This window comes from Vombatus ursinus, unplaced genomic scaffold, assembly GCF_900497805.2.
Source record: "Vombatus ursinus unplaced genomic scaffold, bare-nosed wombat genome assembly UNPS02014786.1, whole genome shotgun sequence".
In the NCBI taxonomy this organism is placed as follows: Eukaryota; Metazoa; Chordata; class Mammalia; order Diprotodontia; family Vombatidae; genus Vombatus; species Vombatus ursinus.
In genome coordinates, this window is record NW_020954564.1 from 46,627,445 (window position 1) to 46,697,575 (window position 70,131).

Consider the following 70,131-nt stretch of genomic DNA (forward strand, 5'->3'; position numbering starts at 1 on the left):
CTAGATCAGTCAGAGAGGACGTTGGAGGCCATGAAGCCCAAATGACTTACCCAAAGTAACTTGCACAGAGAGTGGGCATCACGGGTGAGATTTAAACCCAGGTCCTCCAACTCCAGAGCCAATGAGCATCTAGTCCAGCCCCTAACTGGGCAGGACTCTCCTCCGATATGCCTGACCAGTGGTCATCCTGCCTTCACTGAAGAACTTTCAGTGATGGGTAGCCGATGTCATTATTGTACAACTCCACTTGTTGTATCAAGCTGACATCTGCCTTCCACCCATCGCTCCTACTTCTGCTGTCAGGGAACAAGCAGAATAAGTCTAATTCCTATCCTTCATAGAAGCAGCTGGTGGGTACAATGACTGGAGTTCTGGGCCTAGAATCAGGAAGACCTGAGTTCAAATCTAGCCTTAGACACTTACTAGCTGTGTGACCTTGGGCGAGTCACTTAACCTCTGTTTGCCTCAGCTTCTTCAACTGTAAAAGCAGATATAATAACAGTATCTCTTTGTAAATAGCACTTTGCACAGTGCCTGGCATACAGTTTATTGTTGTTCAGTGGTTTCAATCATGCCCGACTCTTTGTGACCCCATTTGGGGCTTTCTTGGCAAAGACACTGGAATTGTTTGCCATTTCCTTCTTCAGCTCATTTTACAGATGAGAAACTGAGGTAAACAGTGTTAAGTGACTTTCCCAGGCTCACACAGCTAGTGTCTGAGGCCAGATTTGAACTCAGGCCCAGCACTCTATCCACTGTACCACCTACCTGTCCCTTGGCTATAGTAGGTGCTATATAAATGCTTATTTTCTCCCCTCATCCACATGATACCCATGTATATATATCTAGAGACAAAAGTCCTGATTTCACCTCTAACTGGCTCCTTTAAGTGGATTCTGATAGACACTTAAGGTCTGAGGTCTAGAATTTAACTCCAAGATTGTCTCTGAAGTGTAGCTAAATCAGGGTCTGCTGTGCCTGCCACAAGGCTGGTCAGATTCCCCTGGGACTGGTGGAAAGAGTATTGGGCTAGGTTCCTGTTCTAATTCCATTCTTTACTAACTGTGTGACCTTGGGCAAGTCACTTTCTGGGCCTCAGTTTCCTCCTCTGTAAAATGAGAAGGTTGGACCCTCCAGCTTTGACTTTCTGATTTCTATGGTGAGATTGCCATGGATCTGGTCCCTGTTTCTCCTCTCACTTCCCACCCCAGGTTAGACTTGCCATACAGAGGATGAAGGAAAAGAAGAAAGCTCTCTTATTCACAGTAAGTATAACACTTGAGATGCTGGGGGAAGGTAGGAGCATCTTTCACCTCCATACGTCTTTGCTGATCCCTTTATGTATCTCCTATCTGTGTGACATAAACAGGGTGGATCTGACTGCTCTTAACTCACCTGTGTCTCCCCTCTCCTATAGAGAGGCATTGAACTTGGTATAGGGCAGTCTGACTCAGGCGCCTATATGTACTTGGGTCTACTTTCTACCCACATCCCCCAACCTCTGAACTCTCATTTAACCTCAGCCCAGCTCTCTTGGAGTCTTCCTTAGGGCAGGCCCAAGCCAGCGGGGGATTTGTGACTTACAGAACTGTTCCCGGCCAATAAACTACCCATCCAGCCCAAGGAGCACAGCTTCTTGGGAGGTGAAGAAAGGAAATCCTCCTGGCCTCACCAGCAGCGCCTCTGCCCCAGCCCCAGCCACCTGGGCCCCACCCCAAAGGAACATCCTCCACCAAGGTACAAGGTGGCCCCTTCTCCCTCTAATTGCAAGACCCTGCTCAAGTCACTGCCCCCTTCTCTGTAATGTCCTTTGCCCATCTGTCAAAGTGGGATGTCATCGTCAGTATCTGAGTAGTATTTTCACCTTTTCAAAAGTTCTTGGTCGTTGAAACACCCCTGTAGGCAGCATGGTAGAAAAAGTGGTAGGCTGGGAAAATAGTAGCAGAAGATTTGAGTTTAATAATAATAATAATAACAGTAGCATCTATTTAGCATTTTAAAGTTTGCAAGTACTCATCAAATATTAACTCTTGTAATCCTCACAATAGGTCTGGGAGGGAGGTGCTCTTATTATCCCCTTTTTCAGAGGAGGAAACTGAAGAGGAGAGAAGTTAAGTGACCTGCCCAGGGTCAAAGAGTAGGTGTCTGATGCAGGATTTGAACCTAAGTCTTCCAGGCTCAAAGTCCAGCACTCTATCCACAGTACCTCCTAACTGCCTGTTCAAGCCTGACCTCTGACATTGAATAATGGTGTGACCCAGAGCAAGTCACTAAACCTTAACTGAGCCTTGGTTTCCTCATTTGTAAAATAGGGGTAATAAATTTTTGTATAGCCTACCACACAAAGTTGTTGGGAGAAAAGTGCTTTGTAAACCTTAACCCACAATAGAAATGGAAATAATCTGAATTAGCTGGAAAGGATCTTTAACAACAGTAACAGCAGTTGTTACAGGTGGAACACTAGAATGATCTCCATTTCTATAGCATTTTAAGGCTTTCAATGTGTTTTCTCCTCAGGATGACCTCTTAAGTACAAACAGTTTTATTAATATTTTATAGATAAGGAAACAGATGCCCCCAGTAGGTAGGCTTAACATATTAACTTCAATAATGACAATAATAACAATTAGCATGTGTATATCACTTTAAGGTTTGATCCTCACCACAACCCTATGAGGTAGGTGCTATTATTATCCCTGGTTTTACAGATGAAGAAATTTTGAAAGAGGTTCAATGACTGGTCCAGGATCACACAAGTAGGTTTCTGAGGCAGGATTTGCACTCGGGTCTTCCTAACTCCAGATCTTTGGGTTCTGAGCTCCTTCCACTGTGCTGAGCTCTCTCTAGACTGTTAGAGCTGGGAGGAGCCTTAGAAAAGGTATGTGCAGGACCAGAGAGGTGAGGAGCAGCCATTCACCAGAGTAGGGTGTTCTGGGAGGGGAGAATCTTTTTGGGCCATCGGCTTTAACTTCAGTGGCACAAAATAAGACCGGCGACTTGTTCTTCATCAGTGTCTAAGGTTTAGTGGGTTTTTTGTTTTGTTGAGTCCATTTGAGACGTTTCAGTCATGACCCCTTTTTGGGGTTTTCTTGGCAAAGATACTGGCGTGCTTTGCCATTTCCTTCTCCAGCATGGTGGTTTCTAGGCTCTGTTAAAGCCAAGCTTTGACACAACTGTTGTCATTTTCTTAAAATTCTAGGGAATCTTGGTGCCGAAATCCCAGTGGGTATTTCATCCATCATGTCATCTGAGAAGTCAGTAAGTAGCCTTTGGGCCTGGTGTTTGGGGATGGGAGCATTCTCTGAAGCCCTGAACCAGGATCTAGGAGCTGACACAGATCTTATGACCCACTGGGCCCAGGGGCTTATCATGAAATTCCATTGCTAGAAAGGACCCTTAGGACCCAGAATGTCAGAACCGAAAGATACATTAAAACATGAAATGTTCAGGCTGAGACAGCTTGAAACATAGACCATCAGAGCTAGAAGGGAACTTGACTATTAAAACATAGAACATAGATGTTTTGAGATGGAAGAGACCTTAACAGACCGTCTAATCCAATGCCTTGATTTTAAAGCTGAGAAAACTGAAAGCCAGAGATGAAAAGTGATTTGCCCAAGGACACAAAGTGAGCCGAGAGCAGAGCTGGGGCTGGAACCCCTATATTCTGATTTGTGCACTGTTCTTTTCACTGTATTTAAAGCTGCCTCTAGCCCCTCGGTCTAACCTGGGCTATGTTTTTAGTGCCCAACCCACAAACCAGAAGGGAGTGAAAAGGAGGGATTGGAAAGGCAGATCCCCGATCAGATGATCTCAGTCCTCTTGGTGCTCCCCCACCCCCTTCCTATGCCTCTGGTGGGCCAGCTAGGCCTCTCCACCCTAAACCCACCAGACCAGAGCAGCTTTCAGCCACCTGGGGGCTGAGTAGTCAGCTGGGCATTCAGTTACTGGGCAGAATAGCCCTGAGGGAGGTGCTAACTGGGAGATGAGCCAGGTGACATGATTTCTGAGCCCGGGAGCATTAATCTCCGCATGGTGTCTGAATGCCAAGGCCAAGAGACAGAGGGAGGCTGAGAGATCGAATCAGTTTGTTGCTGGGCTGGTGTTTGAGGGGAGGAGGGGAGACGAGGAAACCATTTCATAACAGCTGCAGCTGTTGGGAAGGGGGAGAGGCGGGCGGTCAGTCCCTGATCCAGTCCAGAAGTGAGGAAAAGCCAACTTCACTAAAAGGGGGTCCCACCCTCTCTCTCTCAGTGTTACCCACACTCTCAGGGCAGGGAGGAATCCCAGGTCATAGATTTAGAGCTGGAAGGGACCTCACAAATCATCTAGTCCAACCTCATCATTTTACAGATGGAGAATCGGAGGCCCAGAGACGAGGAAGGTCACAAGAAGAGACCAGTGAGCCTTTCCTACAGACCCCTAAATTCTGAGTCCTTGAAGGATAAATGGGATGGGGGGAGGGGTACTGAGCTGAGAAGAGCTGAATTGGAAAATGGAAGGCAGAACAGGGACAGACTTGGGGTGAGGGGGTGTTGAGAGGGGACAGAAGGAGGGGTGAGTTGAGTGACAGAGGGGAAGAATAGGCATTCCTGGAGAAGGTCAATTGGGCCCAGGCCAACAACAGTCACTGGATAGAATTCAGATTGGGAAACTAAGCACAAAAGTCCTGTGGCTGCCCCTGGTTTGGGATGTACTAGTAACCCTGTCTGATTTTCATCCTGTTTTCAGGCAGTGGAATTGACAGCGTTCAAATCCTCAGGTATGAGATGGGAGGAGGCAGAGACAAAACCCTTACTGGGGCTGGGGGCTGGGGAGTACTGGCCTAGGGCCCGAGCTCAGAAGCGGGGAACAGCTCTGCTCCGGGCTTAGGGACAGCTCCCTACCCACTCTGGAAGTTCTGGTGTGAGTCAGAAGGGAGCCTAACTCTGCCTGAGCCGAGTTCTCCACACAACGCTCTCCATCTTGTCCCCTCCCCCTTCTCACTTCCTGCCCCATGGCTGCCTCCCCTTAAAGCTTCATGCCACAAATTTCACCATTAGCCCTTCATTTCTTTGGCTTGGTGCTTTGTCCCCTGGAGGACAGCGCTTACACATTCAGTCCCTGAATCCTCAGTTGATTGGCCCCTTTCCAGAAAGCAGGGTTCATTTGTAGGGTCTTTTTTGGGGAAAGGCAAGGAGAAGACAAGAGGACCCTGGGCACCTTGTGGCTGGTAGAGTGGGAGGGGGAACATGACCGAAGTGGGGTTGGGGACTGAACTTGAAGAAGATAAACAAAGCAGTTTTGAGTCTGGCTGCCTTGACCCCACCGTGCCCCCTTTCTTTCTCCCCTTCTGCTCTTTCTTCCCCTCCCCATTTTCTCCTACCCCAAAAGCAGAAGATCTCATCTCCCCCCTCCCACCTCACCACTGCCTCATCACCAAACCCAGGACCTCCCTGCTCCTGACTGTCCCCCCATACTCTGTTTCCCTATAGGTAGGAGGCCCCTCCTTCCCCTCAACCCCCATCCCTCAAAATCCAGAGATCCCTTTCCTCCCCTCCCACCTCCCTGTCCTCTCCCTGCTCAAAAGCAGAAGGTCTTTTCTTCCTTCATCCCTCCTCCCCAAGCCCAAAGGCGGGAGATGAGTCTCCTTGGGCTGACACGAGAACCACTTATCCACCTGCTCCCAGTTTTCCTTTCTTGGTCTTCCCCCTCCCCCCTTCCTAAGTAGCCCCTGAATCCGGAGGTGGCCCGGGGGGGAGGAAGGTATTCAGAGCTGGTGGGGTAGTGTCCTGTCGCCTCCCCCCACAGATAAAAAGGCAGCCCTCTTCAGGCCTGACACCGAGGGGGATGAAAGTGGGCAAGAAGGGGGTGTAGAACCGTGACATAGCCCTGCCCAGCCTGTCTGTTTGCATCTGTTTGCCCACGATGCATGTCACACGCATGTGCTGTGGTTTCTGTGCATGAAACCCAGCTATATATGCATAGATATATACAGATATGTAATTATCATTGCAGTCATCCGTGCCCCCCCCCACCCCAGGTTAACTAAACAAGCCCACGTCCTAGATAAATCTGGAGAATTTACTGTCGTAAGCCATTCGGTGTAGCAAGGTCACTGTCATTTATCTCCCAGGGAATTGTCAACTTCAGAGAAGAGCTCACACTTTCCCCTCACCCCCTTCTCCACCACCCCCCCTTCACCCATCCCTGCCCCAGGGACAAAGGGAGGGAGAGAGGAGAGAAGAGAGAACCCTAGAATGTCAGCCCTACCTCCACAGACGGCTGGAGCTGGATGCCCCTTTGGGCCAAAAACAGACTGTTAGAACCGGGAGGGATCTAGAACAGAAAACATTCGTTATTAGGCACCTACCCACCCCACCCAGCACCATAATGATGGTGGCCTTAGTCCCTACTCTCTATCAACTTTTAGGCCTACTGAGAACCCAGAACTCCTGAGCTAAAGAGATACACTAGCCTCGTCCTCCCAAGTTGCTAGGGTAACAGGTATGTGTCAGGAGGCCTGATGCCCCATTTTATAGCTAAGGAAACTCCTCACAGGTGGGTCATAACTTGCCCCAAAGCAGCTATTTAGTAGCAGAAGGAAGGTCTCTGCTAGATTTGTTGAATATGATAAATCTCAGAGCTAGAAGAGACCAGAGCCTATCAAGTCCGGCCCCTATCTGAAAAGCCATGCCCTCTCCAGTCTCCTCAATGAGTGGTCTTTCCCGAGAAGACCTCCACAGGTGGATTCTTTGCTAACCTGAAGGCCGGCCATTCTACTTGAATGGAGAGGTAGTTCTTCCTAATATTGGGTCCAGCTCTGCCTCACTGGAACTTTCATCCAGGGCTCTAAGTTACTAGTGGCTAACTTTTTTTTTTAAGAATTTATTTATTTATGTCAAGGCAATCGGGGTTAAGTGACTTGCCCAAAGTCACACAGCTAGTGAGTATCACATGTCTGAGGCTGGATTTGAACTCAGATACTCCTACCTCCAGGGCCGGTGCTCTAGCCACTGTGCCACCTAGCTGCTCCACCAGTGGCTAGCTTTTGAAGGCCTATATAAAGTACTTGCCTTGCCACAATCCCGTGAGGTAGGTACTACATACAGGTGACCCGACAACATCTCATTTTACAGAGAAGGAAAGTGAGGACCAGAGAGGTTGAATCCTGTGTCAGGGGTCACACAGCTAGCAATTATCAAAGGCAAGATTCAAAGCTAGCTTTCGCCACCTTCTGCTATACTACACTGACTCTCAGTTTGGTCTCTAACAAAAATAGTCATCAGAATCCCCCCTCCCCCAAGGCTTCTTTTTTCCAGGCTAAATCCCTCAAGTTCCTCCATTTGCATGGCTGTCTAGTCCTTTCAACATCTTGGTTTCCCTCTTGTGGATACACTGAACACAGCACTCCAGAATCGTATGACTAGAGTAGAAGAGGAAAGAGCCTAGGAGTTGGAGTCAGGGGACCTGAGTTCAAATCCTACCTAACTGGCTGAAGGTGACCTTCATCACTTCAGGTCACTTCATCTCTCCAGGCCTCTGTTTTCCTCACTTGAAAAATGAGGGCCTTGAACTAGATCTCTAAAGGCCCTTCCAGCCCTAAAGTAATGAATGATCCTATGAATTTCCCCATTCTGGCCACCACATGTTTATTAAGGCAACCTAAGATCCAATCGACAGGGTAACGAATGATAAAATTCCCTGGAGGCAGGAAGATCAGGGTTCAGATTCTACTTCTGAAACAAACTAGTTATGTGACTTTGTATAAGTCACCTAACCACTCATTACCCCCCAGGCAGCTTTCTAAAACTACAGATGGTAAAGAAGTTTTTTCCCCAGAAGTTTCTTATATTGATTTAATAATTTTAAAAGTCTCAATGAGGCTGTTTGACTGCCCTGTCACACTGTTGACTCATGTCCAGTTTGAGGTCCACTAAAGTCATCAGATCTTTTACACACAAGCTCTTGACTATTTACATTTTCTCCATTGTTCCCTCCAGTTGTAATATTCTAAAGTCCCATCCAACTCTTACATTCCATATTACAGCAGTCCATTATTCTAAGATCCCTTTTGGCTCTAACACTGTATGATCTAATGTCCTAGAGATGGTCCTTATGTCTCACCCCAGGCCCTCTTTTGCCTAGAACCAAGGACCAGTATGGAAAAGGAGGGAAGGAGGGGCCAATGTGGCTGATGGGGGACTGAAACAGAGTAAGGCAGTGACCCTGGGTAGAGCAGAAGTCATGTTGCCAAGTACAGAAGGCATGGCCTGTGGCTTGGAAGGAGACCGTGTGGTTTAACCCATCACTTTAGCACCCTGTTCCTGTCTGGTCCCTGGGAAGGATTTGCAGGGGAAAGCCTGTCCTTCACTGGACACTTTCTAGCCACATGGGTTTCCTCTCCCCTCCCCTTAGCCCTCCCCGACCCATCGGGGCTCACCTTCAAGTGCCAGGACTGAAGGTGACTACCTCACCCCCTTCCCCTCTTTTTCCCCCCTTTCCTCTGAGGAAAGAATGAACTCAGGGCCTCCTCCCTCCCTCCCTCCTCCCCCCACCTCCAACTCCTGTGGCATAAGCCTTGTCTTAACAAACAAGGGATGTCGGCAGCTCTGGCTCCTTCTTGGCTTCAAGTGATGCCTGCATTGTTTCCTGGGGATAATTTCATTATCCTCAGTGAATGCACGTTGCTAAGCCATGCATAGCAACGTGGAATGAGCTTCTCCCTGACTCCAAGAAGGTGTTGCCCTGCCCAGCAGGGCCCAGCCCCCTGGGAGAACCAGAGAAAGTAGCCCCAGGAGACCCTCCCCTCCACTTCAGGGAACAGAAGCCTCCCACCCCACCCTCAGGGAAACAGTCTTGTCTCCTACCCTAGGAAATAGCCCTTCTCCCTCATCTCAAAGAAAAAGACCTTACTCTTTTGCCCCCTGTTTCTCCTCCCCACCAGAAATAGCCAGGTCACCTCCACCCTCCACGGGGAAATACCCTACCCACCTCAGGGCCTGCCAGTGGTCTGATTCTCTCCCCTGCTAAAAGCCCAGAGGTACTCTGTCTCTACTATCCCCAGGAAAACAGGCCATCCCACCCCTCAAAGAAGAATACCCTCCTTTCACATCAGAAAGGCCAGCCTCCACCAAAAAAACCTAGCCAACACCTCCACTGCCACCACCCACTCCAGAAACAGCCAACCACCCTCGTGACCCTCACAGCCAAATGCCCTTTTATCTCACAGAACCATACCCTTACCTCCACTGGTCAATCAACTAGCATCAAGTACCTATGATGTACCAGGCACTGTGCTAAGTGTAGAAATAGCCAAATTTGCCCTCTCTTCCCCTCCCCTCCCCTGAAAAACCCTAGCTCGCTCTTTACCACCTGTTCCTCTCTTCTGTACTCTGTACTCCCCCCATAGGGGCAGAATTTAAAGGAGCAGACTTGGGAAATTCTCTCCTCCCAGTGGACCCAGTGGGTAATCAATGCCACCTTCAAAACCAGGTTTAATTCCTTACCAATAGGCCCTGGTCTATGCTCAGGTTTCTAGGGCAAATGTCAACATGTGAGCCTAACAGATCTTCAGCGAGGGTGAAGTGAAGCCCACAGAGAATGTTGCCTGCCCATTATCCCAGTCACAGGTCAAGCTCTCGGATGTACATCCTGGAAATCAGCACCCCACCCCCAGCTGTAAGGAAGAACTTGGCCAGCAGACCAAGGACATAGGTTTTGCATATAGGAGGCCTTAAATAAATGTTTGTTGAATTGAATTGTGGCATTGAATTGAATGGAATAGAACCAGAGGCTGGGAAAGGAGCACAGGTCACCTTTCTGTGTAGTTTGGGTAGCTGCCCTCTTACTGTGCATCCTAAGACGACATTTTTGACCCAATACAAAATTATAGGATTTAGATTAGAAGGTTCCTCAGAGGTCATCTTGTCATCTAACCCGTGGCTGAACATGAATCACCCCCGTAACTCCCCTGACACATGGTCATCCAGCCTTTCCCTTCCAGGATGGCCCATTTCACCTTTGGACAAATCTTAGTGTAGGAAGTTATTCTGGACATCAAGCCCAGACTTAACTCATTGCAGCTTTCCCCCATTGCTCCAGGTTCTGTCCTCTGGGGACAAATGGCATAAGTCTAGCCCTTCAGATGTTTGAAGGCGGTTAAAATTCCCCCTGTCTTTTCAGGCTAAACATCCCTATTCCCTTCCATTGAGCATCCTAGAACATGCACAGATTCAATGATCCTTGTCCTATTTGCTCTCCTCTGGACAGTTTCCAACTTCTCATGTCTGAGATTCAGTTCCCATTTGGTACTGTATGGCTCTTTAAAGAATGTTAGACCTTAGAATATTACAGCTCGAAGGGACCTTAAAGTATAGAATTTCAGACCTCAAAAAGATCTTTAAAATATGGGATGTTAAAGCTGGAAGGAGCAATGGTAAGAACATTGAATTTGGAGTCAGGAGACCTGAATTCTAATCCTGATGCTGCCACTTTCACTATGAAGTCATATTTCCCTTCCCTCAATTTCAGTTTTTTTATCTATAAAATGAAGGATGATTATGAGCAATATCATCTTACAAAAAAGAGAAGCAGAGGAGGGTTAACCCAGTTTAGAGAAAACTTGCCAAGACATCCAACTAAGCAAAGTCATGCCAAAGGCATTCAATGATGAAAATAAAGGGACTATACACACAAGAAAAATGGAAAAGATTAGCAAGAAACAGTTGTTTTCTCCATTGAGAACAGTGGAATTCCATACTTGAACCCTAACATTGCAATCACAGTTGTGTTCATAGACAGGATATTAACGAGGAAAAAGATGGGGGAAACAGCTGGATTGGACCAAGTGGCTATAGAGGACATCCATGCTAGAGGCAATACAATTGTGAAGACACACACAAACTATCCAAAGGAGAAGATACTAAAGGCATGGAGAAAATCTCAGGCATATGAGAGAACATAGATGACTCCTGACTTATACACCTATTCTCTCTCTCTCTCTCTCTCTCTCTCTCTCTCTCTCTCTCTCTCTCTGTCTCTATCTCTATCTCTATCTCTCTGTCATCAATACAGATCTTTATTAACATTTTCTCTACATGAATTAAGAGCATCCTCGATGAGAGAATTACTAGGGAACAAGGAGGCTTTTGCAAGTAACATATTCAACAATGGACACTTTATCATTTCACAATCAACTGAAAGATGTAAAGAATATAAGATCCTGTTGTGTTAATCCTTTGTTGATAATGAAACACACATACACACATTTGAATTGGTAGAACAAAACATTGTCTTACTGGCTCTTTGACAACAAAGTGTTTCCCATCCATGCTTCAAAATCATTCAAGATTCCTTGGAAGACATAACAATAGAAATAATCCTATTCAATGACTCACTGATAATAAGCATCAGGCAAGGCATAAAACATGGAGATGGATGTATTCTCCCCAAAGGTGTTCACCACTGCAATAGAAGAAATCCAGGGCAAAGTCCAGGTAGAAGAGGAGATGGTGAAGTTCTCTAGATCTCCTGTTTGGTGATGTCATTGTTCTGGTTGCATTGAGACCTTGAAGATTGCAGAATCACCTGGAGAGAGATCAGTGATCTTGCAAGGGAGTTTGGCCTTCCATCTACACAAGAAAGACTAAGTGGATGAAGAATGTCTCCTGCCCAGATTTTAACATACATTTGGAGGGATACCCCATAGAACTTGTTCTGTTGATATGTATATCTGGGACAGATATTAAAGATGTACAGTGATTTAAGCCCAGAACTGAACAGGAGAAAGAGAGGGAGCTGGATTGCTTTGGGGAAATTGCAGAGTTTCTTACCACAAGCTTCCTCATGAGAGCCAAGGCCCATCTTTTCAATACTAACATTCCACCAGGGTTACTATATGGTGTTGAGTCATGGAATATAATTACCTCTGAAGAACTAAAAATGAGTACCCTACAGAGGACAATAGAGAGGAGTATGAAGGTGAGAGTAGGATGCAATATGTAATCAATGAAGAGCTTGTAAGAATAGATATCATCAAGAAATTCCATGATAGGAAGTGATGATGGGTTGGTCACATGGCAAGAATGACAGATGACAAGGGAACATGTTGCCAGAATGCTTTCCTGGAACACTAAGATGTAGGAGAAAGTCAGGACAGCCTCCAGAATATCTATGCCTGGAGCCTCAATGGCAAATTTTTGGGAAGACATAGACAAGAATTGCACAGAATTGGCAGGCATAGATGGATTGGAATCTACACTGGTGGAAGGAACCACTGAATAGATGAAATCATAGATTTGTTTGAGTAAAATAAAGGAGTCAGGTTAGATGTCATGAATCAGTGAATAGAATGTTAGAACATAGAATGTCAGAGGTGGAAGGGACCTTAGAATTAAAGAATGTTGGAACATGGAACATAGACAATCAGGAGATGGCAAGGAACTTCTTGTTGTTTGTCCTTCATTCTCCAAGAGGACCATGATGTTAAGAAGGTGATGCCATCACTTGCAAGTGAATTGGATTTAAGTGAGGCAGGGCTGTGTAAAGTCACCAGCCTCACTTTCTCCTCCAGAGCCACCTGGGTCCAGCGGCAAGATATAGATCAGTACGACTGGAGATGACTGCCTGGAAAGGAGCTGAGGACATAAAAGAGAGAAGATAAGAATCCAAAGAGACCTTAGAAGAGGAATTGCTAAAGCTGGAGGAAACCTCAGAAGTCACTAAGTCCAAATCCTACTTGAAGCACGAAACTCCTTTACTATCTTCCCCAGTGTTGACCTGTGTGACTTTAGATGAGCCACAGCTTCCCCACCATATGAGTTAAGAGCTGGAAAGGACTTTGGAGATTATCTACTCCAGCAACATCATTTTACAGAGGAGGAAACTGAGGCCTCAGAGGGAAGTAGCTGACCTATAGACACCCAGAGTAGAATTCAGGTCCTCTGACTACAGATTCTTTGGTTTTGCCATTCAGCCTACTTCAGTAGGGGAAAGAGTCTCCAAAACAAGGTATCAGAGTACAGAAAAGAGACTACAATTTGAGAAGGCCTTTGGACATCTGTGGTCTCCTTTACTTCTCATAAGAATAATAGCTAGGACTTAAATTGGCACTTTAAGGTTTGTACTTTACATTTATTATTTAATTTGATCCTCCCAACAACTCTGTGAGATCGATGCTATAATTAGCTCCATTCTACAGATGAGGAAACTGAGTTGAGGTTAGGAAGTGACCTGTCCAGTGTTACACAGCTAGTAAGTGTCTGAGACAGGATTTGAATTCCAGTCTCCTTGACTATAAGTCCATTGATCACTCTATCCACTATACCACCTAGCTACCTCATATACTTCCCTCCTCCTGGACCATCTTTAGCTCTTTCATTCACAAAGAAACATTTAGATACACAAACACACAAGCATCCTCACACAGCTTCAATCCCTTAGGCCAGTGCCCTCCAAACTTTTTACTTATGCATCAGGAAAACATTTTTGAGCCCTTCCCGATATATATTTATTTATAAATTACATACATGTACTTCTGTACTGATAGGTACATTATAAAGCTTACACCAAAATTTAAAGTGTGAGATAAAAATAAAACAATATTTGATCCTAGATTCAATTGGCAGCCAGCCACCAGAGTTTATTGAATGGGGGTGGGGTGGGTGACATAGTCAGACCTGGGCTTAAGGGAAGTCTCTTTTGGAAGCCATGGAAGATAGATTGGAGTGAGAAGAACCTTGAGACAGACAGATGAGTTGGGAGGCTGTTCCAAAAATTTAGATGAGAGGTGATAAGGGCCTGAGCTAGAGTGCTAGTTGAGGAGAGAGGGAACACAGATGGAAGAGATGTGGAGATTTAAAAAAAAAGCATTTGACAAGTGATTGGATATATGGAGTGAGTGAGAGGGAGGAGGCCAAGATGGCACTGAGATTGCAGACCTGGAGACTGGAAAAATGAAGGTTCCCTCCACAGTAATAGGAGAGTTCTGAAAAGGGCTGGATTTAGGGGATAAGATAATGTACCAAGATTGGCAATGCAAAGCATAATCCACTCATGCCCACTTACCCCATGCAACTCATTCTGTCCCACCAAGACTGGAGGTTGGGGGAGGGCAGGGCTTTTACTTAGGGCCACTGAAGCACATGGAGTTCCTTGAGGTCTGCCTGCCAAATTCAAGGTCCAGAGGGCTGACTGTGGGCCTCCTGGGCTGGGAGGAAAATTTGTCAATGCAATCACTTCAAGTGACAGGGGCCAGGGCTAGATTATAACAACCTTGAAGGCGAGGGGTGGGGGCAACATCAGCCATAGTGGTACAGCGGGAGAATGTTAAGTGATAATGGGTAAAGGGGGTAATTTAGTTGTGCTTGTCAAAAGTTCATGACTGGCTGTCTCTAAGACTGGAATTTAGCCTCTTTTCCCATCCTCTGATTGACTGATGGCCACCCATTCCTTGTGGTCATGTCATGCTTTCCTGGGGTACACAGCCCCCATGTAGGAGACTACTGCCCTACACTCCTGAGTCTCAGTGGTCCTGAACCCCATTTTTCCCTTGGGAGTGGGGATCACCAGCCTCGATACTGCCCTTTCTCAAAGCCTCTGCCCTGGACATCACCCCAGGGGTGAGTCAGGACCCTGGGAGTATGTCAAATTTTCATTTTTTTCTATCTTCCACTGCTATTGATCCCAGTGTTTCCTCATGGCATGGAGGTGACTCTGAATTGTAGACGACTCCTCCAGGGAAGCATTGTGTGGATCTGCAAAGACCCGGAGGCTGAGTGTCTGTCAGTTGAGGACCAGAGAGGTTAATTTTTGGTCACTGCAACTCTTCCTAACTTCCTCATTTCTGTAGGGGGCATCGCCATTCTTCCAGTGGCCCAAGTTCTAACTCAGGGAATCATCCTTGACCCTTCACTCTCTCTCACCACCACCACCACCCCTTCAAGACCAGTACTCGTCAGGTCTTACTGATTCCACATCCTCAACATCTCTAGAATCCATCGCCTTTTCTCTACACATACCCTGCCCACCTTCATCCAGGCCCTCAGCACCTCTAACTGATGCTACAGCAAGAGCCTCCTCCTGGTCTCCCTCCAGCCTAACCTCTGCACAATATTCCCAAGGTAGAGATCTGAATACGCCACTTCTGTGCCTCAAGAAACTGCAGATGATCCCCATTACCCTTAGGATAAAATACAACCTCCTCTGGCTTTTGAAGTCCTTTATAATCTGGTTCCTGCCTATCTTTCCATGCTGATTACATAGTATCTCCCCCCTCACTTACTCTACAATCAAGCTAACTTGACCCACTTGCTCTTCTCCATATGTAGCATTCCATTTCTCACCTCCACATTTGCATGAGCTGTCCCCCTTAACTGAAATACTCTCTATTCTACCCTCTGACCCTTGGAACTCCTAGTTCTCTTGAAAGCTCAGCTCACTTTGACACCTCCTTCCAGCCTCTCATGAAGCCAGCGGCCCCCACTAACTCACTATTTCTTTTGTATATATCTTGTATGTATTTTCTAGTAGGATATAAGCTTCTCAAGGGCACAGACTCCCTGGAGTGGGTACTGATTGATTGATTGATTGATTGATGAATAACATTTGCTAAGGCAAGGAAGAGTTTCAACCTGCTTCAGTGAAAGAGAAGGACACACACTAATGAGATCCTACATTCGTGAAGTACTTTGCCCCAGACAGTAGTAGAGTCAGAGATGGGGCAGAACCTGTCCCCCCCCTTATCATTATCCCTTCCTTCTTCACCAAAAGGTTGGGAGTGGGGGATTAACATCAGGTCAAAAGAGGCACTTGGTTTAGGCTCCCCATATTTAGGTATCCCCAAAACTCCATTTGGAATGTGTGTATATTGGGGGTAGGGGGGGCTGGTCAGAGGATGGTTCTCCTGCTAAGCTCCCCTCCCCAGTTTCACTTGTAATGTCTCCATCTCCATGGAGATAGATGACACACAACCCTACTGGGTTAGATTCATCCTGAGTTTGAAGTCATGTAAAAGGATTGAGGGAGTAAGTGAAGAGTCCTATTCCATCCAACACAGGGAATCAGAAGGACTGGATGTAGGCAAGGAAGGACTCCTTCCCACAGGGTGGAAATGATGGGAATTAAGTCAAAGGTTCCCAGATATTCTCACCAACCACCCTGCTCATCTTCTAATTCTGTGAGTCCAAATAGTGTGTGCTTGAATCCAAGCCCTTCTACCTTTTCTCCCTTCTAATCTCATCTGTTCCCACCTTGGCTGAGCTCAACTCATGCATGTGACCACACACGTCTCTAGTGACTCCTATTACTATCCTCTCCGGCCATGGCAATGCTGATCTGCCTTCTTTGTCTTGCCAGCAGCTGGGACACAGTAACCTCACTTTAGGAAGCAGAGGCCAGGCCAAGACCCCTGCCTCATAGATTCATAGAATGTTAGAGCTGGAAGGGAGCTTAGAACACAGAATGTTAGAGGTGGAAGGGAGCTTGGAACATAGAATGTTAAAACATAAGACTCTTGGAGCTGGCAATTTCAAATACAGAATGTTACTCCTAGAAAAGATCCAAGACATAGAATGTTAGATGATAGAATGTCACAGCTGGAAAGAATCTCAGAAATCATGAAGCCTAAACCCTCACTTCATGGGCGAGAAAACTGAACCTCAGAGAAGGAGAGGTCATTTAGTGTCCAAGGAGCACTGAAATCTAGGTCATCTGATTCTAAGGTACTGTGTGTGTACTGTTCATGTTCAGTCATTTTCAGTCGTGTCTGACTCTTCGTGACCTCATTTGAGATTTTCTTGGCAAAGGTACTAGAATTATTTGCCATTTCCTTCTCCACCTCATTTTACAGATGAGGAAATTGAGGCAAACAGGGTTAAGTGACTTGCCCAAGGTCACACAGCTAGTGTGTGAGACCACATTTGAACTCAAGAACATGAGTCTTCCTGACTTCAATCTGGCACTCTACTGAGCCACCTAGCGCCCACTGTGTGCACTACCACAGTGCTTTGAGAGGGTGCTTCCTCAGTGTCCCTATCTGCTTTTTGAAAACCACTGATCCTGCTCCTTCTCATTTCTTTTGGTTCATTCTCCCTTCCCCTAACCCCCACACATGCATACACACACATGCACATGTACACGTGCACACATATGCACCTACGCACGCACATGTGCACAAAAACCCTTGGTAGAGAACTGGGAATATGCTATCTAGATCTGGTGATCTACATGTCTGTCTCTGCTGAGTTTTTACCCTCAGCCTTATCCACCACCCTCCGCCTTCCCTCAGTGCTTCAACCAAGGAGAGACGAGATTGTACTTCAAGCTTCAAAAGACAAAAGTAAAAACACTTCGAAACCAATTGCAAAATTTATTGGAGGAGGGCAGAAAGGTAGAGACCTTCCCATTGGGGAGGGGGAGACACTTAAGGGCACTTCTCGTTTTCCAGAAAGAGGACACTGTGTGTCTCCCATCCGCTGGTCACCAGCTCTTCAATGGGCTGCCCAGTTCAAAGTGGGGACTGAATCACAGACAGAGACTGACAGATGGGAAGGAAAAAACACCCATGCTCTTGAGCCAAGATTCACCAGGTTTGGGCAAATGGCAACAAGGAAGGCTCTAGGGGGAAAGGTCCCTGGTTCATCTATTCATGCACCATCTTATTCTGAGAGACTCTTGCCCCTTACCCCACCTAGACTGCCAGCCCATCCCTGGTGATGGGGATCCCTTAGGCAGATGGGGAAAGTGGGCAGGCGTGCTAAGGAACTGGAGCTGAGGACAGATCTACAAAGACTCTGGGCCACTGAGAGTGTAATACAGAAGAGGTGAGGAAGGCTTCAGGATGGGACCTGTGTTTGGGACAGAAAACGGGAAGGGCAGATGGACCAGTACCAGGCAAATGAGAACCCATTTTGCCCATAATGCCAAAGCATTATGATTGGCAGGTGCCAAAGTCCCCATTCCCCAACCCCTCACCTCAAAACAGCTTTTGCCTCCCCCAGCCCAGCAAAGGTGAACAGGTGCAGGCCACAAGCAGAGCTCCTTGGCAAAGTTTTCTTCCTGGGTGTCCACGAGAGAGAGAAGGGGCTGCCCTCTACCCTCCTCAATGGACCAGTGTATCTCCACTGAAACAGAGCACAGGCTCAAGATTTCTTTCACTTCATCCCCACATACAAATACACACAAAGCCATCCTGAGAACCCGCCTAGGGTCTGAACCACCCCTAAAGGAATAGAGTTCCCTTGAGGGATGAGGGTGGGCCAGAGATCCCAACCATTCTAAATCATGGAATCTCTCAGCTAGAAATTACCCCAGGTCATCTGGTCAGAGGATTCCCCCCTACCCATTCCCGAACATAAGTCCTCCCCACAATGTCCCCAACATGTTGGTCATTCAGACTTTGTGAAGTCCTCCAGTGTGGGGAATCCATTTGACATTTGGACAGCTCTGGAGGTAAGGATATTATTTCTTGGGTGGGTCCTAAATCTGTCATTCTGCAATTTCTACCCACTGCTCCTAGATCTGTCCTCTGAGGCCGGGAGAAATGAGTCTACTCTGGATAGCAGAACCCCAAATCCCTGTAATTAAAAGAACTTCAGGACAATTGCCCAATTGCATAATGAGGCTAGGGAAGAATGAAATGTTGGTTATGGGGATGTAACAGCACTGGGGGAGCTGGCGGTGGCTGCCAGCCCTTAACCCTTTCCCTTACTTCTTCTCACATCCTAGGATTGTCCCCAAATCTCTCCCACAGAGAGTTCCATCTCCCTCTCAAGGAGTGATAGAGATGGTTGGAGAGAGCAGACCTTTTCTGTAGCCTTGCAGATAATACCAGCCTGGATTTGCCAAATGAGAGGATGGAATGTGAATCGTATCCAATTCTTTTCTCTAAGGAAGATGGGGGCTTCCTGTGCCAGCCCGTCTCCAGGTTCCCTCTGTCCACCATTAGCCTCTGCCCAATGTGACTCACTCTTTTATTGCTAAAATAACAAGATCTATGCAATAGGGGCTGATCCCCACCCTACTTCTACTCATTCTATGCTCTTTTAAGGGTTCATGAGGAAATTGGAGAAATGCACGATGAGCTGCTGCTGTGGGCTTCCTCCCTGTCCTTTCAGTGGGGAGATGCTCTGCCTCGTCTTTTCCTCTCTCCCATCTTCTCCCTGCATCTAGGGGTATGTATCATAGAGTCCATGTCTGTCCCATGGGGAAGGTGAGACTAAGAAAAAAGGCCCCCTGCGAAGTTACACGCCGTCCCCTCTGACCCAGTCCCGTGCTTCAGCCTCTCAGCACAAAGATCAGGATGGAGTAGAGAGAATGCACCACCTCTCCCCTGAGAGCTCGGGTCTAGTGGTTGGCAGTCAGTCAGCTTAGCCACCCAGCCATTGGCTAAGTAGCTCTATAGAAGAAGAAAATGATAGGGCTAGAAAGGACCTTATTGATCATCTCACCCAACATCTCTTCATTTTACAGAGGTGGAAACTGAGGCACAGAGAGGGAAATTGACTTGCCCAAGGCCACACAGTGAGTTACCATTAGGGCCAGGACTAGACCTCAGGTCTCCAGACTTCAAGGTCAGAGCTCTTTCTATCACACTGACCTCTCCTAAGTAATTACCATAGAATCCTAGAGTTTAGAGCTGGAAGGGGTCTTAGAGATCATCTAGTCCAACCACTTCATTTTACAGAAAAGGAAAATGAGGCCTGGGGAGGGGAAATGACTTGCCCAAAATCACACAGGTAGCAAGTAGCAAAGCCAAGATTTGATCTCCCAGGACATCAGCCAGGTCAGGAAATACTCCGGCTTAACAGAGGCCTGGGAGTTGGAGGCACACATGGGCACATGTGCTCACACACGCATACATACACATACACACACACCAGGGGTCAGGTCCATACCCTCCCTCCCTGCTTTCCCAAACACTAGCCAGGGAGCATGTCCCTGGGAGGGTAAGGGTGGAGCAGTTCTGAGAAATAAGACCCACCAGGCTTGTGATAATAAAATAAATCATCTCCAGATATGGCCAAGGCCACCCCTCCCCTGCCCTGTGGCCTAGATCCCAGCTCCTCGGAGTCCCAGGGACTGGGCAGGGCCAGGCCAGAGGCTCAAGTCCGCTTGGCATGCAGCATCTCAATGAGCAGGTTGTTGCAGGGGACCTCCCCACCCAAGTGCTTGTGGTAGAGGTACTCCTCAGCCTGCATGCTGAGAGAGCGCACCTCAGCCAGGCGCAGGAGCAGCTGCCGGAACTTGTCGCCACAGTGCGGGTAATGGCACATGGTGTACTCCAGCAGGGCCGCGTTGGCCTTCTCCTGTGCATCCTTGGCCAGGCCGTGATTCTCTAGGAACTTCACATCTGTAGAGAAAGGCATATCATCAGCATCACCACTATTCCTGTCTCTTTCAGCTCATCTCCGGACTCATCCTTACTGCCTGGCCACCCTTGCCCCCATGCCCATCATCACCACTGGCACTGACTGTCAGCTTAGCCCAGGCATCATCCTTCTCTTCTCCATCCCCATTATTCATCAGCATAGGATAATGGGGGAAAAAAAACAATAAATTTGGAGCCAGAGGGCCTGGGTTCAAATCCTTGCCCTGCTACTTGGCCTTGGATAAATCACTTATCTTTCCTTTTCTGTGCCTCCTCTTTAAATGTGGTACAATGGACAACCATCCCCCAAATCAGGAAAATCTGGGTTCAAGGTCCCTTGCGCGCGCACGCGCACACACACACACACACACACACACACAGACTATGTCACCCTGGCCAAGTTAGTGCCCGGGCAATTCTCTAAGATTCTGAGTAGAAGTACTTTCTTCACCACAAAGCGACTTATATGATTGAAATCATGGGTTTTGTCCCTTTCCCTGCAAAATGATTAAAATGAACCAAGTGATGTCTAAGTTCCTTCCATGTCTAACAGAAAGATATAGACAAAATCTTTTGCAAGATCAGAGGAGGGAAAGATAATTATGATTTTAGTTAACATTTGTGTAGCACTTACTATGTGCTAAGCCCTTGACAATTATTATCACATTTGATCCTCACAACAACCCTGGGAGATAGGTACTATTATTATCCCCATTTCACAGATGAGGAAACTGAGGCAAACAGAGGTTCAGTGACTTGCCCAGAGTCACACAAATAGTAAGTGTCTGTGGCTGATTTTGAACTCAAGTCTTCTCCATTCGAGACCAAGCACCCTGTCCACTTCATCATTTAGCTGCCATAGTGAAAGATGACTTCTAACTGGTCAGATATGGGAAAGTTTCATGGAGAAGGTGATGTTTAAGCTGGATCTTTGGGGATCAGTAGGATTTCAATAGCTATAGACGGAGAGAGATGGAATGTCAGGCATGGAGGATAGAGTGAATAAAGACACAAATGCAGGAGAACATGGGGTATTTATGGGGGGACGATGTAGTCTCTTCTGGCCAAGAATAAAGTACATGGGATGGAGTTGCATTTGCTAAAGCTGGAAAGATCATAGAGTACTTTGAATACCCAACTAAGGAGTGCAGACTTTCTTCTGTAGGCTATAATAGAAAGCTATGGCCCTGCATAATCAAGTCTGTGCACCAGGAATATGGAGGTAGTATTTTATGAAGCACGGAATTGGAGGAGACAGCAACAGCATCACTAGTCCCCATCATCACCCTCAGGCATCAGCTGTTTCCCATATCCCTTTATCCCCATTCCTAGTGTCTATATCCCCATCATCACTATCTTCAGCATCTCTTTAAAGTCACTATGATCCCCATTCCCAGCATCCCCATGACCATCATCCCATCTCCATGGCCACCATCCCCACCCCCATTACTATCATTACAAAGTTCTGATAAAGCACCTGCTTGCTCTAAGGATTGTACAGACAAGATACTTCAGCCCCTGAGGTCTGGGAGTTCACAATTGGAGACATATACATTCCTGTACAAACTCCCATGGAAAGGATGCCCAGGACCTCCTAGTATAAATGTGCCATAGGTGAAAGGGAATGGGATTCAGAATCTAAAGGCCTGGGTTTGGGTCCAGACCCTGTCAGCTTGGACTGGTCACTTCCTCCTTCAGTTACTTGGCTTCCTCTTCCGGGGATCTGGGGATGACACAGGACTTGCCCTCCATCCCTCACAGGGTCGTGGTGGGAAAATATACTTTGGAAATCTTTAAAAAGGCTAGAGAAACATGAACTATGACTATCTCTGACCAGCAGTCATTCAGCTTTCAATTAAGGAGCTCCAATGATGAAGCTTATTAACCATAGCCTGAGGTGGCCCATTTCACTTTTGGAAAGCGCCCAGCTTAGGAAGTTTGTTTTTTTTTTTTTAAGATAAGCTAAGTTCTACCTCCCAGTTACATAAATTCAATGCTCTTTCTTCTAGTCTCAAGTCCATAAACAACCCTTTGATTTCTTGAAGACAGTGATTCTGGTCGCCCTAAGTCTTTCATTCTCTGAGCAAAAGATCCCAGCTCCACCTGTTGAAAACTTTTTTCCTGATAGGCTCAGCAAAGGTTTTACCTCCTTTAGGAAGCCATTCTGATCCACCTCTCTTCCACCACCACCAACCCCCACCCCACACAGCTGAAAGGATCTCTCTCTCTCACCTCAGATTTTGCTAGAGCACTCGGTATGGATTGCTCCTTTACTCTCATCCCATTTTGGAGACAGCCCAGGACCTTGAACCCAAGAGCCCTGGGAAAAGCTTAGCTTACCAGTCCTGTTTCCAGCCTGGCCCCCACAGCCATCATTGAGGGGAACCATCCCTATGGAGAAAAGTCCCACCATCCCCTCCCCACCCAACCACTGACCAAGTGCCAATGAAGGGCAGGTCAGCCCCCGGCAGCTGCCTTTGCAGGTCTAGGCAGCCTTGCCTGCCTGGCTACTGAGGACCCAGAAAAAAAAAAGTCTTCACCACCAAAGACCTTGGCACCATCAGCAGAAATCATAAGCAGATATGATTTTATCAATGAAAACGACATTTAAGAGGATGTGTCACCATCGGCTTTGCTGCTGCACCCTAAGGAGTGTGGGGCCTTTCCATCTGACTTGTAGCTGAAACCTCCTCAAGGTGTCATCACAGTGCTTTGCACATAGGAAGAGAGGAATAAATGCTTTTTCATTCATTTATCATGTTTTACCTTGCATCATACTTATTTGTGCACATGGTACATCCTTCTTAATAGACTGTAAGCTCCCTGAGGGCAAAGATCATATAATTTCTTATCTTTATATTCCCAGAACCAAATATAGGGCCCTTGCACATAGTAGACACTGAAAAATGTCTTCTGGAGGAAATGAATTGTAGAACAAGTAGAAAGTGGAAAAGGAAGGGAATAAGAATTTATATAGGGCCTGCTATGTGCCAGGCACTGTGTGATAAGCTCTTTTTACAAATATCTCATTTGATCCTATCAACAACCCTGCAAGGCAGGTGCTATTGTTACCCAATTTATAGTTGAGGAAACTGAGGCAAACCGAAGTTAAGTGACTTGCCCAGGGTCACACAGCTAGTAAGTGTCTGAGGCCGAATTTGAATCCCTGGTCTCTACCCATTGCACTACCAGGTAGAATGATGACCTGGAATGAGCAATGAATGCATAGTCAGAGGAACTGACCTTAAATTACAGCCACGCGCTTACTACATGTGTGTTTTGGCAAGTCATTTGCCTGCTCTGGGCTTTTTAGTCTCCTTATCTGGAAAAAAAAAAAGGAAGAAATTGAACTAGATGACCATTCTGTGTTCTAAGATTCCTTCCAGCACTAACATTCTATGTTCTAAAGCTCTTTCCAACTCTAGAGCCCATGATCAGGTGTGTTTTCATCTCTGCTTTATGTTTACGTCCCTCCTGGTGAACTTGAGGGGTGGGGGAGGAGAGGAAGGGAGAGTGTGGGGAGCCTGAACCTCTCAGATGGAATCGGCCTGGTCTCTGCCCCTCAGGAAAAGCTCCAATTCTAATCCCCCTAACACTCAGGTGCGCTGAAGAGGCCCAGAGAGCTCAACGATCATGGAAACCCTGATCCCCCTGCCCGCCCACAACGCCTGCCTAAGGCCCTTGGCGTCCACAACAGCTTTCAGGGAAATGTGATCCGGAGCAATCCGAGGCTAAGGTGCCCCCAGATCCTGATCCCTGTATCGCCCCCGTCCCCATGAGTGCGCATGCACACACACACACACACACATACACACACACACACACACACACTCTAGTTTAGCCCTAGGGCCCAACACCCCCCAAGCAAGAAAGGAGGCTCTCACAGCATTAACCAGCAGCTCAGGGTACTGGGGACCCCTCCCACCCTAAGAAATTGCTGGTGAGTATATGTTATTAAGTTAAAATTAAACTATAAAATTAAATGATTATTAATCTCATCTAAGATTTAGTAATAAAATTTTAAAAATAAAGATAGGACTGGGCACGTAATCTCTTGAGTCTTCAGTTTTTTTATCTGTAAAATGATGGGACATGAGTCAGGGGATCTAGGTCTGAATCCCTGTTCTGACACTATGTAACCTAGACTAAGCATAAGGACAACCAGGAGGCTCAGTGGATCGAGTGCTGGGCCTGGAGTTGAAATCTGGCCTCAACACGCACTGGCTGTGTGACCCTGGGCAAGTCACTTCACCCTGTTTGCCTCAGTTTCCTCGCCTGTAAAATGAGCCAAAGAAGAAAATGGCAAACCACTCCAGTGTCTCGGCCAAAAAAAAAAAACAAAACCCAAGTGGGGTCATGAAAAGCCAGACGCAACTGAAAAAGTCTGAACAACAACAACAACAAAAAGCCAAACGTAAGGAATGGGATTTGCGGACTTTAGACCTCTCCATAAATGGGAGTGGACATTATTAATATATATAATCCAGTGTGTGATTCAGTTCTGTATTGATACGCATAATTCAGTTCACAGGAGGTGTGATATTGTGGAAAGAGTGCCAGAATACGCCTGAAGACCTAAGTTCTTCTACTCGCTGCATGACCTTGGGCAAGTCAATTCCCCTCCATGCTGAAGTGTCCCCGCTGGTAAAATGAGGAGCTGAAGGAGGCAGCCGTGAACCTGGAGCTTGAACTGGTGTCATAGGGCCTGAGCTTACATCGTGGTCTGCTACTTACTACCTGCTTGACCTTGGGTCAGTCACTTAACATCACTGAGCCTCGGTTTATTCCTTCACTCAGAGGCAGTGGCTGCCTTGTAGCCACTTGTATAGGTGCCTGCCAGCCCTAGAGTGACGATCCTGTGCATCTCCTCGATCCGTGGGCTCCCTCCTGCAGGGCTGTAGGAAGACAGCGTCATGAGCTCCACTGACTAAGATAGCCCCTCACCCGTCGAGCTCTCTGCCCTCATCAAGGCTGATGCTCAGACAGCAGGCACCCAGCCCATTGCCAGTGGAGACTGGAAGCCAGCCTGGCCTGCTATAACCTGCCCAAGCTCATCTTCTGCTGGCAGAGAACCCTTTGAAAATCCAGTCACCTCTGAGCCACCGTGAGGCATTGAGGGTGGACATTGGTGGAGGAATGTATATGTATAATTTAGCAAGTTAGCAGTAGTAGTAGTAGTACTTTTATATTTTCCAAGAGCTTCACACACATGGCCCCATGAGGTAGTAGGGCAAAGACATCTCCCTCTTTAGCAACCCAAGCTCAAAGATAGGAAAGGATTTGCCCATAGTCACACAGCTAGTAAATGGAGAGTCAGGACTTGAACCCAGATCTTTTGACTGTAAGTCCAATGATCCTTCCCACAAGACACCCACCCCAGACACAGGACCTATTGCTTCCAGCTGTCTCCAGGTCCACCCTAATATTCTGCATATTAAGTGGGTTTAGTGAAGCTCAATTTACCTTCTCCACCAAAATAAAACTCCTAAGCAGCTCAAGGGGAATTTCTAGGGCTTCTTCTGTATTTCCAGAAGCCGAATGTCACCCTCCTCCCCAGGTAACCTGGCACTATGGACTCAACTTAGGGTCAGAACACGTGGGTCCAAGTGTCAGCTCACTTGCTATGCAAATCACTCTGTCTGAACCACAATTCTCTCTGTAGTAAGGTAGTAAAATGGAGATTTTACTCAGCTTGGTTAGTTGGATAGATAACTGACCTCAGAGTAAGGGATGTGGTATGTGTTGAAGGTCACATAATTGCTGTGTGACTGGCAAGTCATTTAACCCTTGAATGTCCCCAGTTAACTCTATAAGACTATTATTTGTGAAACAGTTACACGTCTGCATTGGTAGAAAGCATTTCCTTACCCCTTTAATGTAGGGAACTCCTATACTAATGAAATCACTAGTTCAAACATATACACACACACACACACACATGTACATACATACATATGTGTGTGCATATATGTGTGTATACATATGTATGTATGTATGTATGTATGTATGTATGTATGTATAATCATAGCTTGGGCAACTAAGTAGATAGAGCTTCTGCCCTAAAGTCAGGAAGGCTTAAATTCAAATCCAGTCTCAGACACTACTAGGTGTGACCCTGGGCAAGTCACTTTATGTCTGCCTCAGTTTCTTCATCTGTAAAATGGGAATAATAATAGCACCTACCTCCCAGGGTTGTCGTGAGGAGCAAATAAGATAATATTTGTAAAGCACTTTAGCACAGTATCTGGCACATGGCAGGTGCTACATAAATAGTTATTAATACTATTATATTATTTATCATAGCCCTAGAGCTGGAAGGTATTTTGGAGGCTGTCTAGCCCAACCTCCTCATTTTAGAGATAAGGTTAAATGACTTGCCGTGGCTCACACAACTAGTAACTGGCAGAGCCAGAATCTGAACCGAGATCCTCTAACTCCAAATCCAATTCTCTTTCTTCTTCAACATATTGCCTCAAGGAAAGAGACTTCCACCCAAAAACGAGCTTGAAACTCGGACCTTTTTAGATCAGAAGTGTGATGTTCTACTGACTGAGTTATCCAGAGCTCTCCTCCTCTTCTCCTCCTTTTCTCCTCCCCATTTTCCTCCACTCCTCTTCCTTTTCTTCCTCTTCCTCATTCTCTTTTCTTCTTCCTCCTCCTCATTCTTCTCTTCTCTTCTTCTTCCTCTTCTCTTCCTTTTCTGCTCCTCCTTTCCTTCCTCCTTCTCCTCTGCCTCTTCCTCTTCCCCATTTTCCTCCTCTTCTTCTTCCTTCTCCTCTCCTCTTTCTTTTTTCCTCCTCCTCTTCCCCTCCTCCTTGTCCTCATTGTCCACTCCAGGCCTAGCATGAAAGTCTGGTTTCAGGGGAGGAGGTTTTGAAACCTGGCAGGACTTCCTCCCCCATAGCCCTCCTCATGTGGTGTGGAGGCGATGGGCTTTTGAAGGCCCTACCAGCAGAGTAGAAGCTCAGAGAGGGCACCTCCCACCTCCATCCTCTACTTTGTTCTCTCACAGCACACCCCTGGCTCAGGCTCTCAGCCACCCCCTACCTAGACTGTTGCAATGGTCTCCTAATTGGCCTGCTTGCTCCAATTCCCTCTACACACAGCTACTGAAGTGATTTCCCTAAAACACAGGTCACTCCTCTGCTCATTAAACTCCAATTATTCCCTGTTACCTCCAGGATCAAATATAAACTCATTTGTTTAGGCCTCAACCTACCTTTCCAAACTTAGTACACATGACTGTATCCCCTTCATCTACAATCCAGCCCACCTTGCCTTACTGCTCTTCATGCACAGTGCTCCATTTCCATCTCCATGCCTAGAATGCATTTCTTCTTCAGCTCTGATTCTTAGCATCCCTCGTTTCCTCCAAAGCTAAGCTCAAACCCCACTTCCTACAGGAAGACCTTTCACGATACCCCCCCAGGGGTATCTCTGCCCTATTACCTTGAATTTTTGTTTGTTTTTACACACACACACACACACACACACACACATTTTGTCTTCTATGATGGAATGTAAGCTCTTTGTGGGCAATAACTGTTTAATTTGCCTCCCCCCCTTTCATCTCCCAGGACTTTATCACTCCTGCTTGCTTCATCAAACAGTAAATTTCTTCAAGATCCGTCAGGGTGATGTTGCTATGAGCCCTGGGGGAATGCCCCTCTGGGGAGGCACCCCAACTCTAACAGATCTGCCAACTCTGGGACCTTCTAAGGGCCAACAACCTTCTCTGACTGTGTGACCTTGGAAGAAAAGAAGAAAACAAACATTTATTAAGCAACTATCATGCGCCAGGCATGTGGCTCAGTGCTTTACAAATATTATCTTATTTGATCCTCACTGCAACCCTGGGAGGCCCAGGGTCTGGCACTTGGGAAGTGCTTAACTGATTCTAGATTAATTGATTGGTTGGCAGGTTCTACAAAGCTAGAAGGATCCCAATGGGGAATCAGTATGTCATACAGGCTGTATGTCTGCTGTGGGATGACCAGCCTAGCTAAGAATGAAGAGGGTCATTACAAAGTTAGCCACCAGCAAAATAAATTTCACAACCGCAGAAACTCTTGGAATATCTGCCAAATTAGAGATGGGTCGCAATCTGAGGTGGTGGAGGGCATGCCCACACTGATAAAATCATCAAGCTTTGAAGTATTGGTGTATATGTAATTTTATGGTATAAAATTATTAGAGCAATTGATCATATTTAAATATCATATAATTATATGAATAACTAGGTATTACAAAGATATTGTTTAATGATGTTCTTGACTCTGCTATTTATAACCTATACAGATTTGGGCAAGTTCCTAACCCTCCCTGGGCCTCAGCTTCCTCATCTGTAAAATAAAAAGGTTGAGTTAAATGATCTGCAAAGTCCCTTCAAACTCTTCATTGAAAGATGCCCTTATAACTACACACATTTCTGTAATATTTAAAAGTTTTCAAAGGACTTTGCTCACAGCTCTGTAAGGTGTGCTTGCTCTCTCTTTGACAAAAGGTCATATAACCGGTGAACGCCAGAGCCTGGATTCAAATCTCATGCTCCTAGCTTAAAGCCCAGTTTTTTTTCTACTCTGCTGCCTCATTGTGTGACCTTAAGCAAGCTACCTTCCCCAGGCCTTTGATATTTCCTATGTAAAATGAGGAAGTGGACTTATAAGTGGCAGCAGAGGTCATATTCGAACCCAGGCCCTTTAACTTCAGCCTTATCTTCCCCAAGTCCCAAGTGCCTGTTTGAGGTCCAAAGAGTGGGAAAGACTGTCTGAAGGAAGCTAGGTACTACAGTGGAGAGAGCACAGGGCATGAAGTCAAGAAGACTTGAGTTCAAATCCGGTCTCAGATATTCACTAGCCATGTGACCCAGCACGTTACTTAACCTCTGTCTGCCTCAGTTTCCTCACCTGTAAAATGGGGATACCAGCACTTACCTCCCAGGGTTGCCATAAGGATTGAATGAGATGATATTTGTACAGCACCAAGCCACATGCCTGGCACATAATAGTTGCTTAATAAATGTTTGTTAGGGGCAGCTAGGTGGCGCAGTGGATAGAGCACTGGCCCTGAAGTCAGGAGGACCTGAATTCAAATCCGACCTCAAACCATACACCTGACACTTACTAGCTGTGTGACCCTGGGCCAAGTCACTTAACCCCAATTGCCAAAATAAATGTTTGTTTTCTTCCAAGGTCACACAGTCAGAGAAGGCTGTTGGCCCTTAGAGGGGCCCAGAGGTAGCAGATCTATTAGAGGGGTGCTTCCCCAAAGGGGCATTCCCCCAGGGCTCATAGCAACATTAGCCTAACCGAGAGGATCTTGAGGAAATTTACTGTTCCCTGAAGAAAGTGGGGAGCAAATAGGAGCCACAAAGCCCTGGCAGATGGAAGGAGGATCAGGAGGAGGTCGTTTGGTGCTGTAGAAGGAGTCATGAACTTTGATTCAGACTCTAGCACTTCCTAGCCCTAAGAGTTTAGCCAAGGGGCAGCTAGGCGGCACAGTGGATAGAGCACCGGCCCTGGATTCAAGAGGACCTGAGTTCAACACTGGCCTGAGACATGTAACACTAGCTGTGTGACCCTGGGCAAGTCACTTAAGCCCATTGCCTAGCCAAAAAAAAAAAAAAAGAGAGAGAGAGAAGAACTTAGACAAAGTTCCCCTCTCTGGGACTAGATTCCTCGTACTTGAAATGAGGGGATGCTGTGCACTGTCAGACGAGCTCTGAGGTCTCTTCCAGCTGTCCTGTGCAAATATGCTCATCACTCACACTCTCTAGTGGGGGAAGACCAACTTCTGGGGTCAGGAGAAGGAATCTTTTCTCTCCTTCACAAGCTCCAGCAGACAGCCCAAGAGGGACCATTGTATCATATATCTGAGCTTGAAGAGTATTAGTCCAATTCTGCAAGTCCCTCATTTTGTAAAAAAAAAAAAAGAAAGAAAGAAAAAAGGGGAGGAGGGGAAACTGAGGCACAAGGAGGTAACATGATTGGCCCAGGTGTATACAGGTGGTAAATATCAGGAGCAGAATTGGAACTCAGGTCCTATGATTTCAGAATCAATGCTCCTTCTACTATGCTATGATGAGGTAGGACTCTCGTACCTTCTCCCTCCCCCCACCAATATCGTCCACAGAAGGATACAAGGTGATACCGGCTAGTGGAGCATACAGCCCTGAGTGTCCATTCCCCTAGGGTCATCAGGGCCTATGAGCAAATCCATCCCTATTCTGCCTCCAAGCCCGCCTATCTGCCCAGTCAGGTGAGGGCACAAGTGGGGACTACTTAGGACCACCATCTAAGTGAGACAGGTAACAACACCAGGCCAGGCAGGGGGCAGGGGGAATGAGACAGGTCAAGCCTTCCCACGTGGGGCTCCTTCATTGACGGTCACAGGCTTGAACGAGGCAGGGCAAGAGCTTCTATGGCTACCTCAACTCCACCCCCCCCCCCAAATCCCTCAAGTAGAGCATCAAGTCAGAATCTTTCACCATCAGAGCTTGAAGTAATCTTAGGACACAATGTTAGAGCTAGAAGGGACCTGAGAACATAGAATATGGAAACTGGAAGTGACCTTAGAATATAAAATTATAGAATATTACAGCTGGACAGGGTATTAGAAAATGTAATGTTAAAGCTGGAAGAACACAGAATGACTTCCATGTAAATAAAGACAACAATAACAGCAACAAAAGCCAGCTAAATATAGAGGAATCAGAAAGGTCACAGAAACAACAGCAATTTTGTTACTACCTCGTTAAAATTATTTTGGCTTTAAAAAAAATCTGTAAATAACAAGCTTATAGTTACATGTACAATCATTTAGAATCACTCGTTTTGTTATAGTCTATTTGCTTTTGTTTTTCTTATTTTTTTGTTCTTGTTTATATAATATGTATACTTGTCAATGGAAGTTAACATAGTAATAATAAAAAGAACATAGACTGTGAGAGAGGAAAAAAAACATCTGAGCTGGAAGGGATCTCAGACCAAAGAACATTAGAAAATAGAATATAGAACACCAGAGATGGAAGGGACCTTGGAACACAGTGTTAGAACAGAGAATACCTGAGCTAGAATATTTGTGCTACAGAGGATCCCCAGGCTGTCTAGCCCAGTCCTTACCTGAAACAAGAACTCCCTCCTCAACATCCCTACCAAGGGTCATTCGTGTAACCTCAGCACAAACCTCTGACTTGTAGAACTTCTAAGCCGTGGTCTTAGTTCTGCCCTCTCTTGGGGTCAAGAGAACAAACCTGCCCCCTCTTCCAAAGGTCAGCCCTTGGAATACTTGAAAACATAGAGCACATCCCCACCCCACTCCCAAGTCTTCTTTACTTGAGGCTAAATGGCATCCTAATACCATGCTATTGGTCCACAGACCAACAGATCAAATGGTCTGCCAATGGAGGCAAAAGGTGGGCACCATCCACACCTTTGCCTGGCAGGGTCATATTAATAATAACCCCCACTTCCATAATGCCTTCCTCACAACCCTACGGAGTGCATTATCCTCATTTTATAGTGGGAGAAACTGAGACCCCGAGATGTAAATTAACTTGACAGTAGGATCATAGATTTAGAGCTGGAAGGGACCTTAGAGACCATTAAGTCCAAACCTCACATTTACGAATGAGGAAACCGAGGCATAGAGCAGGAAAGTGACTTGTCTATGGCCATACCTATTAGAAATAAGATGAGATGCTTCACTGGGGCATCCTGGCTGTTGAATTCAACCCTCTTCCCACTTGATCCATTTTCCTAGAAATGCCATCTTCATGACCAGCCCATAACCTGGGTAGGGGAAGCCCCTGCTTTTTAGGCTTAAAGGGGTCAAAAGATCAGAATCACCCCCTCTCCAATTCATCTCTTCTACCTCTTTTTCCCTTCACCCCTCCCATGCCCAGGAGGGTGGGGGGAGCTGAGCATCTGTCACAATCCCCTCCTGCTTTTGGGGGACTGCTGTTTATCTATATAGGGTGACAGTGAGTGTCAGCAGCAGAGAAAGAAGTTATATTGATAGATGTCAAACCCAGGCCCCCCCTTCGAGCAGCTGCTGACAATAGGCAGTTCTGCTGGATGAACTCGCCTGAGGTTCTCAGGGGAAAAGAAAAAAAAAACCTTTTTTTTTTTTTTTTTTTACTGTTTAATTGAATATTTGAATAATCCTTTCATTCCTCCGAGGAATAAAGAATGTTGTCCAAATAACATTGACTCACTCCATTGGGAGACAGGGAAACAGTTGCAAAGGCTGTCGGGCACAATGGCCCCCCTCACACATCTCCAGCCTCTGGGATGATGTGTGTACCCTCAAGTGGGCCTGCTATTCAAGACGCCTTTTGTTGGCGAGAAGCTGTTGATAAATTGCAAACGCTTAAGGGAATGTGCGCTCTGAAAGCCGCGCGGTCCCCGCCTGCTGCCGCCGAGCTCCCTGAATGTGAGTCATGAAATCGAATGTTAGGTCAATCCATTAAGCTTCTATTAAGCCCTTCTGTAGAACAAAGCTACCCTGGGCCGTCTCCATAAATATTGCTATTTTGAGAAGAAGGGTCCTAATTTTAATTAAGCCTCTTTACCTGCTCAGGAGAGAAATCTATTTAGACACCAAATGGCTGCCCCTTGTGCTGTGCGTGAAGGCAAGCTTCGATTGTGCTATTGCCGGGTGTTGGAGAGGGGGGAGGCAGACAGAGGTGATTGCAACCCCAGGTCCTCTGCCTGCTATGGGTTCATCCTCCCCAGTTAGGTCAACCCCTGACTTGTCTTCAAAACTTCCCACCCAGAGGCTGCCCAGTCCGGCTTCCCAGGGGGAAATATGGAAAAGGGGTAAGGGTCCAGAAGACACCCCGCCCCCACAAGTTTGCTAAGTTCTGATCGGTGGGAGAAAGGGTAACAGGGAGTGGTTGAGTTTAGCAGTGTGGAATGCTACAAGGGTTTTGGGCTAGGAATCAGGAGATCTAGGTTCTAGTCCTGACTTTGTCACAACTTAAGGAGAATTTCATGGGATATATAGATTATATATGTGTATATACACATCTGTATGTGTATACATGTGTATATATACATATATGTATATATGTATACATGTGTAGATAGGTGAATGGATGGAGAGAGAGAGAGAGGGAGAGGGAGACGGAGAGAGATTTCACCCTTGGGATATCAGGAAAGGTAAAATATAGACTGCTGACTGTAATTAAAGGAGCCAGGTTCAAATCCAGCCTTTGATGTTTACTGCCTTTGTGACCTTGGACTTAACCACCCTGGGTTTTTCTAATTTGTAAAAATAAGTTGGTTGGAGAGAAATGGCTTCTGAGTTCCTTCCCTTCCCTATAGCCTAAAGGTCTTTCCTCTTCTAGCCTATGTATAGGACCCCTTCAAGCTGTAAATGATATGATTCTATGAAAATTATATGGGCTAATATTCCAACTATCTTTTATTCACTTCTCACGTTCTAAGGTCTCTTTCTGCTCTGAAATTCTGTATTCTAAGGTTCCATCTTGGAGGAGTGCCTTAGGGGCAAAGATGGAAACTGACCAGACCTGAAATACTCACCCAAAGTGGACTAGAGGAGATGTGATATAGAAGGATACCTAAGTCCTTAAGGAAGTTAAGCAGATTGATCAAATTCTGAAGTCTCCTTTGGGCCAGACTCTGATGTTGCTCCATATATAGTATAGTGGGAAATTAAATCCAGAGGTTAAATCCACTTACCAGCTGATCAGGGTCATGTGACTTCAGTCGAGTAACTTTACTAGTCTGAACCTCTGTTTCCTCATTCATGAAATGGGATAAACATTGCCCTAAATACCTCATGGACTTGTGAGGGGAACTTTTTTTTTCTAGACTGGATGCCCTATAGAAACGTTGACAATTCTATTAATAATAATTAATAATAAATTAAAAAGTGTTATAGCAATGAGAGCAAGTTACAGGAGTAGGAAATGGGGTAGTGTGGGAGGATGGAAGGAAGAGGCTAGGACTCCAACAGATGTTATCAGATCAGTCTGGGCAGAAATGTGGAGGTGGAGGCGGAGGGGGGAGGGAAGCAGGTTACAGAACTTTAAGCCCAGAGAAAGGGAGAAAAAGATTGGTGAGACAGAGAAAGGATTTGAGTTGGGGGGATGGGACAAGGAGGCGCTTTCTTTGCCACCACTTATTCTGGGATATTTAGTCTGGGTCAGAAGGGAGTTAATCGTGGAAACACAGAAGTCCTGGGCCAGGAGCCCAAGAGGGCGGCACCCAGGGCAATGAGCAGATGTATCCCCAAGTTGGTCCAAAGACCTCCTCCGACTGAGATGCTGATGCCCCATAGTTCTTTCCTGGACAGGGGAAGAGGCGGTTATCTGTGAAGGATATCTTCTCCTCTCCCCTGGGGGCAGTCTCCCCCATCCCCATCCTTGTGTCCTCTCTAGGGATTCCACTCGATTGGGAATTATATGGCTCACTTCTGGAATTTAGGGAAATTCCAGGCATGGGGCCAATTATAATAATAATTTAGGATTACATGAATTAGAATAGGAAGGAGCCTAAACAAAACCTCCCATTTTATACAAGAGGAAACTGAGGCCCAGAGGGGGTCCAAGGACAAACAACTAGTAAATAGTTTAACTGGGATTTCAACTCATGTCTTCAAATTACAAATATGGTGCTGTTTTCATTATACTATACTCTCACATTTATATACCACTTTGTAAAATAAATATTATATAAATGTAAATCATTATTGTTGTTGCTATGATTTACAAAATACTTTACCTACTTCTTTATCTGTAAAATGAGAAATGTGGACTAGATGACCTGTAAGTTCCCTTCTGGCTCTAAATCTATGATCTTATGATTTTCACTGACATTATTTCATATGATCCTCACAATAACCCAATGGGAAGGTAGCAGAGGTCACATTGTCCCCATCTTATGGATGAAAATACTGAGGAAAGAAGTGACTTGTCCAAGGTCACGTAGCAACAGAACTGGTATTTGAACCTTCATCTTCTAATAATTCCACATTCAGCATGATTTCCAATATGCCACTGACCCTTAGCACCTTCATTTCTGCTCACAACTCAGTAGCCTGGGGTATGTCAAAATAAGAAGTAGTTCTTCTGGAAGAACAGAACTCACCATTCCCCAAAGACTTAAGGAAATTAAGCAGATTGATCAAAGTCTGAAGTCCTCTCTTGGCCAGACCTTGCTGCTGATCCATATATAGTATAGTGGGAAATTAAATCCGGTGGTTAAATCCATTTACTAGTCAATCAATAGGACATGTGACTTTAGTCATGTAACTTTATCATTCTGAACCTCTTCACTTCTGTGAAGTTTGGATTCAGTCAAAGGGCCACACTTGAGGGCCTAGAGAGCCACATGTGGCCTCGAGGCCATAGGTCCTCCACCCCTGCCATACACTTTCATCCTTAGAAAATAACCTCTACCTTCTCTAAGTCATCTATTCACTCCCCCTTCCCCACACTTGCAGATAGGACACAATTACTCCCCTACAACACACACACACACACACACACACTTTCCTTCCTTTCAATCACCCCTTCACTACATATACCTCCATCATCATCCAATTATAAATACATCCAAATCACCCCCAATCATATACTCCCCAAATCACCCCAATAAGCTCAATTATAAACAATCTCATATGATAAATATCCCTTGTAATCATTCTCAATTATATGTACCCATAATCACACACACACACCCCTCCCACAAGCTGGTTAAAACAGGAAGAAAAAAACTGATCTTTACAAAAATATTTATAGCAGTATTATTTTGAATAGCAAAAAGATGATAAACTATATGCTCAACAACTCGGTAATGACTGAATAAATTGAGATATGTTGATGTAATGGGATATTGTTCTTAAGGCAAAAATAAATGGTAGCCTATCACTAAACCTTGTGATCAGGAAGAGCTGGGTTGGAGTCCTGCATCTAACATGTACTGGATATTGACCCTAGTCACTAATTTTTAAAAAATGAAATAACAGCATTATATACTGCTTTAAAGTTTGCAAAGGGCTTTATATAAATATGTTAACTCATTTGATCTTCACAATAACCTTGTGAGGTAGATGCTATTATTACCCTCATTTTATAGATGGGGAAACAGAGGCTGAGAGGTCATGTGATTTGCCCAGGGTCACATAACTGGTAAATATCTGAGGCTGGCTTTGAACCCAGGTCTTCCAGATTCCAAGTCCGGCACTCTAAGCACGATACCACCTACCTGCCCCAGGCAACTGTCTAATTCTCTAAATTAAATTAAGCCGATGTTTACCTGCCTTGGTAGTGAGAGTGAGAGTTTCCTCACTGAGTGTTCTCTACACCAAAGAAAATAGAAGGACAGGTCCCAAAAAAGAGGGGCCCATTGGGATGCTGGGAAAGGCACATAACATATGAAAAATTCAGAGACGTATGGGAAGACTGGAATGAAGTGATACAAAGGGAAGCGAGCAAAGCTGAGGAGAAGAAAACATTCACACGTGACTACAACTATGTAAAAGAAGACAATATTGAAATGGCAACAAAACTCTGGCTGAATACAATGGGTGACGTTGTTGCTGCCCAGGCTTATAAAATTTAAAGCAAGCAGCATTTCCTTTTTTTTTTAAAAACAAACTGCAAATGACAAAAGCGGGCAGTTCCCTACTATCAGTTGTAAACACTCCTTTGTGTTGTTTTGCTTTTCAGGAAGCTCACTTTGTGGTTTGTTGGTGTGTCTGTTTATGTGTGTCAGCTGTGTTAAGACAGAATTGATCAATTTAAGAAAGAAAACCTATTTCCTTGAGTGCCTGCCCCCCCCCGCCCCCCATCCCCAGCCTTCTCTTCTCTCCAGCTAAGCTGGACAGGTCAGCTCCCCAGCACTCCCATGCTTCATGTGTCTATGCTTGCCTGCCCCCAACCTCTGCCTCGGTCCTCCCTCCCCCTCTTCTCCAGATGACTTCCTACCCAGCCCTCGAAAGCCAACTCAGCACCAGCTCCTCCCAGAAGCCTTCAGCCCCACCCCCAATTTGGTGATAACCTTTCATGGTACCCTATTTTATAACACTTCAATATATTTGTCATATAATGTTGTGTACTCGAGGTATCTGTGTTTGTATCTTATTCTCCTGCTCAATGGTAAACTCCATGAAGGCAGGAATCACGTCTCTAGATTTTGCATCTTCCCCAGCCCTGGGTGTTTGGGTTCTACAAAATGTTACTTAATAAACGGTTGCTGAATAGATGAATGAATGAATGAACGTCCCTGCCCAACTCCAATCATGACATTCAGTGCAAAATCCCCAAACTCCCTCCAGAATCATTGATAACCTTCAATTATGTTAGCCTACTGGATTTTGGAATATGGCAGAGCCATATTGGGTCCTCAGCCAAGGCTTAGGATTGGAAGTATCAGACCAGCCCCCTGTCTCTTAGAAGGTGGGGGGGTGGAGCTGGTGAGAGAGAGATGTCTTTAGTGTGGCCTGATGCTGAGACCATCTGTGTATCCTTGCTAAATTGCTGTGGATATAAGGTAAACAACTAGACCTCATTGTGAAGAGTTGATTGACAGTGGGTGGTAGATGCCTGCCTGACTCCTCCATAAGAAACCAAATGGCTGAGGTTTCCAGTGAACAATGACCCCTGAGTGTGGGGCGGGGGGAGGAAGGGAATAGCTGTCCAATATCACAGAAACATGAAATATTAGAGTTGGAAGGCACTTTAGGTAAGAGAATCTTAGCACTAGAAGGAATTTCAGGAGATGTAGAATGTTTGAAACAAAAATTAGAATATTCAAAGTGGAAGAAATCTTAGTTAGAGGTGGAAGGGACCTTAGAGATTATCAAGTCCAATTCCTTCATTTAACGGAGGAGGAAAATGAGGCCCAGACAAGTTAATAACTCATCCACAGTCATAATGAACTCTGGTTAGAACCTAGGTCTTCGGACTCCTAAATCCATTGTTCATTCCACTACCTCACCTCCCTCACCCATCTCCACCCAGTACCCTGGTCCCACCCCACCCACCCTCCCACCCGGCTTGTGCACTCACCAAGGCTGAAGAGGATGAGGAACTTCAAGCAGACAAATTCCTGCCTGTCCACCTGTAGAGAGTGCAGTTGCTGTACAAGCTCCTGGGCCCGAAGCACTAGGCTATGGAGAAGAGATCCGGCCTGGACTGCCACTGTTGATAAGTCTACCTGGAGTGAGAGGAAGCAGGACTCAGGATCAGAAGGAAACCACCGGGGTCTCGTAGTCAAATCAAGGGGAGGGACTGTGTGAGGTGATGTAATAGAGAGCACTCTGCATTTGAAGCCAGAGACCCGGCCATGAGAATATTAGTCATGTCAGTTCTTCCTTTGGGTCTCATCTACAAAATGGAGACATCCAGGCTAGACTCTTTCTAGCATCTCATCTGGCTCTAAATCTGTGATCTGAACAGGTATATTTACAACAGACACCACCACCCCTATTCAGGAGGGCCTAATTCTCTTTTCCTTGCAACTACTTGAAAATTTCAATCTCAGCCCCTCCCCCTCCACACCCACATCCACTCATGAACAAGCACACAACCCCCTGTAGAAACTACGGTCCCTGAATATGGCACAGACGTAGCCTGCGAAGGTTTGGGCTGGGAGGGCAGGGAGAGAGAATTTGTAGGTCAGGTTATCCATTGATTGATTTCATTTGAAATCACTCAGAAGTTTTCTAGGTACTGGGTCTGGGATAGAGGGGTGAGAGGCAGCAGCAGTGCATAATGGATAGAAACCTGACCTTGGAGTCAGAGAGATCTGGGTTTGGGTTCCGCCTCTAACACATATTAACTGTGTGACTCTGGGCGTGACTCTGGGCGCCGGTGAGTCACCGCTTCTTGGGACCTCTGAGCAACTCTTTAAGATCCTAACTTACAGAACAGCCGCTTTTCTGAACTGGTTAACGACATTCCCTTATCTAGAATTCCCTTCACCAATGGAATCAGAGATCCAGACTCCCTCCCAAAAAAAAAAATCTGGAGGGAACCGTAGAACATCAAATGACCTGAAAAAGACCTTAAAAATAGTATTTGAGCTGAAACATAGAATGTCAAAAAATAGAATGTTAGGGCTCAAAGGGACCTGCGAACATGTTAAAGATGGAAGGGCCCTTAGAATATAGAATGTTTGACGCAAACAAAACAAAACAGAATGCCATGTAACTATAACATCCAAGCTTGTCCTGGAAGAAGAGATGAGAAAATGCATCTCCCCCTTCTTTGCAGAGCTAAGTTGACTTTGGGTGTGGACTGTCAGACTATATATGTAGGTTAGTTTGGCTGAACTGCTTTTTTCCCCATTTCTCCTTTTTTCTTTGTTACAAGGGAAGGCTCACAGAGTAGAGAGAGGGATAGATATTCAGAAATGAAAATGATATGAGAAAAAAGACCTCAACAAAAATCTATTTTTAAAAGAATGCAGAATGTTTGAGCTAGAAGGGACCTTAGAATATAGAATGTTAGGCCATAGAAAGAATAGACTTAGGGGTCATTAGAATATAAAATATTAGGGAAGAGTTCTCAGAACACAAAATGTTAGAACTAAACATAGAATATTAACGTGAGAGAGTACCCTAGGGACCATTTAACTCCACATCCTCAATTTACAGACATGCAAACTGAGCTCCTAAGGTGGGGAATTGACTTACCCAAAGTCACCCATTGAGTTAATGGCAGACCTAGGAGTGTTTCCAGGTCCTCTGAGTCAGAACAGTGCTGTTTCCACCATAAGAGGTTATTTCGCTCTATCCAGTTCTATGGGGGATCAGGCCAAGGTTCCTTCTCCATCCCCTTTCTCCCAGTAGGGAACCTTGTCATTCTGAGGTTCTGAACTCCTTGTCCCTAGGGTCCAGGATAATGCCTCTCATCTCTGGAAACATGTTGGGGTGGGATGAGGAGACAAGGAAGTGGAGATACCTTGGCATCTTCTCTCCCTCAATCCCACCTTTTCTTTCTTCAGCTAATCTCTCTTTCCCAGGATCCACCACAGAATCTGAGGTCACCCTCCAAGTACATCCTAAATTGTCCAAGTTACTTCTATCACATCATATTACAAAGGAGACTGAAGGCCTGGAGGTGTGAAATGACTCACTGTAGGTCACATATCAAATTAGTGATGGAGCTGGGACTAGAATCCTGGTCTCCAGGATAGACAATCTTCCTGAGCCCAGAGAAATATGGGAGGGAAGGGGAGAAGAAACAAGAAGAAATCCTACTAACAGTATATAATCCAGAACTGCCTAAATTTAATCTTCCCAGGGTGAAGACAAGAACTAGGCAAAATTTTAAAGCTGGATGGGGATCATCTAATCCAGTCATTCTCCAAGTGCGATTTGGCCACCCCTGGGGAGTCCCCGAGACCCTTTCAGGGGGTCTATAAGGTCAAAACTATGCTTATAATAATACTACTAATCTGCATTTCTAATGCAATAAATGTTAATAGATACATCCCACATAAACAGAAGTCCTGGGGGGGGTGCAGTTCTCATAATTTTTAAGATTGTAAAAGGGTTCTGAGACCACAAAGTTTGAGAACCGTCGATCTAATCCAGCCGTTTCATTTTGGAGATGAGGAAACTGAGGCCCAGAGCAAGGCAGTGACTGGCCCAGGGAAGCGATGAGGTCTTCCCTCCCCTGATCCCTTCTTCCACCGCCCCTCGGCTTCCCCGCCACATCCCAGGCCTCTGAGGCAGGCAGGAGCCAAAGCATCAGTGGCTGCACCCAGAGCTGACACTGCCAGCTTCTGAAGGGCCCTCCAGGCACAAAGAGCCCCGAGCCGCCGTTTGCTGTTGTTTGTGAATCATTGTACCTGGTGAATGGGAGCTGGGCTCAGACTCAGCTCCCTGAGCAGGGTCAGGCAGGCCGAGGGGGCGGGAGCAGGCCTGCAGCTCTCTGCTCCTTCCACCACACGGCTCCAAGAAGGCTCTCGAGGGCACACACACACACACACACACACACACACCGCTGCAATGTATATACTCTCCCCCACACAGTCAGGATGTCACATGAATGCACATAGACACATTTGCAACCTTAAGCTCACAGATATACATACTTGTATCCACATATATACTGACACACAGCCACAAGTACACTCACGGCCACAGACACATATGCAAACTCACAATATACCAAATAGTCTCAAATACACAGAAAGTTCTCACAAACACACTGGAAAGCACATTGGATTTGTAGTCAAGCAGCCTTGGGTTCAAATTTCAGCTCATCAACTTACTTCCCTCTGTATGACCTTGGATAAATCACTTCCCTCTCTGGGCCTCAGTTTCTTCATCTGCAAAATGAGGAGGTTGTACTAGATGACCCCTAAAATCCATTATTCCAGCTCTAAATCTATAATTTGTTGTTGTTCAGTTGTGCCTGACTCTTTGTGACCCCTTGGGTCATAGCACACCAATACTGTCTATGGGGTTTTCTTATCAAAGATACTGGAGTGGTTTTTATTCCCTTTTCCAGTGGATTAAAGCAAACAGAGGTTAAGTGACTTGCCCAGGGTCACACATCTACTAAGTGTCTAAGTTTGGATTTAAACTCAGGTCTTCCTGACTCCAGGTCCAACACTCTATCCACTGAACCATCTAGCTGCCGTATGATACAATAATTCACACACACACACACTGCATATTTATTTACTTTTTTCCAAGTCAAGCCCCCAAATTGGGAGATAAATGATGCTGGTGAGGATTAAGACTTCATCTCTGAGACTGCCATGTGTAAGGTTATAAATGAGGAGGCGGCTGGGGGCTTGGTAAAAGAGGACCAAGACACCCTTTGAGCATAAAGCTCTCTCGCTGGATTTGTTGTGATGGAGATTCCATGGCAAGTTCTGAGCCATGGCATTGAAGGGATTCATTTGTGGAACAGAGATTGAACTAGGTGTCCTCAAAGATCCCTTGCAGCTCTGAGACTCCATATTGTAATAGTCTGTGTTGCAGGATCTGTTGTGATATCGCCACTGGGCAGTTACCACTTTGGTGTCCTTCTATTCAGTGTCACGGAAAGATCCCTAGGCTTGAAGTCAACAGACTTGGGTTCCTTTCCTCATGTCATTGATAGAGCTTGAGCAAGTTATTTCCCTTCTCAAACCTTAGTTTTCTCATCTGTAAAATGAGGCTAGTAATTCCTACACAACCCACATAGATCCATAGTGCTTTGGAAAAATGAAGTACTATGGAAATCTATTAGTATTATTATTAATTATCACACTAAAATTCTCTTGAGAAACCCAGCCTCTGTTTCTTGGAGCTAAGGGGGAAAGGAGAGAATATACAAAGTTAGAGACATATAGAAGGGACTGTACCTCAAATATCTGGAACGAGAATAGCCAAAACAAAACAAAACAAAAAAACAACAATGGAATAGAACAGAGAACTGAAAGAAAATTCTATTCCTGCCTGGAATCTTCTCCTTTTGAACTTCACATCCAGCATGTACATCCTAGAGCAGGGATTCAGTCAAAGGGCCGCACTTGAGGACCTAGAGGGCCACATGTGGCCTCAAGGTTCCTCGCCCCTGTCCTAGAGAATGGCAGGCCCCAAAGTATTGTCAAGAACGGGGGAGAGGACAAGGAAGGTGGAGATTATAGGAGGGAGTGGGAAAGAGGAAAAAGTGGTACCTCCTGGCCAGTGACCAGCAGAATGCTCCCCTCCTTCCCATGTTGGATCTGTCTGTAGATGTGGTCAAAGACAAGCAGCTCGCTCCAGCAATTTTGCAGAAGTTTCATCTGGTCAGCCACCTGTCGGAGAGACACAGAGACAATCAATTATCAGGGCAGACCACAAGCTATGAACCCCAGCTCTGTATCCAGAGAATCTGCAGGGGAGGCCTTTAGGGCAGGTATGATTTGGGGTGGCAGCTGTAATGTAGTAGACGGAAGACCAGAGCAGGGGTCAAAAGACCTGGGTTTGAATCCCCCTCTCAAACTTATAGCCCCTCAGGCCCACATTCAAAGACTCTCAGACCCAGTGACTCCTCCTCATCCCCAGCCTTTATAACACAGAATATTTGTTAGAGCTGGACGACACTTCATAGCATGAAATGTTAGGGTTAGGACAGCTTTCAGAACATAGAATATTAGTTTCAGAAGATCTCAGAACAATAGAAAATCAGAACATAGAATATTAGAGATGAAAAAGACCTCAGAACATAAGACCATGTGCTCTGAGATATTAGTGTTAGGAGACAGCTTGGGAGATGATCTGGTTTGAATCCCTCGTATTACAGATGGAGAAACAAAGGCTCAGACAGAGGAAGGGACCAGCCCAAGGTCACATAGTGAATTAAACCAGGTTTTCTGACTCCTAATGAGAATGTACTGTTCAAGAATGGCCATCTCACAGTGGCTAAATCCCTTATGTCTAACAGGACTGGCTGTCAGACCACCTACCTGCCTGTCATGGGGAGAAGCTGAATCAGGCAGAGGTTAGTGCTAAGTAGAGGGGACAGTGTGTGCTCCCTCACTCTCTCAGCCTCCTCCTCTTCCTTCCCCATCTTGCCTCTCCCTTCTCTTCCACTGCCCAACTCCAGCAACTGAACAGGACACCATACAGAACATAAAACAGGGGACCATTGGCCAGCCGAAGGTTCATGGTTAAGACCCCATGATGCTATGGAGTCTGACCTGGGAAACTCAGAGCCAGAGCCCTCGAGATAGAGAGAGAGCCTCAACCCCCAGCGCTATTAGTGCTGGAGCAGAATGAGATGGGAGATAAAAAAGATCTCCTCAAGCCAGTATAGGGGGAAGGGGTCACTGTGACCCAGGCATGTGGAAGCCCCAGAACAGCTACCATACACAAACTCCTGCCCCAGAGATCAGTGCTGGCAAAAGCCAGCTCAGATCTTACTCCTCCTAAGCTTAGCTCTGCCCCACCCCACCCCTCCTTAGCTTAGGACAAAAAGTTTGGGGATGGGAAACAGGAGACCTGGCTTCTATTCCCAGCTCTGCCATGAATCCTATCAATTGTTTCCTCTCTCTGGACCTCAATTTCTTTATAAAATGAGGATAATAATCCTTGTCTCCCACATAAGGTGGCTCTGAGGATAGAATGAGGCTATAGCTGGGAGAGGTACTGCTATATAAATAATAATAGGAGCTTTCTCCATAACAACCCTATGAGGGAAGCAGTGGAAGGATGATTATCCCCATTATAAAGATGAGGAAACTGAGGTCCAGAAAGAGTCAGTAACTTCCCCAAGGTCACACAACTGGACTTGAATCCAGGTATCCTGTCTCTCACAGTCTAATGTAAAGGGCAGGGTAGCCCTAACCCCATCCATTATAATTATGCTTGGAGTGACAGCAAGGGAAACATTTCAGCCTCGTGTTCCTGCTTCAATTTTGACTCACTTCTATGCTTAGTTAAGAGATGGACAAATGGAGCCTTCAGTCAATCAACACAGCATGAAATGGAAAAGATCACTAGCCTGGGAGTCAAAAGACATGAGCCGTAGTCAGGGATGTGCTGGGAAATGTTTAACAAACAACTGGGTGGGGGGCAAGGCCACATTATACTTTAATCTACTATGTTATTTGCATTTTCTCCACCACTTTCTTAAATCTAGACAATCAACAAAACCAGAAGTCAAGCCCTGATTTGTCAGCATTTGTTGACTTCTGAGGTGTAAATGCTCACACTGAAAATTTAACAATCAGCTCAGCATGACTGAACTGGCTCCAACGCATCTCTGTCATTCATTTACAGAGATCTTGGGTGAGTCATTTCCCTTCACTGGGGCTCAGTTTCCTCGTCCTATAAATGTGGAGGGAGATGGACCAGATGATCTCTAAGTCTCTCCCCCCCATCACACACTTTCACATTCTATGTTCTGAGGTCCCCTCCAGCTCTGACACTCTATGTTCTAGGGCCCCTGTCTGCTCAAGCATTACATGATTCTGTGAGTCTGTTAGAAGGCAGGTGGCTGGGACCCTCATTTAACCAAAGACAATTGGTTTAACCTTCATGAGGCTCAAGTTAAAGGTTATTCTCTTGTCCCCGTGTGCATGCCCTACCTCCCCTCCGAAATATATATAAAAATGGCAATTTATAGCCCCTAGGACAAAGTTGGCCACCACTCCCCTGGGCCAGCCCCACTCCCTGCAGCCTACAAGTCCTCCTCTCTGGACCAGGGAAGGCTGCAAATCTTCCCTGCACCTTGACACATCTCATCCCGTCTCGTTCCAGAAGGGTATTTATGGGTGTCACGCTGACCTCGCTCCCGTCGCCCCCACCCCTGGCCTGCCGAGGCCCTCTCACAGCAGACCAGCCCCCAGAGCCCCCTGCACCCTCCATGTTCTGATTAGTCTCCTTGCCGAAGGCCAGCTCGGGTCTGTAATTCTCGGGTGGTTGACATGCTCCCGGCTGGCCCTACAGAGTGGCAGGCAGGGGGCTCATTTGTCAGAGACAGACTGACAGAATTACTGCCCCTTAAATGAAACCATATATCTGGGGAGTTAAATCTGTTGCCAATCGTGGCTCTGGGGGGCTTCAAAGGCCAGACGTGGAGTGTGAACTGATGTCAAAAGGGACTATTAGCCATAACCCTCCCCCTCCCATGGCCCTTCCTTGCTCTCTTTCCAACCTCCTCCCCTTCTTCTCCAGCCTTCAAGATAACACAAGGTTTGCCCAGGGCCTGAGCAGAAAGGAGATTGGCTGGAACTCTCTTGGGCAGTAGGCACAACAGCAGTGGGCAGGCCATTTGAACATAAGAAGTTAGCATGAATTTGCTCCCAAGAACCTTAGCGGAATAAGCATTCACCTGTCACTCAGGAGAGGTTCAGTCCAGCTCTAAGATTTTATGTTCTATGTCCCAAGGTTCCTTCTGGCTCTGGCTCTAATATGCTATGTCCTATGTCTCTTCTGCTACTATGTTCTAAGACTCCTTCTCCTAACACTCTGTGGTCTGACATCCTGTCTTCTAAAGTCCTGTCAGCTCTAACAGCCTATGAGTCAAAGTCGTCTCTCTTCCTGGGGGCTGCCTGTGTAACAGATGTATTCAGGGGAGTAGATTATGTACAACCCTCCTGAAAGAGAGTGAAGGGTGGGGTCTGGGATGCTCTGCCACGTAAAGGAATGGGGCAGAACCTTCCAGTTGCCCTCGCCTTCATCCAAACCTCTGATTTCATAGGCTGCTTACCCCCATAAGGTTCCTGGTGGCTGGTAGGAAAGAATGTGCATGTAGGCCAAGCTGGGGAGAGCATTCTGCACGCCAGGATGGTACTTATCTGCATAGCTGTTTTAAGAATTATGTATGACACTATGCATGTTGTCCAATGGTGTAGAACACTATGAATGTTTTAAGAATATTGTAGGATATTACAAATGGTGTTTCTTGGGCTTAATACTGACCCTGGCAGAGGAGACAGGAAGCAGGAAGGCCCAGCCAATGGAATAGGAAAAAACACTCACCGAAGTAGGCAGAAAGCCTTGCTTCTCCTGGATGGAAACACTCATGGGAATGGCACCTTATTACCCACCCCCTGCACTGGAATACAGAGCTATATAAACCCCAGGTCTGCCTGCTATTGCTGCCCTCTAGATGCCTCCAGCTGAGGCCTGGACATGTGAAAGAAGCCAGGGTCCTTCACAGAAGAAATGATTTGCCTTCCCAGGGACTCTCTTTCCCCCACCTATAACATTTCCAGACTTAGTTGACCCCACCTCACAGCTTCCCCAAACTCCATGCCAGTCCCCATTCAGATATGAAGTATGGCTTATGTTAGTAAACACAGCTTATGCCAAGGCCTCCAGGGCTGTATCAGCCAACTTCCATTCCAGCAGCCACAGAGAGACCAGGACAAAGAATATCTTCAGACACCTCCTTTACCCCCGACCTTCTTACTCCCATGATGGACCATGGCCTCTGGATATGATAGCCCACAGCCCAGGTATCTAAGATAGTAAATGATGCCCCTCCCATGGTCCTCACCCCCACCCAAGAGCAGATGTTATCCCATAGTCCAGCCCACTCCAGTCTTGTGAGCAGATAGGGTCTTTGGTCTGCCCTCTTTTTCCCAGGACAGACATCAAGCTATACCCTGCATGCCCAGAGGAAGCTGTGGCTCTGCAGCCATCAGCCCAGACAAGAGCCAGTCAAGGCTGATCCAGCCCCAGAGCCCAGTTTGGCCTCACTGTTTACAGTCCAGGTCCAGGAACAACAACATCCTGGCTGGCATGGGAAGCAAACACTGATAGGACTGAGACAAACAGTCACTGCCCACAGAGACACCCCCCGCCCTCGTCTGCCTGAAATCAGCAGAGTCTGAATCTCTGAAAGCTGGTAGGGTGCAGACATCTATCTTATTTCCCGCCTCAGCGATAGAATATTGCACCTTAGAATGTTAGGCCAAATGTGTAGAAAGAGAAAATGCAGCATGTCAAAACAGATAAAGTGTAAGACCCCAGAGGCACCCTCTTGAAGTTATTTATCCTGTCCCTCTCCTTGGTCTCTAAGTGGTAGGCATGGGCTTTCCCAGCAGCTCCCTAAGAACCCCATTCCATCTTATTAGGAAGTTTCCATCTTACTGGGAAGTTCTTTATTGTGTCTCTACTGTTCCTGTTGCCTTTCTTCTTATCTCAACCTGAGGGACAGGGAATGGAAGAGAATCAGCCCAGGAATTGGAGGAACAATACCACATGGAGGCCAGGCTGCCTTTGCCAGAAACATTATCAGTAGGAAGATCCCAATTGCCCCATTCTCCTCATTCCCATTCCTTTAGCACATGGAAGACTCATTTCTGTAGGAACTCATAGGATCATAGACATAGAGCAGGCAGGGACAGTAAACGCCATCTAATCTCAACCTTCATTTTATAGATGAGAATGCTGTGGTGCAGAGTGACTTGCCCAACCTGTCATTCCCACCACATCAAAGGTAGGATTTGAACCCAAGTTCTCTGACTCCAGAGAACCAATGATTTTTCCAGTACACCACAATGACTCCTTCTACCAATGCACCAACCCTTCTAGGACTAGGTAGTTTTCCCCTGAGGATTGCTAAGGCCAGAAAATTCATCCATATGCAGCCAACTCAGTAATAAGTTGTCTGTCCCATACTTCATGAGACTGGTCCTGGGACACAGATGCACAGTCCATCAACAAGCTTGTTCCAGGCCTTTTTAGGTTGGTAGGACTAGAGCTCACCTTAACACAGCCTTCAAGACCCCAGGGTCAGAGAAACCTGGGAAGATTATGAACTGTATGCAGAGTGAAGGGAGCAGAACCAGTGGAACAATGTATACAGTAACATATATAATATTTAATAATAACATTATATATACATATGTAAAGATGTGTGTATACATTCACAAATCAATACATATCTGAACACATATGTACATACATACAATAAACATGTATGTATATGTGTATGTATGTGTTAGACATAGCCAACATAGGAATGTAGCCCATGTGTGCACACATTCACACACATATATATGTGTATATTTTAGATATGGTCAGTGCAGGAATTTTTGCTTGACTAAGCATATTTGTTACAAAGTTGTTTTTTTCTTTTTCAATTGGTGTGCAGAGGTAGAAAAGAGAAAATATATTTTTGCATGGGAAAAACAAATTTAATTTTTATAAATTAGGTCACTCCCACATAACAATGCGGAATCAGAGGCAAAGGTTAGTAAAAATGCCCTCCCTAATTCCCTACAAATCCTTGCCATGATACCACACCCCATGATTTCCCTCCGACATGAGTCTCTCCCAAAGATCAGTATATGTGGAGAGAGTTCAACCTGGAAACCCAAATATCAGCCATACTCAATGGTCCATAGGGAAATTTCCCACTTTGTACTGCATAGGCCACCAAGATTTGAAAGCCATGTCCTTTCCTGTGTTGTTCTCCAGCTGTGGGCAGAGCCAGCCAAGCAGGAGAATACACAACAATACAGCCCATTCCATAAGCACAGAGAACCAAAAGGATCCAGGATCCCATTCTGGCTTTCACAGTGTTCAGAGAAGCTGTGGAAAGGGGAAACTTCTGAATTGGTTCTACCTCTTCCGTCAGAGAATCACAGATGGCAGAGATGCAAGAGACCATACAGCTGGGCAGCATCTTAGAAGTCATCTCCTCCAACCCCCTCATTTTACAGATGAGGAAACTGAGGCCCAAAGAGTAATGACTCATCCAACATGACATAATGAATAAATAGCAGAGCCAGACTGCAGTCCAGGTCTCCTTACTCCCAATCCATTGCTCTTATCACCACAGTATATGTCACAAAGATAAGGAGAAAACAGGAGAGATAGACAGAATAGTCATTGGTCTGGAGGACATCTGAGGCTCTTTATCATGCAATTCTATGATTCAAATAAATCAAAGAGGGAAGGGGAAATAAAAATAAGGAAGAGAGGGAAGTATGGAGGAGAGAGAGAGAGAAATTAGAAACAGAGTGGTATATTGGAAAGAGCAGTAGATTAGAAGGCCCAAAAAATAGTGACTAATTACTGCTAATTACTATCTGTCTGATTGCACAAGTCACTTAATCCCTATGGGTCTCAGTTTCCACTTCTGAAAATGAGGATCCTAACATTAGAACTGGAAGGCACCTAGGTTCCTAGGTCCCTTTTAAACTTAGCTAAAGAGAGGAAGATGAGAGAAGAGAGGAAAGGGAGTGGGGCAGTCGAAGTCTCAGAGGGAGCTAGAGAGAAGAAGTCAAAGAGGAAGGCAAGGAAAGAAGAAACAGGAATGCAAACAGAGATAAATGTTGGTTCTGTTCTCTGTCATGTCATAGGAACGTAGACCTGGAAGCACCTTAGAGATACTCAGGTTCACACCTGCCATTTTACAGCTGGAGGATGCTGCCCAGAGGCCCAGGGGAGAGAAGCCACTTACCCTGGCATCACTCAGCTAAAAAGTAACAGAGTCAGAAAAGCCAGCCCACACCTCTGACTCCTAATGCATGCTCTTCCCATGCTGCATCACACTATCAGGTGGGGACTTATTGTTCTCATTAGAACCATCATACTTCTGACCCAGAGAGATACCAGAAAGGGAGAAAGGGATTGAGGAGAAAGAGAGGAAGGAGAAGGACTGAGAGAGGGAGAAAGGGAGGGAGGGAGAAAGATGTGGGAGGAAAGGGGAGAGAGAAGAGAGAGAAAGAGGAGAGGAGAGAGAAAAGAAAGAGATTGGAAAAGAGGAAAAGAGAGAAGAAAGAAGAGAAGCTGGGGGAGAGGGGAGGAAGGAAAAGCATAAGGGGACCATTGACCTTGGCCACTCACCTCTAGCTCTTTGAAGACCACACAGCTCCGAGCCCATTCAACAATTGAGAAGAGGGTCTGGTCAGCCATCTTGCACATGAGGCCAAAAGGTGTGGGCCGGTCAGGCCGGCCCTTGGCAGGCTCCTGTAGGCAGGCCAGGATTCGGGTCTTGAGCTGGCCTTCATCAGGCTCTAACTGCAGCAGTTTGAGGATAAGCTCTGGGACCCCCGGCAGGCCAGGGCCACTGGGGTAGGGCTCTGGGTAGCCATAGGGCGGGGCTGGTTCATGGGGGCTAGCATAGGGCTCTGGATACTCTGACTTGATGGCGCGGCCAGGGAAGGCAGGGTAGAGGTAGCCAGCTAATGGGCCATGAGTGGGCACTGCCATAGGTAGACCTGGGGGACCATAGGGGCCCCGCTCATAGTCACCAGGCGGCCCTGCAGGTGGGGCAGGTGCCAAGCTCTTGGCCCCTGGGTGGAGGGCTGGTGCCAAGGGGTAGTCAGTTTGTGGAGGAGGTCCCATGGGCGGACCCGTCTCAAGCTTGAATCCATTGGCTCGGATCAGGGCCTTCTTCTGCTGTTTTAAGGCACGGTCTCGCTTATACATGGGACCAAACTTGTTTCTCCCACCTCGCATTCGGTCTGCCCGAACAGCTATGGAGAAGGCAAGAGGGATCTTGTTAAGAAGTCCTCCTAGACTGATCAGAGAGAAGCCACCTGGGCGTCCCTTAACTTCTCTCCTCAATCTCCATCCCCCGCCTCCACCCTGACTCTTAGAGGTTAAGAAATGAAAGTATGATACTCCAGATCTGCAACTAACTTACTGCATGACAGGCCATTTCTTCTCTATGGGCCTCAGTTTTCTCATCTACAAAATGAAAGCATTGAACTACATGATCTCTAAGGGTCCTTTTGACCCTAGTGTTCTATGTTTGAAGCTTTGTGTTCCAGTTTTAAGATTCTTTGTTCTAACATCCCAGATCCTGACCATATCATTCCTCTGTGCAAAATAACTTCATTGGATCCCAACAGCCTCTGGGATAAAATACATAGTCCTTAGCTCCTCATTCAAGACCCACAACAATCTGGTTCCAACCAGTCTTCCTGCTCTTCTTTCATGTTATTCCCTTTCATGGAATACTATACATTCTAGCCAAACTGTACCGCTAGCTATTCTTTGAACCTGACACTCCCTCTCTTATCTCCATGCGTTCACACAAACCATTCCCCATACCTGTAAACTCTCTCTTCAAATCTGCTTATCAGAATCTTCATCTCCCTTCAATGCTCAGTTTAGTTCCCACTTCCTCAATTAAGGTTCCCCTGGTCCTTGCTCAAACTCCACACCCACTTCCTAATATAGTGCCTTGTACACAGTAGGCAATTAATGTTTGTTGAATGGAATGGAATTACAGTCCCTTACATCTCTATCATTCTGTATTCTGAGGTCCCTTATGGTCCCACATTCTCTGGTCTTATTCTAATAGTCTGTGTTCTAGGGTTCCTGCTACCTCTGACATTTATACTCTAAGGTCCTTTCTAACTCTGACATTCTCTGACTATGATTCAATTAAATGGAGAATGCCTTACCAACCATAGTTTCACAGCTGTATCATATATTCTCCATTAAAAAATGACCCAAACTCACTCATCAAATGAGTTTCTAAATCTTACTTTAGGTGACTGGCCATCCACCATAGTTGGCATTCTAAGGAATATGACTCTGCCTAGGTTTGGGAACCACTTCACTTTGTAACTTCTAGATAAATTGTTCCGCTGGGCCTCAGATTGTCCAATCCAACTCTGATCTGCTCTCCTAGAATTTAGTAAATGTGGGTGGGGGATTATAGGGAAATAATGCTCCTACTCCTCCTCTTTCCCACTCCAGAAAGGGTCTGGGGCTGCTGGGTGTCTTTTTTTAGGGGAGGAGGGAGCAACATGTCCCATTACCCTATGGGAGGGAAAGCCTTCCTGTATCAAGCCTAGGGATCAGTGTTTTGGGCTCCCCTGAATACTAGCAGGTTTTTTTTCCCCATCTATACTTTGTATCTCCCTGAACATAGTACTCAGCACACAGTAGGTGCTTAATAAATGCATATTATATTACATTGTATACATGTCTCTCCTCCTTGTTAGAAGGTTGTCAGAGCCCTGATGACAGGGAAATGGTTTTACTCATCTTTGTATCCCCTACAGCACAAGACTGGCACATAGTAGGTGCTCAGTAAGCATTTGTTTGAATGAATGCATAAATGGATCTCTATTTCAGTCAAACCTGAGTGAGGCAGCCTCACTGGCCAGCCCTTCTGGAAGCTCTTTCCCCCGGGAAGGCCTCTCCAGTCCCCAGCCAGATGTTCCTCCCACAGCCCAAGAATGTGTCACTTGGCTGGGAACAGGTGCTTCTCTGCAGCACAGCATTTCCTCCTCCCTCCTTCCTCTACTCTGCGCCCCTCCCCTGCCATCTCCCAGCACCGACTGAGAGCCTCATGGGGAACTGGGAGAGCCCTCCCTTGGCCCAAGAAGAGTAGGGGGAGGGAAGGAAGGAGAGAAGGAGCAAGATGAATAGAGGCCTCAATCAGTCACTGTTCTAGGTCAAAGCTAGGGCTGGTCTCTTCTTCCTTTTTCTAGAATCTCCCCTGTTATCCCCTCCTCTGTTTCTGAGACTCACAGAGACAGTATTGCCCAGCCCCCTACCCACCCCCCCACTTCCCAGCCTGTGCTGAGGAATACATGTAATTATGCTGCATTGTGCTGCCATGGAACATCTTAACTAGGAAGTCAGCAGGCATGGGACCTAGTCCTGCATGGGCTGTTACATCACTTTGTGATCTTGAAAGCTTGTATCACCTTTCTAAGATAAGAAGATCTTAGATCTTAGCAACTAGAAGGGATCTCAGAGATCATCTAACCCAAAGCCCTTAATTTTATAGATGAGGAAACTAGATTCTGGAGAAATGAAATAATTTGGCCAAGGTCACACAAATAATGTCAGGTGAGATTTGAATCCTTGTCCTTTTTACTACAATGTTAATGCTCTTTCTACTGTACCCCACTGCCTCCAACTAGGTAACTTCTGTTTGTTTGTTTGTTTAGTGAGGCAATTGGGGTTAAGTGACTTGCCCAGAGTCACACAGCTAGAAATTATTATGTGTCTGAGGCAGGATTTAAACTCAGGTCCTCCTGACTCCAGGGCCAGTGCTCTATCCACTTCACGACCTAGCTGCCCCAAAGTAGGTGACTTCTAAGGTATCTTCCAGCTTTAAAGTTCTTTGTTCTAACAGTTAATGTTCTTAGGTCTTCTCTAGCCCTAACAACCTATGTTCTATAATTCTAAGGTTTTTTTGGTGCTAACATCCCATATTCTATTGTTCTTTGAGTTGTGAATTATGAACTTTCTGTCTTCTCCCCTCACCCAATGGAGAAAAGGGAATTTGGAGGGGCTTGAAAATGGATTCGTGCCATTTCTTATATCCCCTGTGTAAAGAGGAGCACAGTAAAAACCAGCAGAGTCAGCATTGCAGCTTGGCAGTCTGAAGAAACCTCTCTGGATCATCTTCAGTGCTCAGCTCAGATGCTACCTCCATGGAATATTTCCTGACCCTTTCCCTTCCCTCTCCTCCCTTATCATACCAAAAGTGATCTTTCTTTCCTCTGAGCAGTCCTTATAGTATTTTGTTTGTGCCTTTCTTCATCGCCTTATCAAGTTCTTTTGTGTACTTTTGTTATTTGCATATTCTCATCTCCCCTTCTACAAACTTCCTGTGGAAAGAGGACTTATTCATTTATTTACTCATCTTTGCACCACTTCCCCCAATGATGAGTCATTGTAGGTGCTTAGTAAAGTTGTGTTTGGATAGACAAGTCGATGGATTTCTAATTTAGTCAAACTATTTAGTTCTCAAAGTGAGACGTTCCAACTCTATACCACATGGGTTTCTTTGAGCCAGTGACATGATCATGTATCTCTAATGTCAATATCTGGAAGAAGAGTCTGATCATGTCATGAAGTTTACATATGCCAGCCCTGTTCCAATACAACTGATTTGGATACCAGAAGGCATCCTATGCTTTTTAACTCTTTCATACTCAAGAGACAGTGTGCCATAGTGAGAGAAGTGATAGATTTGAATTCAATAGACCTGTGTTCTACTCTCAGCTCTGACACTTTGCTAGCTGTGTGAACAATGAACAAATCATTTCCCCTTTCTCAGTTTCAGTTTCCTCATCAGTAAAATGGGGATAATAATATTTGCACTCCCTGACTCATGCTGAAGAAATAGCTTTGAAAAGCTTAAAATGATACATACATTTGAGTTGTCCAATCTACTGGGGTCTTTCTCCCAGACTCAGGTAAAAGTCCTTAAGGGAGGAGGCTTATCAGTGTCCCTTGATCCATAGAGAATCAATGAAAAGGACTTTAGAATACAGAACACAAGAGTTGGACAGAAGGGATTTTCGATGTGGAATCAGGAAATGGCTCCATCCAAACCAACCTCTCTCATTTTTCATAGAAGGAAATGTCAGATTCCTTATCCAAGGAAGGTCACACTGGGCTAGGAGAAGTAGAGCCCAAACTTAATGGTTCATTTTCCCTGACTCTTATCACTACACTAGCTGTCTTGGTAAGTTAATGAAACCCAGTTTCAGAAAATTCACCTATGATCTCCAGAGGTCAGGATTAGTACTGATCACTACCCCCAGAACAATGTAGACTCCAGTCAGAAGCTCTCTTTTTATCATTGAGGTCTCCTTCCTCCAGGGTCCCCATCACCTACCTGCCCCTCCCACTCATTGAACTGGTCAAGTTGGGAACCTCCCAGCTCTCTTCACCAGCTTTCCTAGCCCTCCTCTCTCTTTACAATAAACTCAATTCTTCCTCCCCTTCTACACCCTGCAGAGTGGGGCTGGAGAAGGAGGAAGCAGGGACAGAGAAGAGTCTATGGTTAGGACATGGACCAGGAGCTAGGGCTGGGGTTGGGACCGGAATCACACCCACCTTCCAGCCGCATCCCCACAGTCAGGCACTTCTGGAAGCGGCAGTAGGGGCATCGTTTACGCTGTGTCTTGTCAATCTTGCAGTTCTGGCTCTCGGTGCACGTGTAGTGTTTGTTATTCTGTACGGTGCGCTTAAAGAACCCCTGTGTCCCGAGGAGATACGAGGCAGTTAGCCCCCGAGTCCGGGAGGGGAAGCCAGATGAGGGAGGAGGGGGAGAAAGCACCTGCGCAGGGGAGAAGCAGCTGGGAGAGGATGATGGAAGAAACTGTGGGAGGAGAGAATAAGAGGGGAAGAGGAGAGAGAGATTACAGGAAGAGGCCTGAGGAAAGGGTTCTGAGAGATGAAAAAGGACAAGGAGGATGAAGGAGAAGACTGAGAAAAGTGGGATAGGAAATGAAAAAAGGGAGCGCTGGAGGACTGGGAAACTGACCAGGGAAGAGAAGAAAGGACTGGGGAAAGTTGAAAGGATAAAAGAAGATGGGAAAGGATGTGGGGAAAGAGGAGAGGACCCAAGAATAAAAGGAAAGGACCCCGGAAAGAGGAAAAGATGCAGAGAGTGAGAAGAGGTTATATGGAGAAGAGAGGACAAGGGGAGAGATTTAGGGAGTGAGGAAAGCACGTGGGAATCCAAGAGATGTAAAGAGAGTGAAGAGACCAAGAGGTGAGGAAAGAACGCCTAGGGACAGGGGAGGAGACTTAGGGATAGGAGAGGGGACGTTGGGAGAGTGTGGAAAGATAGGGGAGAAGGCACGGCAAAAGGGAAGGGGAGCTGGAGAGAGGACTGGGGAAAGGATATGGATAAAGGACAAAAGGAAGTACTTTGAGAAAACAGAGAGAAGGAAAAGAAGTCGAGAACGAGGAAATGGAGAGAGGCAAGAATATACAGGGAAAGAAGAGAGGATATGGGGGGGGGGGGATTGGGGAAGAAGACACAAGGAAAGAGAATGAGGAACAGGGTTTCCATAGTTAGGCCGAGATTGGAACACGTCAGCAGGAAAGCGAGGAAGCTCAGAGTGCCCCGGGAACTGCTTTAGCTCTGGGTGAGGAGACACTCGGAGCAGGGAGCTGGGAAGGCGGTTAACACACTAGTACGGACCAAAGAGGGGCTGTGCGAAAGAGAAGCTAGCGTTCTTTGCGCAGGCAGAGGAGCTTGTTCCAGGCTAGTTCCTCGGCGCGCAATCGGCACCGGAACGCAGCGAAAAGGCTTCTATGCAGCTCCGAGGAAAGATTCGGGTCCCGAGGTTGGGTGAGAGCCAGGTACGAGGAGGTGACAGGGTGACGGTCCGTGTCCCCAGGGACCTCTTTTTGACCTTGAAGGGCAGTGGCTCCCAGAACTAGCCCAGACTCTTCCTGACTGGAATTAAGGGGATTGGAGAGAAAAAAGGCTCTCCGCAATTGACTTTCGCAGGTCCCAGGAAACCGGGCAAGATTCAGAACGGGGCAGGTACCCACTTCTAGCTGAATACTAGACAGGTTAACAGAGAAGACCTTGTGTCTGACGAATCCCAAATTTATTCTTGCCCTTACTCGGGACTGGTGGGTGGTGGGGCTGGATTCAAACGGCAACGGAATCTGGGCCTCTTACAGAGCGAGTCGTGAGAGGGTTGCAGTCCCATCCCTCGGGGCTCTTAGGTCCTTCACCGCCACCCTCGGGACCAAAGCCTCATTCGGAGAGGTGGATGTGGGAAGGAGGAGCTGTCCAGAGTCAGCGCTTCCAACGCTGTTAAGGCCAAGCCACTGTCACCTCACTGTCCCGCCACGGTGCCTGAGTGACTCCCCTAAGCACCGCAAGTTCATCTTTAGTGTTGGTTCTTATACCCCCGTCACCTGTCACCTTCTTTTTCTCTCCGTCTGTCTCAGTCCTTACCGCGATCCAGCCACACCCCACCCTCTCCCTGTCCTCTTCCTCTTTCTTGGGCTAACCTAGCCCCGAGCGACCCGCGGTCCTGTCCTGGTCACTCCAACAGCTCAGAGCACCCACTGGTTACTCCTCCTCCCTTCCAACCACATTCCTCTTCTTCACCCCCCCCCCCCCACACCAGGTCTGTTAGCATCCCTCCTCTTCCCTCTTTCCTGGATGGCCAGGCCAGATCCCGTCGGACTGGCCCAAACTATCCAACCCACTGTGTCAGCTGGCCAAAGCACTCCTTTCGCCCTCTCCATTTTTCTCAGTCGACCGGGTCAGTTAGCGGCCCTTGGTCCTTTCTGCTACTTCTTGAGGGTCCTTATCTCTCTCCTTCCCCATTGCTAACCCACCTTGACCAGAGTTCCTCTGTCACTGTGCTGCCTGGCCGTCATCCCTCCCTTCACGATCATTTGCTGTAGATCCCTGCCTGTCAGTGACCCCACCAGGACTCCCCTGGGCCTCCCCCCACACCCCGAGTTCGTCCGAATCCCTTTCAATCTGGCGGTCGGCCTGCGGGGGCAGCTCACCTTACAGCTCTCGCAGGTGAGCAGCCCATAGTGGTATCCGGACACCTTGTCTCCGCACACCGGGCATAGCTCGTCCAGGTCCTCGTCGTACGAATAGTCCATGCCCTCGGCGGCTGCCTGGAGGGGGTGGGGGGAGAGAATAGGGAAAAGTCACCACAGAGCGATCACTGGCAGCCCAGGGGCTGAGGGTACAGAACCAGGGAAGGGGCAGGGGGCGGCGGCTCAGCAGAGCCAGGAGTGGCTCAGGGCTACTGCGGAGCCTTTATAGCCCCCGCGGGGCCCTGGAGAGACCAGCCCTCCCCCCCCCGGGGGGTTCCCTCCCTTTTCTCTCGCCTCTCCCGCCCCCGGGGGGGGGGGGGCGGGCGGGATGGCGGGCGGGGCGCGCAGTCTAAGGGGACTCAAACTGGGTTTCGAGCTGGGCCTCTGGGGATCCAAGTAGCCAGAGACAGCACAACATAGGGCCTGACCTCGATCCTTGCCAGGGGGACAGCCAGAGCCGTCGAGGTAGAAGTTTGCAAGCCAATGAGCTCCTCTGGCAACAAAAATCCCCCAAGACCGAGTCAAGCGCTCTTCTAGCTAGATGGGGACTAGATGAGGACCAGCTACCTGGAAGAAAAGGAAGGGCGGTGGAGTAGGAAAGAGGGAGAGACTATGAGGGGAGACAAGTCCTGAAATCGTGGCAAAACAGAATAGGTGCTGGTGTTGGTGAAACCCAGGGCAGATATAGTGACAATGGGCAGAAACAGGGGTGGTCTACGGGTAGATTCAGAACAGAGACAGAGATCTCTGGAAGAAAGAGAGAGACCCAGAGCAGAAACAGAGCCAGTGCACGTTCGGAAACAGAGGCTGGAAGAGGTAGCGACAGATATTCCTAAGAAATGACAACGGAAAAATAGTCAGAAGAACACACACACACACACACACACACACACACACACACACACAGAATCAGAGATGGAGACTGAGAGAGTAGAAACACCGAAATATGGCCTCCAGATAGAGATGCTGAAGCCGAAAAAATGAAACAGAGACATTCAGAGGGGATTGGGGGAGAGGCCCAGCCTCGGTGGCCAGGGCTTATAGACTAGGGCTGACTGAATCAAAGACCCCAAGAGAGATAGAGACCAAAGAATGGTTATGAAGACAGAAATAAATACATGCAGACAGGGAGAGCGAGACTCCGGACAGAGATCAGAGTTAAAAGTCTAAAGAGAGGCACAGACACTGAGAGAAACTGAGGCGTAAGAAACACAGGTGCACAGCAATAGGAGAAAGATAGAGACTTTGGGGGCTAGGGGAGGCACCTTAAACAAAATTACAAGGACGAGAGAGTAGAGCCAACGGAAGAATGGAAATGGAGACAGAGACACAGCAGAGACTGAAACAGAGTACCCAAAGCAGGACAAGGACTGTGGGCAGAGACAGGGTGGGAGAGAGAGACACGGGTAACGACCGAAGGGTGGCAACGGAGGCAGAAAAGCAGAAACAAAGACAAGAGAGACAGAGACAGAGACTTGGAGAGAGAAGTGGGTATCGAAGAAAGGCATAGAAACGCAGAAAGAGACGTGAAGGGTTAGCAACCGAGATTCAGAAAGAGACACACAATGACAGAGACGTGAGAGACAGAGATAATACGCACAGAGACACGTCCAGAAACAGCAGAGACCGAGGAAAGGACATGGAAACAGAGACATTGAATTCAGAGAGACAGAGACACTGACAGAAGCAGGGAAAGGGAGGGATGGAAACGGACACAGACAAACAGACGGAGGCAGAGACACACACTGAGATACAAGTGACAGAGACATTAAAACGGGCACGCAGAGATGGAGAGACAGAGACAAACAGCAGCAATCGTCAGAACCAGAGAGACAAAGTCAAAAACAGCAAACGCAGAGACAAACACACAGGGACAGAGACATGAGATCCAGGGAGGGAGACACTGCCAGGGAGAGAGACAGAGACATCGAGAGACACAGAGCCCTACAACTGCAGCAAAGACAAGAGTCCAGAGCCAGAAAGCTCGTCTGCCTTGGAAGGACTCTTCCCGGAATCCCTGCAGCTGGGGCCCTGACAGTAGGGGGAAGCTGAGTGAGCCCGGGATCCGCCCGCCCCGTCCCGGTATCCAACCCCGCCCGACCCCCAGTCCCTAGCCTGCCTGCTCCTCCACCTCCTTTCTCTCTCGGTTGCCCTGTGGGGCTCCTGGGCCCTCTCCCTCTCGGGGTCATAGGCGCTGGGACCCACCTGCCCAGACGAACACCGGCCGGCTATAAGCCGCACCCCGTCCGGCAGCTGATACTCGGCACTACAGCTCAGCTCCGGGGAGAGTCAGCTCCGCGGTGCTGGCAGCCCCTGGGGGCGGGGGCGCAGGACTCTCCTGGGCGGCTTCTATCTGGGGAGCTCTTCTCCGCCCCCCGGCCCCGGCCTCCGCTTCCTCCTCAGAGGGGGGAGGGGGGAAAAAGCCCTACCGAACACCAAGCCTCTACATATAAGCCGCCACATCACTGCCCACAGCGACCCCCATTTTCAGAAGAGCTTGCTGGGGACCGTGATTCTTCGCGGCAGGGGAGCCCCCAGATTTCTGTTGCAAATGGAGACTAGGCATGTCTCATACACCTGTAAACACGGTATTCGTTCTCTAGCTAGACTCAGAAAGCATAGTCTGGGGTATCAGATCCATGGACCTCACGCCCTCCCTCTACTTAGACCTGTGTGATCTTGAGCAAGTCACTTAATCATATTGGACTCTGTTTTATCCTCTGCAAAAATGATTGTCATACAACATGATTTTTGAGATCCATGTACTATGTTCTAAGCTCTAACATTCTATGTTCTAAGGTCCCTTTCTTCTTTGGCTTCCATGGTCTCTGATTTAAGGTTCTTTTCAGTTTTACCATTTTATGTTATAATGTCCCTTTCAGTTCTGATGTGTTCTGACTCTAATATTGTATATATTTATGGGCCCTTTCAGTTTTAATATTCTAGGTTTCAAGGTCTTTTCCGATTCTCCGTCCTAAGAGCCTAAGATCCTATCTCTGAGTTGGAACCCCTAACCCTGCCGCCTGCACTTCCCTCTGCCCTTTCCATCTGTGGCCGAGAAAATTTGGGGTACTCAAAGATTCGATGCTCAAGCATCAGGGTTTAGCTCTGGGGGCAGAATACGGCCTTCCCAGCTTCATCTTTGGGAAAAAGAAGAAAATAAAAATCCCATCAGTTTATACTCCTAACAAGCACGAATCAGCAGTCTCGGGACTGTTTGCAAGCCTGACTTAGACTAAAGGGGTGTTTGGTTTGGTAGTTTTTGTTCTTACGTTTTCTTCGACGTTTATTCAGTTGGGGGGGGTTGTCTGAGACCAATGGGGGTGAAGATGTGGGAGGAGACACACCCCAAACCCTGCACGGCGGAGAAGGTAAGACACCAGAGCGGGAAGAAATGTTCCCAGCTAGGGATGAAGCCCAAACTCCATTCCTAAGTAACTCACACCCCCCCCCAAAAAAAGTAACCCTGAGACTCAGAAAAGCCGGACGCTGAATGCTTTGAAGAATGATCCTGCGAACATTTGATGAGAAGATCGAAAGAGTCTGAGGGGAAGGAGGGGAAAAGCCTAGCATAACAACAACAAACATATATACCACTTTACATATCTGTACTAGCTTAGTGATTCCTAGCAGGTCACTTTTAACCTCTCTGTGTGCCTCAGTTTCCTCATCTGTAAAATGGAGAGGGTTGGATTAAATGACCTCTAAAGTCCTTTCCAACTCTAGTAGTCTACACAGGCCACTTCCCTTCTCTCAGGCTCAGTTGCCTTATCTGTATAATAGGCATAAAAATCCCTACACAAGGATACACAAGGATATTTTATTTCACTAGGCTGCTAGGACGACAGAGCTTTGTCAATCTTAAAAAAGCTTGAAATGTGAACTATTGTTATTCAACTAAGAGTGAATGGAGTCGTGGATTGAAGACTGGCCTTAGCTTCTGGAAGAACAGCAATTAAATCCTTACTCTTTTTATGCTAGCAGAATAGCAAGCCACAGTCTCTGAATGACTCCAGGCAACGTTCTAGATTACAGACGGGTTGCTGATTTGCATATGTGGAGAGAGTACCCACACTGAGAATTCCCTACTCAGATGAAATCACGGGTCCAGGAGTTAGATATGTGTACACAAAACATACATATGTGTATACCCTGGACAAGTCACTTAACCCTGCTTATCTCAGTTTCGTCATCTGTAAAATTAACTGGAGAAAGAAATGGCAAACCACTCCAGTATCTTGGCCAAGAAAACCCCAAATGGGATCACGAAGTATCAGACACGACTGAAACGACTCAACAACAAGAATATACACGTATCTGTGTACATATATACGTGATTTTATATTTTCAACAAATACTTAAGCGCTTTTTGTATACAATATTCTTTGCCCGAAGCTCGGGGAGATATAAAATGTAGCTAAAAAAAAATTTCATTTGAGCTTCCAGATAAGCCTATGTGATGGCAGAGCTATTGAAAAAAAAAAAAGAAAAGAAAAAAGACGAGTTATCCCATTTCACAGAGAAGAAAACTGAAGGCCAAAGAAGAGAAAGGAGCGTCGTCCCGACGCGTGATTGAGAGCTAAAGAAGGCGTCGGGACTCGAATCCAGGGTCATCCTACTCGTAACATCTCCAGTTCTTTTCACTACGCTCGGCTGCTGCTAAACGTGCTACCACAGAAGGCCCGGGAACGACTTGCAGGTGAAGAATGCTCTCTCTTTCCCTTGGCCTAGGAGAAGAAAGAGGTTCTGGCAGGGGGGGATTCGGGGATGGGGTTTCAGGTAAGCAAGGTCCGAAGCTCCGAGGCCTCCCGTCGGCTTGTGTGGTGTATCTTCCCTCAAGCCCCAGAGAGAAAGCGCAATAGGAGTGGAAGCCCCTTTCCACAGACTTGGGAGTGAGTGCGCACCATTTCAGACGCGGGCAGCGTCTAAGACCAGGAACGGCTCTATTCGTGGCGGCTCCGAAACCCCTTCCTCTAGCCTCCCCACGGACCCTCGAGATGTGGAGCCACAGTCTGCTTTTTAAAGTCTCTGTTTGTGTAGCTCTTCCAACCTTAATGAGACTCCGAGGGAAGGCGGGACAGGAGTGATCCCCATTTAACAGATGGAGAGACTGAGGCCGGGAAAAGGCTCTTGGGACCACAGATTAAGGACTTGAAGGGATTTTAGCTCACGTAGAACATAGCGTCGTGGAGCGAAGGTGCAATGACTCGGAGAGCAGTGGGCCAGAGTTGAGGCCAGGTTCTCTTGCTGCTGTGATTCTGAACAAATTCCTTAACCTCTTTGGGCCTCGATTTCCTTCTTCGATGAATAATAACAATATAATAATAATTAGCATTTAAGATTTGCAAAGCGCTTTACATATATTTTTTTAAATATATGTAACTATCAATGACAGAGGCAGCACATATATCATTATCCCCATTTGACAAAGAAAGGTGTTCAATAGAGGTCGGAAGAAGAGACGTGACTTGATCAGTCCCACGGTCAGTAAGTACTCTAGTGTTTCTAGTGCCCCACAGGCTGCAGCACTCGAGGGTGAAATTAGGGCATCTAGCTCGGAAAGTCTGGCCAGAGTTAAGGGCCCTGGGGCAGATTTAAAAAAAAAAAAAAAAGGTAGCTAGATATATAGATCGGATTTCTTTAAGGACTGATGTCATAGTCTAAAGTTTAGATTCCCAAGCGTTCCTTGCCAAATCACCGTAGCCGAAGACACCGGAGAGCAAACGTCTGGTGTCTGAAAAACTCGATCTTTACATATATAAGCAGCCACTATGGGTGCTACCGGAATAAGAGGTACGGCAGATTGCTCATTACTGCAGCATTCTCCTGAACAGTGGAGGGTAATCCCCGGCCCCTGTTGCTTTTCTTGGCTCTGCTTTAGACGGAAGTGAAAAAAACTTGGGGCTGGCGTGGGGTGAAGGGGTTGTGGGAGGGTAGGAGGTGTTCAATCTCTCGGTAGCAATACAGTAGTCCTAGTTGACTCACCTTTCCAAAGTCGCCCCAGGTGAATCCTTAGCCCATCCTCTGAATCCCACTCCCAACATATGATCGTTCCCTTTCACCTGGGATCAGAAGAACCTGTACCTGGCACCAGGGAGACTAAGTCCATGGGAGACTCAATGAGCCTCTGCAGGTCTCTGTCTCTGTCTCTCTGTTTCTCTCTTTCTCTCTCTCTGTCTCTTACACATGTCTTTGTACTGACACACCGACATAGATACACACAGGTGGATACACGTACATACAGGCTCCTTGAGAGTAAGAGGTGTCTCATTTTGTCTCCTCCAGCATGTAGCACAGAGCTTGACATAAAGTAGGAACTTTATAAATGCTTGCTGAGTGATTGAATGCCAGACACATAGAGGCAGATGCAGATATATAAACGTAGGGGGACATATGAGGACATATCTTGGCACGCAAATATACACAGACACAAAATCTTGAGTGATAGATACACAGTGAAATAGACACACAGGCAAACACACAAACACAGGGACACACAGATACAGTCAGATACAGATGCACAACCATAGATACACACACACACAGAGGAACAGAAACAGAGACACAGACACTTATACTACCAATGAGTGACATGGACACAAAGGCACATGGCTAGGGACACACAGATCTTAGACACATTAATAGCCCTATCCATAGACAAACACTGTTAGACACAGATGCACATAGAGACACAGAGATAGACATGCAACCAGGAAGATACAGATAGATACATAGACACACTCACTGATACAGACATCTCTCCCCCATCCCACAGGGAAGGAAGAGAAAGCTCAGAGTCCTGGGAAGAGGCTTATGGGTAATCAGAAAGAAAGAGTGGGGCTGGGGCTCAGAGATATGGCTGCCACACTCAAACCCATTCCCCTACCCACATTACCTCCCAGGGAAATGTCTCCTGTGGCACAATGTTCTAAGTCTAGCCTGGTACAAGGTGCCTTGTTTTTTTTCATGATGGCAGCAAGCAGCAATGAGGACTTAGTGGCATGTAAAAATTAATAATAGTAATAATAAACCTCCAATGGGGGTGGGGGCACAAAAACACAAAAGATGTTTCCTCTCTAGGTGGAATTAGGTTAGGAGGTAGGAGAATGTCCAGCATTCCAGACTAGGGGCATTGATAGAGTGCTAAAATGGAGAGTGTTAGAGCTGGAAAGGTCTTAGCACATCAAATATTGCAGTTGGAATGGATCTTGGACATCGTGGAATTCACACCCATCATCTTAAAGGTGAGAAAATGGAGGTCTGTAGAGTAGAAGGGACTTGCCTACGGTTGTACAATCAGTTAGTAGAGCTGAGCCTAGAGCCCAAGTCTTCTGACAGCTCCCCTGGTGCTCCCTCCATGCTACACAATGCTCTAGCCCAGAAGAGGCTGCTCATCATTTGATCAGCTGTCTGATTGGGGCGTGGGGTAGGGGGGGGAAGGGCATTTCCTGTGGGCAGAGGTGGTATGATGTAGCAGATTGGGCATTGGACTTAGAGACAGGAGGACCTGAATTCAAATTTCCTCAGGCACTTAAGTTTTCTGATCCTGGGGAAGTCACTTCTCTGTGCCTCAGTTTTCTCATCTGTGAAATAGGGTCATTGAACTCAATGGCTTCTAAGGTCTTTTCCAGCTCTAAAGCCATGATCCCATAACTCTGGGGTACTGAAGGAGGCCAACTGGGAGATGACATTTGGTAGCTTCAAATTCTCTTTTCATATTCTTCTCCCTCAGACCAAATGCAACTTCCACAATAATAAATCAGATTTCTATGCACTTGAAGGTTTACAAAAGCCCTTTCCTTACAACCATCCTGTGAAGAGAGTGCAAGTATTATTATCCCTGTTTTACAGAAGGGGAAATTGAGGCTCAGAAGGGAAATGATTTGTTCAGAGCTCCTGAGGTCAAAGGGGAGGGGAAGGGGAGGCCCTTAGTCCGAGAACCAGGTAGAGATTGGCTCCCTCTTCCTTCTTTCAGTCTTACTTCAGTCCCAAATACTAATCCTAAGGGGGCTAAAGTGCCACAGCCTCCAGAATGGCTGGAGAGATTCTTTTTCAGAGAGACAGGGCCCCCAGTTGTGGTACATGTCCAGACACAAATATGTTCATAAGCTATAGATGTATACAAAGACACAAATGCAGACAAGATATGTGCACAGACACACACAGCTGAGTGAAAACTGAAAGGGACATTAGTAAACCATCTTGGCCAACTCTGAACTGGGCCCTGAGCTCAGAACCAAGAGGAAACCACCCCACACCACCCCCACCCCCCCGGGCCATGATTGCTGCCGGAGAGGAAGACTACAGCCTGTTTCCAGACCCCCCTTCTTCAAAGGGGCCCTGATTGGACACTGGTTGCAGGCCAGGAGCTAGTGTCTCTCCTAGCTGATGCCTCCCCACCTGACCAGAGCCAACAATCGTTCTCACCCCCCAATATTCCCATTGTCTTCCATTTCTGAATGGCAGTAGCAAAGCTAGTGAAAACAGACGCTGGATTTGAAATATGGAGAGGCATGGCTTTGAATTTTAGCTGTGACATGTAACCTTTGGGTGATCCTAAGCCAGTCATTTCCCCTCTATGACCCTCAGTTTCTTCATCTATTAAATGAGAGTACTCACACTGCCTATTTCAAACAGAAAAGCACTTTGTAAATCTTACAGCGCTACAGGAATCAAAACTTATTTTTTCCTTGGAAACCTCACCATGACACCCTTCAAGAAGGGTTAGAGTCTCCTGACTACCCTCAATGCCCCCAACCCCGGGCCTCTATAGTGAAGGCCAAAGCCAGAGCCGCGGCCTTGTCTCAATCAGTGTAGATCCCGTTACTTACTAGGAGCAGGGGCGCCTGTTGCAGGGCTCGGGGGCCCGGCCGGCCGGACAGACAGGCCAGAGCTGGGGCCGTGGCTGGGTTGTGGGTAAGGCGCAGGGAGCTCCCTCACGCCGGCAGGATGGGTGGGTGGGTGCTGGCTGCTGGCCCTGTCCTGGCCGTCCTTCTCCTCCTCCAGCTCCTTCCCTCCCATCTAGAGTGGGGGGGGGGCATAGGAGGGAGGCCCCCGCCTGAGGCCCAATCAAGTGTCTCATTGGTTTCTGCACACACGTGATTTGCTGTCTCTTCATTTTTTCTTAGGAGAAAAAAATAATAATAAGAGGACAGTGGGCTGGGGGGGGTGGGAGGGCGGGGCCCAGGGGGAACAGGCATCTAATGCTCCCTAGGGTAGAGGGTAGATAAGGGGATCTTTGCTGTCAATTAAGCCAAAGACAGAGGTGGGTGGGAGGGAGGTCTTGGGGGGGTAGAGGAAAGCAGCTCATTATCGAGGTGGGAAGGCTGAGGGCCAACCTGATTTATGGGCCCATCCTCCACAGCCTACAGGGCTTCTTGGCCTCTCCGGCCTCTACTCCCCACTTGGCCTGTGGGGTCCTGGCCTGGGGACCCAGTCTGACTCCCAAGGGACACAGAGAAAAGAGTAAGGATAGACTGGGGCCTTAGATAGGCCTGCTAAAAGCTTTTATGCTGTCAGTCTAGCTAGGGTCATGAGGCAGGGGGATGGACCACATGACCTTGAGAGGACAGCTTCCCTTCCCCCACCTTCCCAATACTCAGGAGGCAGATTTTACCCTTACAGAAGAAAAAAATTTCTTAACAATGGGAGCTTTCCAAAAACGGAATGAGCTGCCTTGGGAGAGAATAATAACTTTTATTTCTATAGTGCTTTAAAGTTTTCTGAGTATTTCCTAACTCTGTGAGGGAGGTAGGGCAAGTATTATTATTTTTAATAGATGGAGAAACTGAGACATTAAGTGACTTGAGCAAGTCACACAGCTAGAAAGTGTCAAAATTTCCAAAGTCCCAACTTAAATGCAGGTTTCCTAAAACCAAAACAAGGGCTCTTTCCATTCCACCACACCCTATCCGAGGCTGTCTTTAAACAGGGGCCAGATGACCACTTGTCAGGGTAGAGGGAATTCCCATTCAAATTTGGGCTGAGCTAGTTACCTTCTGAAGTCCTTTCCATCTCTGAGATCCCAGGATATTAAGAATCCTTCTATAATACCTCCCATTTCTACAATAGTTTAAGAACTTATTTATTTAATGCTTGTTGATTGGTTGACTGATTGACCTATAAGGTACTTTTTTCACAAGGATTCTATGCTATTGATAGGATAAATGCCACAGACACTTGGGGAGCTAGAAGGCCTTCAAGACTATCTAAGCCCAAACCCTTCAATTGATAGACAAAGCAACCGAAACCCTGAGAGATGAGATGATTTGGCCCAAGCCAGTTGACCAAAGCTGGAATATCCTTTTTCTTTTTAACTACATTATCAATTGCATTTATTAAACAAGTCTAATTTATCCAAAGTAATGGGGAAATGAAAGGCCTTCCCTAAGTAAATCATCCATAAATTGAACCTTATCCCTTCAATTAATCAATGATTACATGTCAAATATGTGTATGCCTGTGTATGTGTGTAGTACCCTATTTTAAGGGTTAGGGAGACAGAAAATCTAGAGAAGATATAGTTTCTGCCCTCATAGAGCTTATACTCTACTGATGGGGAGGGGGAATGGGAGGGTGGGGGGAGAGATGACAGACACAGATGACTGTCCTATACAAAGAGGCATGATACAATCATGAATAAATGAGGCTGGAGAAAGGTAGGGGAGGAAGGGATTAGAGAAGGCTTCTTGGAGGAGGTGGTATTTGAGTTGGGCTTGAAAAGATGGGTAGGAATTCAATATTAAATTTTTTTTTATTTTGATGAAAATCTTCAAATAAATCGCATACTTACCTTCTTTAAAAGAATATACCAAAAATGTAAAATAGATAATTTTGATTATATAAAATTTAAAAGTTTTTTCACAAACAAAACCAATGTAATCAAAATGGAAAGCAATGCAGAAAACTGGGGGGGGCGGGATTTGCAACAAGTTTCTCCATAAATGCCTCATTTCTCAAATATATAGACAACTGAGTCAAATTTATAAACATACAAGTCATTCCCCAATTGATAAGTGGTCAAAGGATATGAATAGGTAGTTTTCAGACAAAGAAATCAAAGCTATCTATAGTCATATGAAAAAATGCTCTAAATCACTATTGCTTTTTTTTAAATGCATTTTTAAATGCAATTTAAAACAGTTCTGAGATTCTATCTCACACCTATCAGATTGGCTAATATTATAAAAAGGAAAATGATAAATGTCAGAGGGGATGTAGGAAAACTGGGACACTAATCAGCTGTTGGTGGAGTTGTGAAATGATCCAACCATTCTGGAGAGCAATTTGGTTTTTTTTTTTTTGTTGTTGTTGTTTTTGGCAAGGCAATTGGGGTTAAGTGACTTGCCCTGGGTCACACAGCTAGTAAGTATCAAGTCTCTGTTCTGAGATCATATTTGAACTCAGGTCCTCCTGACTCCAGGGCTGGTGCTCCATCCACTGCGCCACCTAGCTGCCCCTGGAGAGCAATTTGGAACTATACCCAAAGGGCTATAAAACTGTGCATATCCTTTGATCCACCAAAAAGACCATTATTAGGTCTATATCCCAAAGGTAGTTAAAAAAGTGGGAGGAGGCAGAAGGACCTATTTGTACAAAAATGTTTAAGCAACTCTTTTTGTGGTGACTAAAAAATTGGAAATTGAGGGGAGCCATTCCTCGTCAATTGTGGAATGGCTAAACAAGCTGTGGTATATGATTGTGATGTAATATTATTGTGCTATAAGAAATGACAAGCAGGATGATTTAAAAAAAACCTGGAAAGACTTACCTGAACTGATGCAAAGTGAAGTGAACAGAACCAGCAAAACATTATACACAGTAATAGCAATGTTGTATGATGAAGAACTATGAATGACTTAGCTATTTTCATCAATACAATGATCCAAAACAATCCCAAAGAACTCATGATGAAGCATGCTATCCGCTTCCAGAGAAAGAACTGATATTGTCTGAATACAGACTGAAGCATTCTATCTCTCCCTTCCTTCCTTCCTACCTTCCTACCTTCCTTCCTTCTTTCTTTCTTTCTTTCTTTCTTTCTTTCTTTCTTTCTTTCTTTCTTTCTTTCTTTCTTT

General features: G+C 46.4%; 2 protein-coding genes across 2 annotated transcripts in view; one reads left to right on the top strand and one right to left on the bottom strand.

Moving 5' to 3' along the window:
- LOC114047264 (adhesion G-protein coupled receptor D2-like) overlaps positions 1 to 4,872 on the top strand; it is a 43,744-nt gene extending 38,872 nt beyond the window's left edge. Inside the window, exons 21-25 of the mRNA XM_027868045.1 lie at positions 1,212 to 1,265; positions 1,524 to 1,737; positions 3,200 to 3,258; positions 4,354 to 4,524; positions 4,732 to 4,872. Of these exons, the coding sequence (XP_027723846.1) occupies positions 1,212 to 1,265; positions 1,524 to 1,737; positions 3,200 to 3,258; positions 4,354 to 4,524; positions 4,732 to 4,872 (639 nt within the window). The remainder of the gene's footprint in view (positions 1 to 1,211; positions 1,266 to 1,523; positions 1,738 to 3,199; positions 3,259 to 4,353; positions 4,525 to 4,731) is intronic.
- Positions 4,873 to 17,341: 12,469 nt separating this feature from the next.
- Positions 17,342 to 60,325, bottom strand: LOC114047121 (steroidogenic factor 1). Its single transcript, XM_027867862.1, has 7 exons — positions 60,260 to 60,325; positions 58,016 to 58,132; positions 55,583 to 55,724; positions 50,609 to 51,240; positions 42,997 to 43,116; positions 38,385 to 38,532; positions 17,342 to 20,329 (listed from the first exon to the last, which is right to left on the bottom strand). Exons 2-7 carry the CDS (start codon positions 58,115 to 58,117, stop codon positions 20,082 to 20,084), a joined length of 1,392 nt encoding a protein of 463 aa, XP_027723663.1. The 5' UTR covers positions 58,118 to 58,132; positions 60,260 to 60,325; the 3' UTR covers positions 17,342 to 20,081.
- Between the last annotated feature and the right edge of the window lie 9,806 nt (positions 60,326 to 70,131).

Coding starts and splice junctions, on each gene's coding strand:
- LOC114047121 (XM_027867862.1), bottom strand. CDS start 58,117: ATGGACTATTCGTACGACGAGGACCTGGACGAGCTATGCCCGGTGTGC. Junction 51,241..55,582: donor TGTGGGGATGCGGCTGGAAG/GTGGGTGTGATT, acceptor CCTTCTCCATAG/CTGTTCGGGCAGACCGAATG. Junction 43,117..50,608: donor TGGTCTTCAAAGAGCTAGAG/GTGAGTGGCCAA, acceptor TCTCTCCGACAG/GTGGCTGACCAGATGAAACT.